General features: G+C 41.0%; 7 protein-coding genes and 3 long non-coding RNA genes across 11 annotated transcripts in view; 7 read left to right on the top strand and 3 right to left on the bottom strand.

The window, feature by feature from the left end:
- The window catches only part of LOC134616145 (profilin-1-like), a 3,891-nt gene extending 1,216 nt beyond the window's left edge, over positions 1–2,675 (top strand). The window contains exons 3-4 of the mRNA XM_063460887.1: positions 1,952–2,144; positions 2,241–2,675. Of these exons, the coding sequence (XP_063316957.1) occupies positions 1,952–2,144; positions 2,241–2,338 (291 nt within the window). The 3' untranslated portion in view covers positions 2,339–2,675. The remainder of the gene's footprint in view (positions 1–1,951; positions 2,145–2,240) is intronic.
- A 4,235-nt stretch (positions 2,676–6,910) lies between these two features.
- Positions 6,911–14,812, top strand: eno3 (enolase 3, (beta, muscle)). The gene is made up of 14 exons (XM_063460877.1): positions 6,911–7,037; positions 9,863–9,952; positions 10,033–10,128; positions 10,212–10,270; positions 10,375–10,444; positions 11,076–11,209; positions 11,494–11,610; positions 11,697–11,802; positions 12,044–12,241; positions 13,140–13,216; positions 13,431–13,555; positions 13,634–13,742; positions 14,411–14,469; positions 14,557–14,812. The coding sequence occupies exons 2-14, from the start codon at positions 9,868–9,870 to the stop codon at positions 14,624–14,626; spliced, it is 1,305 nt and encodes a 434-aa protein (XP_063316947.1). The 5' UTR covers positions 6,911–7,037; positions 9,863–9,867; the 3' UTR covers positions 14,627–14,812.
- Positions 14,813–20,081: 5,269 nt separating this feature from the next.
- nppcl2 (natriuretic peptide C-like 2) lies at positions 20,082–21,126 on the top strand. The gene is made up of 2 exons (XM_063460868.1): positions 20,082–20,216; positions 20,815–21,126. Exons 1-2 carry the CDS (start codon positions 20,118–20,120, stop codon positions 21,124–21,126), a joined length of 411 nt encoding a protein of 136 aa, XP_063316938.1. The 5' UTR covers positions 20,082–20,117.
- A 3,124-nt stretch (positions 21,127–24,250) lies between these two features.
- Positions 24,251–32,336, top strand: zgc:85858 (uncharacterized protein LOC405879 homolog). Its single transcript, XM_063460866.1, has 3 exons — positions 24,251–24,494; positions 27,389–27,464; positions 30,639–32,336. Exons 1-3 carry the CDS (start codon positions 24,411–24,413, stop codon positions 30,677–30,679), a joined length of 201 nt encoding a protein of 66 aa, XP_063316936.1. The 5' UTR covers positions 24,251–24,410; the 3' UTR covers positions 30,680–32,336.
- A 6,062-nt stretch (positions 32,337–38,398) lies between these two features.
- LOC134616089 (nuclear factor 7, brain-like) lies at positions 38,399–40,050 on the bottom strand. The gene is made up of 2 exons (XM_063460865.1): positions 39,903–40,050; positions 38,399–39,801 (listed from the first exon to the last, which is right to left on the bottom strand). The coding sequence occupies exon 2, from the start codon at positions 39,782–39,784 to the stop codon at positions 38,411–38,413; it is 1,374 nt and encodes a 457-aa protein (XP_063316935.1). The 5' UTR covers positions 39,785–39,801; positions 39,903–40,050; the 3' UTR covers positions 38,399–38,410.
- A 273-nt stretch (positions 40,051–40,323) lies between these two features.
- LOC134616082 (uncharacterized) lies at positions 40,324–41,243 on the top strand. Its single transcript, XR_010091424.1, has 3 exons — positions 40,324–40,405; positions 40,528–40,828; positions 41,101–41,243. It is a non-coding gene; the product is annotated as an uncharacterized LOC134616082 (long non-coding RNA).
- A 2,303-nt stretch (positions 41,244–43,546) lies between these two features.
- LOC134616076 (uncharacterized) lies at positions 43,547–45,319 on the top strand. Its single transcript, XR_010091423.1, has 4 exons — positions 43,547–43,681; positions 43,778–43,963; positions 44,048–44,311; positions 44,471–45,319. It is a non-coding gene; the product is annotated as an uncharacterized LOC134616076 (long non-coding RNA).
- A 3,327-nt stretch (positions 45,320–48,646) lies between these two features.
- On the bottom strand, positions 48,647–50,592 carry LOC134616071 (E3 ubiquitin-protein ligase TRIM35-like). The gene is made up of 2 exons (XM_063460846.1): positions 50,492–50,592; positions 48,647–50,390 (listed from the first exon to the last, which is right to left on the bottom strand). The coding sequence occupies exon 2, from the start codon at positions 50,371–50,373 to the stop codon at positions 48,994–48,996; it is 1,380 nt and encodes a 459-aa protein (XP_063316916.1). The 5' UTR covers positions 50,374–50,390; positions 50,492–50,592; the 3' UTR covers positions 48,647–48,993.
- Positions 50,593–54,541: 3,949 nt separating this feature from the next.
- LOC134616063 (uncharacterized) lies at positions 54,542–56,122 on the top strand. Of its 2 annotated transcripts, none has more exons than XR_010091417.1 (3): positions 54,542–54,957; positions 55,054–55,206; positions 55,324–56,122. It is a non-coding gene; the product is annotated as an uncharacterized LOC134616063 (long non-coding RNA). The 2 variants fall into 2 exon arrangements; XR_010091412.1 differs by having other exon boundaries at positions 55,054–55,239.
- A 2,655-nt stretch (positions 56,123–58,777) lies between these two features.
- Positions 58,778–60,797, bottom strand: LOC134616052 (nuclear factor 7, brain-like). Its single transcript, XM_063460829.1, has 2 exons — positions 60,654–60,797; positions 58,778–60,552 (listed from the first exon to the last, which is right to left on the bottom strand). The coding sequence occupies exon 2, from the start codon at positions 60,533–60,535 to the stop codon at positions 59,150–59,152; it is 1,386 nt and encodes a 461-aa protein (XP_063316899.1). The 5' UTR covers positions 60,536–60,552; positions 60,654–60,797; the 3' UTR covers positions 58,778–59,149.
- Positions 60,798–69,577: the final 8,780 nt, after the last annotated feature.

The raw sequence follows: 69,577 nt of genomic DNA, 5'->3' as shown, positions 1-69,577 counted from the left end.
AGGAGACAATGTCGAAAAACGGCGAATACAGGAAGACGAGACGATCACTTCTTGTTTCTGAGACACACACACACACACACACACACATGCAAACACACACTGAGGTAAGGAGTGGAGTGTTGCACAATGTCTCAAACACACACACATGGACACACACACCTGCAGGATTTGTCTTTTTTACAGTTTGTAAACTTGAAATTTTAAAATTAAAGAAGTTCGTTCCTGCTTTTAAAAACACTCTGTGTGCATTTGCGTGGGTTTGTTACACTCACTAGTGGTCTCCTCTCTGATTGGGTGATGTTTTTCGGGAAGTGGTTTTGCCTGTGCAGGCAGCAGCGTGTGCATTTTGGTGTGTGTGTGTTCATGTCTTGACTTGTCGTCCTCACATTCTTTCCTCCTCGATCCTCCTGCAGCTCCCTTCACTTCTCAGAAAATTTGCCACAAAAACAGAGCAATGGTTAAATCTCACGTGTGAGCTCAGAAACCTGCAGAGCAAAAGCTGACAGAAAGCAGGAAGTGTGAATTCAGTTACACGTGAGGCTGAACCCCGAGCACGTCTGACTTTAAATCTATCAAAAACAGTTGGTGGTGATCAGCTTTGAATCAGACGCTGTTCTGTGTGGATGTGTGCAGGTTTGTTAGTTAAAGAAGGCCTCAGAAAGAGGAAGTCATGCTGAATCTAAGCATGTCAGGTTCATATGTGTAAATGGAGATCTGACGCAGACTGCATTTAAAGCTACAATGCATGTACTTCCTGGTGAGGTTGAAGGCACTTGAGGCCTCCTTCCTGTCTGAGCCTCACTCACAAAACATGTTTTCTGAGAAATGAAGTGCAGTGAAAACACTTCAAAAGGTTAAATCTGTCCACGTACATGACAGATGTGAAACTAGCTGTCATCACAGTTCATGTGATTCAGCTCTGCTGCTTCAGAGCAAAGTGCAGTGACAGTTTCTTTAACAGCAGTGATCACTTTTTATTTCTGCAAGTCAACACTTCAACTTCTTCAACCGCATCTCGAGTTTCAACAAATACATTTGATTAATAATTTCATTTCAATAATAAAACCACACTGACCCCCCCCCCCCCCCCCCCCAGAAATCCAATGCAGTCCCATAACAGTATATATTATTATACACTATGATAATAATCTTTTATTTTTAATGTAAAAAAACGTATAGTAAAGCTTTTGTTTTTATTAGAATTATTGGTTATACTGTATTTTTTTATTTTTCTGTTTTAAAATAATCTAATTAGCAGTATTAATGATGCAGTTAATAGATAACTGACTTATAAAACAAGGAATTAATTAATAGATAAATCAATACCTGAAGCTATAAATATGATGCAGTCCTAAAACCAGATAAGATCAGTTTCAATTTTCAACTTAAAAGAAAATAATGTGAATACAGGTTATATCACAGATGCATAATCATGAAAAAATGACTTTATTTGTGATAAATGCATTAAATTAAAACATTTCTGTGACCTCAGAGCTGGTAAAAACACTCTGATTAGTGGATGGCGTCTGAACTAGGCCAGTGCGTCAGCTGTGTCAGTGTGACACACTAACAAAGCTCAGACAAACCAGTAAAACCAGTATCAACGGGCGGCGCAACAAAGTTATTATTTGTTCCGATTCCAGCTGGAAACACACAAACCAATGAGCCTGAATGTCGTTTTCCTCTCTCTCACTTCCTACTCTGCATGCTCACAATGATCACACCACATTAAATCATGTTTCAATTACTTTAGCTTCCTATTCCGACGCTTGTTTATGATCCTCCGCACACTGCAGCTGCTTTTTTATTGTGAGATTTAAATAAACTCAGGCTGTAAAAGGAGAAGAGCCCATGCTGGTCATGGTGGGTACTTCAAGGTGGCTGGGAATTTGGAGGACTCAGCTGAATAGATCCACTAATCTCTATCTCTCGCTCTGTTTCCCTTTTTTAGGTCGATGAGATCAAAAAGCTGGGTGGTAAGGACCGGTCGAGCTTCGCTCAGAATGGCATTCACATCGGTGGAGCAAAGTGCCGGCTGATCCGAGACCAGATGGACCTTGACGGAGTCTTTGCGATGGACCTGAAGACCTCAGCAGACACCGAAGGAAACACGTTCAGCATATGTGTCGGAAAGGCAAAAACAGGTAAGATGTTCCCGTTGACTCAGCACATTTTCATCCTTTGAATTCACTCCAAATCTCTGAGGCTGACACGCTCCTGCTTCCTGTCTGTCTCTACAGCGGTAGTCATAGCCAAGGGCACGAAAGACGCCTCTGGTGGTCAGGTATCCAGCAAGGTGTTCAAAATCGTTGAGCACCTGAGGAAGTCTGGTTATTAGGACAAGACAGCCACCTTTATCTCACAAGATGGATGCCACCTCCCGCCTCCCTTCCCCCACCCTCCTCCCTGTGTTTCTATATCTGAGCTTCTTTAGTTTTTTGTTTTGTTTTTTTTTTAAGTCATTTTCAATCTTCAGGTGTGTTTCCTGCTGTAGAGATGAATCAGAGTGTTTTTTCTGGTCTAAGTTACCGTGTGGTAGCTTTTAACCTGAGAGTACACCTCATGTTTAACGCAGGAACATAGTGTTACCATTATTTTTCTACAGTGGCGATTGACCAGTGTCCAATCAGAGCTCTGTGAAAACTCATTGCACACCTGAATGAAATAAAAACAAACATGGTTATACTTACATTCTGAGGACGTCTTTATATGTGTGTGTGTGTGTGTGTGTGTGTGTGTGTGTGTGTGTGTGTGTGTGTGTGTGTGTGTGTGTCTGTGTGTGTGTGTGTGTGTGTGTGTGCTACAGCTTCAAATGTTTTTTACAAACACCTCTTCTTCAGGGGCTGATTTATTGTGCGACACACAGCTAAAAAAAATAAGACAGTCTAGTGCACTCATATACACGCATCACACCTAATATTTGATTAAATATGCCACAACAAGTTGTAGTATTAGTATTAAGCACAACTCCTTGTTAGAGCTTATATAGCATTTAAACAATACACACACTTTTGTCTTTCTGCATAAGTGGGGACCCATATTGACTTACTGCCTTATCAAGTCCCCTGATCTAAACCTGAACCTCAAAGCCACGTTTGTGTTCAAAGAGTGCTCTGAAGGAGAAAGGCCAACTTTTCCATAAAATACAAAACTTCCTCTTCATACATAAATGTCATCACATGCTGAATGTCTTCATTATTCTGGTTTAAAACCTGCACAGGTTCATGCACAGGTATGCGTGCACACATCCAAATTGCTTTTTGTGCACATTAACATACTGGCTTGTCAAGTCCAAAACTAACTACTCCAAAACCAGATATGAGCCCTCACACCTCCCGCCTCCCTTCCCCTCTCACTGTACTATGAAGCAGAAAAGGCTTTTGTGGCTTTATAAAAAAGGATGAAAAAATGCCCTCCACCTCAAAACCAGGCCAGACTGAATTTGTTTGTTTTCCCTGTGCTTGTTTGGGTTCTCTAGTGGAACTACAGCTTCACCCCACAGTCCAAAAACACGTGTGTTGGGTTAACTGTGGGTGTGAACGTGACAATGACTGAAAAAAATTCTTATTATGTAGAAACATTCTCATTATTTTGGAGTCAAACTAAAAATGTCTCTCACAATGGAAACTGTACAAGCCCAGACACGTGTCATCCTACACATGTGTTGGCACATGTTAACCTAGAGGCTTATCATGGCTCTTTTAGTCTTTCAAAGGCATGAGGACTCTCTGAAATATCCCTATAATGTAAATAATGTGCTCTTATTTTGATTTAAAAGTCACATGGTAAAAATATACCAAGCATAGCCGCCCACAAATGACTTCTTCTCCTTGAACTCACCCTTTAAATTAGGTCCCATATGCATAGAGATCCTTATAATTCTCACAGAAACCTCGTTAGCCTAAAACATATCAGCATACATATTAAAAGTAATTTAGAGGAAAACTCAGCAGAAGGGGAATAAAAGAGGTGTGGCTGACTTTAGAGCTTTGTATGATGCACTCTTTCAAAGAAAATTTTATTTTAAGGCAGCTGAGAATATCATCTAATTGAAGAAACAGGGAAATATACCTTAGCTTATAAAATGTTTGAAAACACAGACCAAACACAGGCCTATGTGTGCGGCAGGCACACTAGTAATGAATGTGCTTTATAGGGACAGATCGGCTGACCTCTGACCTGTAGACAAGAGCTGAAATGCTAAAAACTGCAGTTCCTGTAATGTCTACTCGGGCCTCCAACAGTAATTAAGTCCCCATGATCTCCCAAGTTAAAATGTCCAAACGTAGAACTGAAGTAAACATGTTTGCACAAGATGCCCAAAAAGGCTGAGCTCTACTTTTAATAAGTGAAATTCAGATATCTGTGCCTGCGTGGTGCACTCATTCAGTCCATGGACGCGACTTTATAACCCTACAAGATGGCATAAGGTCATAACTTAGCACTCCAAATTCTCATCCGAACATGACCACGCCTGACTCTAAAAAGATCAACATGGCACCAGCCAAAAACTCTTACAAACACTCTGCTGTTCACCTTTTAGTTGGAGACCTTTGTAAACACGGGTCCCCACAGGTGTATAAAAACAAACATCTGTGTATGTGGTTAAAAGGCAACATAAATGATTACTGCTAAGAGTAGTACAACTAAAAGTAGTATTATTGAAATATAAAATTGTGAACTTCTAGTGCAACATGTGATTTTGTTACTATAGTACTGCAGCCCACTCGTACTGCTGTGGAACTACAGTTACATGTCACGGTGAAGTAGAAGTGACAAACTTCCACTTTACTGACACAGACAGTAAGATCAAATGCAGCGCTGCAGGAGAACTTACACTATGTGTCATATACAGAGTGTGCCCCTCCCCCACCACTCCAGTAAAGTGCAGCTATATTTAGTAAAGGCACCGGGGACGCTGGACAGGCCGCCGTGTAGCCACTCGGTGTGTGTGAAGTACAGTTAAAGGTGAGCGTAAAGGGTAAGGTGTGTGTGTGTGTGCTGGGGTTACTGCCCTTTGCAGTGAATGCTGAGCTGGTCTCACATTTCCCCTTTAGATGAACTTTAACCTTCTCTGTGGGTTTTAGGGACCATCACTCTTGTTCACCCCACAGCATAATAGTCATTCAGCACACTGAGAGTAAAACTGGGCCCCACCAAAAAGACTTTTTTTCCTTCATTCTTGTGACGTTTTGAACTAATTTGTGCCTTTTTTCACCGCATTATGGTAGAAATTTAAATTTTTGTTTCCTTTGTGGCTTTTGTTTAGGAGGAAAGTCCTCTGTGAATGTTCATGTCACACCAGTTCGCACAAATGATGAACTAAATCGTTTTATTTAATCAGTCTGCTGGATTTTAACAGTTGGGCTGTATTTTGAAACCTTTCTGAACTCGTACCTGCGTTCAGTGATCAGCTGCTGCAGCTGCCTGTGTCGCCATGCACCTGTAAGTCAAAGAGGCCACGCCCGTAAAAATGCAAACTTTAGTGCAATTTAAATATGCAGATACGGTCGTTAAACCTCACCAGTCTAAGCTTGTGTACCTGAAATGACTGCAGGTTTCTACTGCTGTCAACCAAAGAGACAAGATTTCTAATCACACATGGGACTGAAACAGTAAACCAGTGTTTATACTGGTTTAGTGTTTCAGGTTGAATGTGAAGATGTTTACGGAGGTGGAAACACCCTTAACATCTTTCAACCACAATAAAATCAGGTATGCACAAAAGAGACGTGAAAACAGCAGAAATCAAATCTGAAAAAAGGGAATTTCAGAGGTTTCCGTTTTTTTCATTATGTGTATTTTTGAATGAAAGTCAGAATAAGAAACACCTTTTTGCCCTTTGAAGATGAGGGACCACATAAAATAGAGTTTAACTGGGTAACTTTTACTTAAAAATAATCGGTCTAAACCGTTGGAGTGCCCACTAAGACAAAACACACTGACAGCTTCCTCAGAGTAAAGGCCGTCCTCTCTGTCATCAGGGATTTAGTTTCTTTAGGTTTTCGTCTGAATAAATATTAAACCTTAAACTGCTTATTAGACAAATTAACATGTCATGTGATGTTTTCCCTCAGATGAGCCCGAGCTCTGGGGTTCGTCTGGCTCTGAGCGTCACAGTGATTTTAAGGTTTTAGATTAGATCATGCACACAGAGCCACATTTGTTTAATGATTCCTGTATTTGAAAGCATTAAATTCAACAGTGATGATAGCACTCGAGTGTTCGAGTCGCAGCACTTCCTGGATTCAAATCGTCTCTGCAGATATAAAATCAAAGAGCAGTTCCTTTTAAAGCGGCACGGCAGGTCCTGATTACTATTTATTATTACTATTAATGAGGTGGTTTTATACATTTCTTACATTATTTTCAGACTTTTCCATTTCATTTTCATTATTATTACGTATGTATTTTGTTATTTACCTGAGCTCTCCTGCCTTTGCTTTGTGGTGTTGCAGGCTGTGTTTAATGTTTTGGCTGCAGTAACACGGGCACTTAATGACTATTGGGTTAAATAAAGATTATATCACACTGCTGGTCCAGTGCATCCATGTCCCCTGAAGTCTTTAAGCTCTTATTTCAGAGCAACTGAAGGACAGAAACATTCATTGTACCGGAGTTTAAAGACTTCCTGGATTGTGTTACACTGCTGGTGATTTTCCTTTTGGCTCTTTGGGAAGCACTAGAAATGTGTGTGTTCAGGAAGAGACCGGAAGTATTTACATATCTGAGCGTTACACTAGGACTGGAGTCCTCATAGAAACGTACACAGCTCCAGATTAAGGCTGTTATAATTATGTTTGGAGACGGCAAACAGCAGTGAGGATCTGATGATTAACTACAGCTGGGAGGTTTTTCTGTTTGCCTCCGTCCTGTCACATGCACACACTCCCTCCTTCCTCCTCCTCCTTCTGCTACAGCTGCAGGGAGAGGCTATAAAAGCCCTGCTGGGGGACAGACAGACACTTTCCACGTCAGTCGGACAGTCAGACAGACGGACAGACGACCCCCTCTTCTTGCTCACTGCGTCTGAACAGGTAAGCTGGGACGGCAGACAGCTGAGGGCTCTGCTTGGAGATTTTTGAATAACTTCCTGTTTGTTTCCGGCTCAGACTGCTTCTGGTTTGGTGGCATGTGTTTTAGACTTTTACTCTGAAAGTTCAGTTTGCAGAAGTTCTCCTGAGGTGCTAACATAAATGAGTTCCTGTTCTGGAGGCTCATTTTGTTCCTGTTTATGGCAGGAAGGGGAACAAAGTTTGAAAGGTTTGACTTTGGGTGGGCTGAAGGTCACAGAGCTGACAGACAGACGTGAGAGGCTCAAAGTCCACGGACGGCCGGACACCCTCCATGTGCTCATGGGGAGCTTTAAATGTGAATCTTTAGCATATAAAAGTCCCCCTGAGCTCAGATCTGCACACATTTAAGCAGGTTATATAAACTCCAAGCAACACTTCCTGAATCTGACTTTTCACCTTAAAGGAAAGGGTTTCATTACATTTTGAAAAGACTTGTTCTGCTGACTTTCTACTTGTTGAGTGACTTTGATTCATCTGTAGTGTAACACTCTTCTTTCTGTGTGATAACTTTTACACTTGGAGACATTTTATTGTGTTATTGGTTCATTTCTTGTTTGTTTAGCAGGCTGAAACAGTGTCCCTAAACCTGCCCCGCTGCTAAGGATCATTCAGCCAATAAAAGTTGTTTTCATTCGTCCCACGTGTTCTAGCAGCAGACTTCACTCAAAGCTAATGATCACAGGTGGTTTAAACGTGGCCTGCTGGGTGTCTAAATGGCCACACTGCACCTTAAAATGAGGCGTATCGTCCCCTCAGGGGTCTGTGAGACAGGGGTGTGGTTTAAGGGGGGGCTGGGGGGGGGGGGGGGGGGCACTAATCCTTCAAAATGATGATTCTGTATCCAAGCAGCCACGTGTGGACTAGTCTGTCCCCCTGAATGCATCATTGTAAATATAACTATAATGTGAGCGCTCATGGACTTAAAGCTATTGTGCTAATTATCGATATAAAGCATGTTAAAGTGAAGCCCCCTCCCCATCGTCCTTCAGTGGTCTGATGTTTGTCAGATGAAAACATATTCCATACTGGTGAACCAGTTTGTATGTTCAAACTTGTGCTTCTCCACGGCTGACAAACAGTGAGCAGGAGCAGCTCACAGACCAGTGGTGCCACATGCTTGATCTCAAGTGTGAGCTGTTCTGTTACGAACTGGACTTGAATGTATTCACAGATGAGACCAGAAAGCATTTTGGCCACTTGCTGGGCCTGCATGTAGTAAAAACCAATGAAGCTGCCTTTATCATCATTTTATTTCTAACCATAAACCGATAAACACACTTATGCATCAGTGAATTAAACTCCACTTACAAACTGTTAAATGGGTTTGTCCAAGCCTACTAACTCTTCTGAGTGAACCTGTCAGCGGTTAAACTGGGGTTTGTGAGGAGGGAGTCCATAAAGGAATAACAAATCCTTACAAAGATGGACTTTAATAATATGATTGGCTTTGCCTTGAGAGGTCTTTCAGAAGAAAAGTCAATTATAGCCTCTTGTATGCTGTTAAGGCCAAAAGCTGCAGAGGTGAGTGTCTTGGGTTTGACGGCTGAAAGTCCTGATGAACAAAGCTACCTAAAAACAGTTTTTAGTGGTCAGCGTTATTGTGACTGCCTTTCAAAGAAACATGAGAAGACCGTGTGAAATGAGTAGTTGGTGTGCATTTGAGTGTCCTCAGTCAGCTTTACTTTGCTCCGTTTTCAGCTCACCCAGCTTGAACAGGCCTTGTTCCATCTACCTGAGATGTTTAACGGTAGACTCATGATAACAAAATGGGGTTTTAACAGATTTCCCCTAAAAGTTTCACTGACTTTTATGAGTCATCTGTTGGGACTTGAAATAGAATACAGACAACATCTAGGTGCTCAGATGTACCCAAGCTGTGTACAGGAAAAACACTTTAATACTTCGAAGGATCAGCAACTTCAGAATTTGGTTGAAGCTGGAGCTGCTGTGCCTCGTATTTAACGGACTTTGTCAGACTGCCGCTGTTATAGTCAGTTTATTCATTCTGAAAGAGGCTGGCTGACCCACACTCATCTGCAGCCAAGTTAAACTCTAAGCAGATGTACAGTGTTTGTAAAGGCCATCAGTGGTTTGGAGTGTACTGTAAGAGCTCAGCTGTTCAAATGGCATCTGCCCAAACAGTCTTACATAACACACAGCAGACGTGACGGACGCTCTGAACCTGCTCACACAGTTGGACCAGAACACTTTTACTACAGGAGCTTTTCTCGGTGTGCACAGAATCAGAAGGGCTTGCTGTATGAGACCTAGCAACCAGATAAAGCCCAGTCCTTCAGCTGTGAGGTGAAGTGGGTCATGCACAGTGGAGGCTAATATCAGCTCAGTCACAAATGCCTCTTCAAATGTCACAAGCATTAATAAGAGTCTGTGTAACTCAAGAACAGCAGGGAGGAAGTCACGACCTCTGCAGAAAGGTCAGGGAAAAGGTCAAAGGCTCCCACACGGCTGGTGTTGGTATAAATATCCCAGCCAGACTATGATACCCCCCCTCGTGCCTGCAGAATGGTCTGTCCTGCTCTTCTGTTGAGCCCTGTAGCCGTCAGTCAGGAATGCAGGGCTGTGATTGGTTGTGTGGGTGGAGTCTGATAAGAAAGGTCATCATGGCATTAAACAGGATTTCTGCAGCAGGTCTCTCACTCAATCTGACCTCCTCTTCACAGGGATTTTTTTTTTTTTTATTTATTTATTTTTACTCAAATGTCAAAATTCAGATTAAAGATTTTCTTTGTATTTGAACTAATCACCTGGTTCTCTTCCCCCTTCAGTCAGGATGTCTATCACCAAGATCCACGCTCGTGAGATTCTGGACTCCAGGGGAAACCCCACAGTGGAGGTGGACCTGTGGACAGCCAAAGGTGAGCAGCTGTCACTTTGACCATGACGCACTTCCTGTTTGCGGCGAGTTCAGTAACCTGACGGTCAAACGTCATCTCAGGTCTGTTCAGGGCTGCTGTTCCCAGCGGCGCTTCAACTGGAGTCCATGAGGCTCTGGAGCTTCGTGACGGAGACAAGAGCCGCTACCTGGGCAAAGGTGGGAGGAGTCAAGTGTGTGGGGCTGGGGATGGCATTAATGCTACTTTTAGCGTGGCTGCTAACACCTGTGTTTCCCTGCAGGTACCGTTAAGGCTGTGGATCATGTCAACAAGGAGATTGCCCCCAAGCTGATTGAGAAGGTATCTGTTAACAGTTGGATTACCGATGTTAGCTTGATGCTAATACAGTTGAACTACCGCAGGGATTCCCTGCAGGCTAATGGTACTTCATCCCATCTTTACAGAAATTCAGCGTTGTCGAGCAGGAGAAGATCGACAAGTTCATGCTGGAGTTGGATGGCACTGAAAACAAATGTAAGGACTTAGAAATTCGCCTCATAAAAGTAGTTGAATTTAAGATTTGTTTCTTTTATGTAAAAACGTGGAAGGGTGGCGATGTAAAATGTCAAATTCTTTTAAAACCAATCCAAGCAATATTAAGTTGTAAGAACTGGGTAAACAAAATATTTAACAGGAAATGAACTACTGAAGTGAATTATAGAAGAAGAATGAAAACAAAGCTGGAAGCACTGCATTCTTTGGCATTTATACAGTATACTGGTGCACCAGTCTATGTCCTAAAATATATATACATGTTTGTTACATGGACTTCTAGTGGCAGGTTAAAATCAATTCTACACTAGAAAGAAGAATATTTTAACCTGCAATTATATTTGAGAAACCCTCAAATCGTGTAAAGGAAAGTCAATTGACATCCTTTGAATCATGATTTAACACTCTTCATGCTTCATTCATATCCTGAATGTAGAATACTGAATGTATTCAAATGTTATATTTATACTAAACTTTTGGGGAAAAAAACTCAGATGAGTTCAAACAACTTGGAGGATTACTCGACCCTCTTTACCTGGTAGTTTGGCCCTACTGTGCAACTGTGTGCAGATTGTTTTGAAGCAAGGATGCACGTCTGATTCTTTGTTTGCAGCCAAGTTTGGTGCCAATGCCATCCTGGGTGTGTCGCTGGCTGTCTGTAAAGCTGGAGCAGCAGAGAAAGGAGTTCCCCTCTACCGCCACATTGCTGACCTTGCTGGACACAAAGATGTCATCCTTCCTGTGCCTGTGAGTGGGAGGGGCTTGTGCTTAAGTGGAAAACTGGCTTTAAAGACCCAAACTTCTTGACTCAACTTGATATTACTTTAAATTAAAAAGAAATAAAATTATAGTTGTCTATTAACATGCATGCCTATGGGAAATGTCTTGTTAGCCTCTGGACAATTTTTATTGTGCGCCACATTTTTATTTTCATTGGTTTTGTTTAAGCTCCAGATGTCTTTTGCAACTTATGTTTGGGTAGTTTGCATATGGATAGTATTTTTAATTAAAATCTTTTTTTTTTTCGGCAGGCCTTCAATGTGATTAATGGTGGTAGCCATGCTGGAAACAAACTGGCCATGCAGGAGTTCATGATCCTGCCAGTTGGAGCCTCCAACTTCCACGAGGCCATGAGGATTGGAGCTGAGGTTAACTTAAACCCTGCCCCCTTGCAATGTTTCCTCTATGAATGGTAAAACTGATGTCTAACTGTTTAAATACCTTGTGTTTTCAGGTCTACCACAACCTGAAGAATGTAATCAAAGCTAAATATGGAAAAGATGCCACCAACGTGGGAGATGAGGGAGGCTTCGCTCCAAACATCCTGGAGAATAATGAGGGTGAGAGCTGCACGTGTCCACACAGTAACGAGGCATTGCATTATGTAGTTATCTTTGGACTGTTGTGACTCCTAATGCAATAGAATTTAATGCAGGCTTGTGTGTATTGCTGCTTCAGGTAGTCAGACAGTTAAATCAACCAATGGTTGAGCTGATTACTACAAAACTAATAATACAAATTTGACACAACTCAAGATTTAAGTTATTATGACTTGTAACAATGCGGTTTTTGTGTTCACAGCTCTGGAGCTGTTGAAGACTGCCATCGAGAAGGCCGGTTACCCCGACAAAATCATCATTGGTATGGACGTGGCCGCCTCAGAGTTCTTCCGCAATGGAAAGTACGACCTGGACTTCAAGTCCCCCGATGACCCCTCTAGACACATTTCTGGTGAAAAGCTGGGTGACCTCTACCGCAGCTTTATCAAGAACTACCCTGGTAAGATTGACTAGATCTGCTGCTATGACCACTGAATGACTTCAGAACATAAACGGTGATGCTCTGTTCGCATCCTGAATGTAGACAAAATGTATTCAAATGTGTTGACCCATGACCTTTGAGAAACTCCAGTGAATTTGGACAGAGGGCCCGGTGGCGCCAGTGTCCGGCAGCCTCGCCTCTGTCAGTGCGCCCCAGGGTGGCTGTGGCTACAATGTAGCTTGCCATCACCAGTGTGTGAATGGGTGGATGACTGGACATGTAAAGCGCTTTGGGGTCCTTAGGGACTAGTAAAGCGCTATATAAATGCAGGCCATTTACCAACTAAACCGATGTTGCACTGATGTGTCAAATTGATCTTGAGATTTGACTTCAATTGATGGTCTTAAAATGTCTTTCAAAAAGCTAGAAAACAAAACGAATTCTATTGCTACACTTTGAGTCTGTGGTTTAACCGAATGTCTTTGGAAGGGAATATATTGGTCTCTTAAAGCATTTAAATTTCAAACAAGGCTGCCAAGTATGAAACTCAAAATTCCTTTTTGAATACTTGGATCAGAGGTATTCAAAATGTTTAGTTGGTTTAGTTCACTTGAGCTCTTGAGAAAGTGAAATAAGCCTTTTGAGTTCAGGAAGTGGTCAGGCTGCCTTTTTGTTCATTGCAGGAAAAATGCTCTTAAAAATCTCTCTAGAGGGGTTCTAAATTGCTTTTTTCCCATTTAAAAAAATGTATGATCAACTGATAAAATTATTTTGGAGAACCACAAATTTGTTCAGTGTGCACATTTCCAATTGAATTCATGTAACTGTTAAGCACAGTAGCATCATTGAGCCTGTTGGGTGTCTGTGGCATTTCTACTGTGGAAACTTTCTCCTCACTGTCTCTCTCTTTCTCCAGTCCAGTCCATTGAGGACCCATTTGACCAGGATGACTGGGAGCACTGGGCTAAATTCACTTCTTCTGTAGACATCCAGGTGAGGTGCACAGACAGGTGTGCAGACATGTGACACAACTTGACTGTCATTAGATTTCTTCTTTTTTTTTTTTTTCTTTGCCACAATGATTGGCATCACTAGATGTTTGTTAGCCTACACAAACTGGTTCTTCCTGGAAGAACTCAAGGAAAACCTTCAGTAACGGGAATATAGCATCATTATAGTAACACACTGGTTTTTCTGCTCTAATCAGATCGTAGGTGACGACTTGACTGTCACCAACCCAAAGAGGATCCAGCAGGCAGTGGACAAGAAGGCCTGCAACTGTCTGCTGCTTAAAGTCAACCAGATTGGCTCTGTCACAGAGTCCATCCAGGCGTAAGACACCAATCTGAGTTGTTTTAGGCCACATTAACATTTTCTGCTCAAAGTTAATTAAATGTATCTGCCTGTTAGATGTAAGCTGGCTCAGAGCAGCGGCTGGGGTGTGATGGTTAGCCATCGCTCTGGAGAGACTGAAGACACCTTCATTGCTGACCTGGTGGTTGGACTTTGCACTGGACAGGTATTTAAACTTAATCAGACCGTCTCAGTGAGATTGATATGTTCACAAAGAATAATTGAATGTCTGCAAGTTTTTGTTGTTCTTTAAAAACAAAAAAAAAGCTGAGATTATAAACTATTCCCCTTAAAGTCATTTGAAAAAGCCAGACTGCTCACACATGGCTGGTCAATAACTAAGCTACAACTGAAAAGGAAAGTTTCAAGGCCAAAAGTCTTCTCTTAAACAGATTCTACACAAATGGATAATCTGTTCAGAGATCTTTAAATATCTACTGCTTCATGTATTTGTTGAGCTTAAATGAAAGATTTAAGATCATTTTGAAGCAAAATTGTAAGGAAATCACTCGAATCTTAACTGTGCAAAATGCCTTGATAATCAAGGACTGATATGAACACTGTAGATTGATGATTATCTACAGAGGTCTGACTGAAAATGAAAATTAAAGTGCATCAGTATAAGACCCAAAGTTTTGAGTTCTGTTGGAAAATCAGTGGTCAGTTGCAGGCAGAAGAATAACTGACTTGTGCCTTTTTAAAGAAGTGGTTACATAAAAGCACTATTAAACTGTCTGGTCCTATTTCTGATTTAAGCTGCTGGGTAGGAAAATGGGTCACTACAGGGAACAAACCACAACTTCAGTGCTAACCTCATTCTACCGTTTCTTTCAGATTAAGACCGGTGCCCCCTGCAGGTCAGAGCGTCTGGCCAAATACAACCAGCTGATGAGGTAAGCACTTTATGATTTGTGTCATTCTCAGGCTCGTAGACTTTTAAGAAAAACAAAGCACAGCTAATCATGACCTCTGACTTGCAGGATTGAGGAGGAGCTTGGAGACAAGGCCAAGTTCGCTGGCAAAGACTTCCGCCACCCAAAGATCAACTAAAGCACCGTGCTGCCTTCCTGTCGCTGTGGCAACCGACTGACACCTGATGACCCCAGAAGGCTCTTACCCCTTCCACTGGGGGTGAGGGGTTAGAGGTCATAGTGGGCTTGACTGCCTTTCTAGATGTGATTCCATTAATGATGTTTTCTATACAAAAGACAAACATTAAAGAGTGAAAAGGAAAAACATTCTGAGTTTAATTTATTAAAGCTGCTGAAGGCCTTTTTACATTCGAACTCCTTACAGAGCTGAGCTCTTCAGTGAAGCATGCCTGTACAGATCATCACCAGCAATGTTGAACATAAAACACATTCAGGACAGGCTTCTGCTTGAAGTGAACAACTCATCGTTATCGGAAAGACTGATATTCTGAAGTTTTGCTTTAGCTTTCTAACGGCACCTCAAAATCCTCAGGTGTGTTTCTCCTATAAATCAGATGGTTAAGCTAAACATCATGGGGCAGTCTATTTAGAAATTAATTTTTGGTTGGACCAAGGTTCTGGGTTCATATCTCCTGGTTGGCTGGATTCTTTAGTTTTCTCCCTCAGTCTATTGCCATGTCTAATATTTGGTTCATGTATATCAGCATTTTTAGCTACCCAACAATTAAACTGCATCAGTAAAAAGTTAGCCTGGCAAATAGAGCAGTCAGTAATGAATTTTTATGAAAGCAAATTCCAGCCGTGAGGCGATCTAATAGTGAGCAGCATGGACCGGGCAAACTCTGGGCTTGGCCAGGTGATTGATCAGCATCTGTTTAATGAGATTGGACACAAATGGGTCCTAAAGGCTGAAGAACTGCACTCGTTTAGGAATCAAGATCTGTGCATGTATTTCCTGTCCGGGTGGTTGGTGGGTTGTTTGTTTTCAGTCTGTAGGATCATCTTGACAACTTGAAAATGGGGCTAACATCCACCAAGGTCTTCAAAGACTACTTAATGATGTCAAACTGACAAATGCCTCATAACTTGACAACACATTTGTAATAATCAAAGTTATCAACATAAAGTACTTTATAAATATTTAAAATGTCATTTGACATCTGACCTGTCCTGCAAGCTCTGATCAACCCAAGAGGATAAGGTGGTAATGCTATGGAGCTACTTAAAACTGTTTCTCCCTGATGACATGGGGACTGATGTATGGGCATTCAAATATGTCACACATGAACTGACCTCTTAGGTTTCACATCTTCCTTTCAAATTGAGCCTAAAATACGAGAGAATAAGCTTCCTAGTTAGAAATATAGTGTAGTATATTATATCATGCCATTATCCATGTCCAGTTTAGAAATAATATTCCTACGTAATGTTTGTGTAATGAAGTAAAGTTCCGTCATGTTACACTTGTGACTTACTGTGCTACAAACTAAAAGTAATTTAAAAAGAAAGCATTTCTCAGTCCTTATCTATAAGATTAAGACAAACATTTTAAAACCCCTGTTTGTCAAAATAGTTAAATATAATAAGCTGAATATGCTTCAGTGAATATCTTAGCTTGTATAATCTCTCCAGCTCTACAGATAAGCTTTGAGTGTTAGATAAGGAGCTTGTTTTCATGCCTTTGGGCTGCATATTCAGAGTCGTTATACCATGAAAGTACATAAGGATTGTGAGCAATGCATCTAAAGGGGAAGTGGATGCGCAGAGCAAAGATGCAAATGAGGAGACGTGTGCGACGAGTGTGACAGGAGGAACGACTGTTTTTACTACATCACTCCCACGCTTCACATTGAACAATAACTGGCTGATTCAAAGCAGTTTGTATATGCGAGTGTGTGGATTCCTGTTTAGTTATGAGCAGCTGAAGTGTGTTTTTGTGTCTGACTTCCTAGTTGAACATTTAAAATTAAAATCCGCTTTTTCTTTGAGCTCTTTCAGTGCACTTGGCTCAGCTCTGCCCACAGCTTCAAACAGCCTCAGCTTTAATCATGAAAGTTAAAAAGAAATGCCAGTTCAGTGTCACTTATTCTCTAAGGATAGTCTCCAGTGGTGGAAAGGAACCTGTTTCTTTTTGCTGACATTTCTCTCTTTAGAGATGAGTTTTTCTTTCCGGCAGCATTTGGTGCAATCCAGGGTCTGTGACCTTCATTAGAATACCTCTCTACATCTGCATTTCCTCTTCCTCCCCTTCCAAGCATAATTGTAGAGCCTATTTTGGCCCACAATCAGGTCTCTTAGGTCTGCTGGTAGCTTGCGTTTTTTCTGAAAGGCTTTTAAACACAGGTTTTTTGCAGTAAATATATTTAATATCAAAATAAGCTTTAAATAAAATCCTGTGGTGAGAAAGAGAGGAGGTGAAACATTTATGTGTTCAGCCTTGTGAACGAAGGGCAGATTTCTCACACTCAACTGGAGTCCACTATTCATGTCCACACACACATGCTCGTGTGACGTCAATGCTGATTGGTGGAGGAGTTTAGGCTGAAGTCAGCCTGTTGCCTGGATATGAGCAGCAGCCGTGCCGAAGCTCACTCTGAAAACGATCAAAACTCATTTCGAAATAATTACTTGTTACTTTACAATCGCTGTGTAAGAACAACAAAACTGCAGCTGTGTGTGTTACAATGCAGCGTTGCATCCCTACAGCACCCGCGTGCTGAAATGCACAGAAAGTGACACAAAGTTAAATATTGTGTTATTGTATTAAGTACAAGCTGCTCTCTGACCTGTGATTGGCCTCCTTTGGAAGTAAAGGCGCTGTTGCTTCCTGCTTGTCATGCTGACACACACAAACACACATAATAACCCATCTTCCTCTCTAATGAGGTGATTGATGATCTGTTATTCCGCCCTTGTGTGCGTGTGTGTTTTATGCGTGGCTGATGACGTGTGAGGTTGAATGGGGGGCGGGATTTTGTCTGATGAGGACAAAGACAGCAGGGGGTCATTAAACACACGCAGACACACACACCCACACATACACACCTATCCTTCGGAGCATGTGAACCTCTGTGGCCCCGCCCCCTTCCACAGGAAATAGTTGCAAACCACGACTCAGTCTCCACGGTGATGTTTTACGAGCTGACGGGATGACTCGGGTCAGGGGTCACAAGGAGACGGAGGGAAAGGCGAAGCTATCCTGTCTTTTGGGTGGGGTTATAATGCCGACTCCCGGATATTCTAGGAATCAACTCAACACCTGGAATTTCATCTGGGACTCCAGGATTATCTTCAAATTCCCCTGGAAGCTTTTAAGTATCTCACTTAAAAGACCAAAGCCATTCCAGGAATCCCGGAAGCCCCTAAAAGACTGATTGAGTCATTCATTCTATCTGGAAGAATCCTGGAAGTGAAGTCAAATTTTCCCTTAAGGACCCTGAGTACCATGGTCAAGATCTGTTTGATTCTCTCCATGCTCTATTCTCTATTATCAACTGCTGGAGAATCTCAATGTACCTTAAAATGTTCCACAAGTTGCTGACTTCTGGAATATATTTTAGTCTGCATGAAAATATTTACTGACTTTTAGTTCTCAAGAAAGTCTAGAACTCCTCATGGCTTCCTGGAACGTCTTTAAGGACAATCACATCCTTTCTCTCAAGAACATCTACAACTCCTTCAGTAACTTACTAAACTTTTCCTGGAAACCTTGAACCAATAAAACATTTAACTCAATGAATGTTGTAAAGTGTATGTGGAACTAGATTACAAAGAATACCTAAACCTCCTGCAGGGATACAGGATCATTTCTCTTCTGCAAGCTCTTCAGAATCTGCTAGAAGTTCTTCAGAGTAAAGAAGGAAATTTCTCAGTACAACTCTTTGGGCTTAAATTGTTAGAGATAAATGTGTTTGGAAAAATAAATTTCTGGTATCTCATTGTCCAGACTGACCTTTAATTATAAAATTATAATTATAAAAACTATTTGTTAATTCACAAAAAAAATATGTTTGACTCCCCTGAACTAGAAAGTTTTTTGTTTTGTTTTTTACCTTCAGAATCTTCAAGAGCCCTGAAACATTTCAAAGACTATACTTCTTTCCTATACTTTTAGTACTTAAGTGACTAAATCAGACAACCTATTTCCAACTTACCCTACTGCAATTGCTTCTTTAACAACATCTGTTTCAGAACCTCTGAAAGTGCTCCTGGAACTTCCTCAATGACAACAATAGACACTTGAAACTGCAGTAGAAGGAGGCCCATTCTGTCTCCTGTCATGACTTTTAGAACATGTTCAAATACCACTTTCACCTATTTGTGACTCCTGGAAACTTTTCAAGAACCCTGAAACATTTCATGGACTGTATGAGCCTATCCCTTTCCATTTAGTGTTTTCTTAAATACTCATGGAAGAATTCGCCTTCTTCAAAAACATCTAGATGTTTGAGAGTAGTTTTGAGGGTTTGTCTCACCTGGAAAGCTTTCACAGCCAAGACATTTTTACCTCTATTACAGGTCACTAGATGACATCTGGAGGCCCACAACCCTTTCAGTCATTGAATGTTGTAAAGACACCTCAAACTGACCCAGGAAAGACCCTGGAGCTACAATGAGGACAATCTGAGACCCTCATGAAACTTGTGAACACTCCTATGGTCTTTGAAACACCACGAGGACTTCGGGATGCTATTAAAACACCAAAGGAAACTATTTCAAGCCAAGGAAGCCTTTTCAAGGATTTCTTGAACTTCCTCCAGAACTTCATGATTAAACTTTCATTTATTGATTGAATATTTTTATCTGTTTTGTTTTTTTCAGGGTTTTTTTTTGTACATCCATTCAGTCCACATTCATCTGTGTGTGCGTCTTTGTGAGTGTGTGAACCCGTTGTCTGGGGTGACAGCACTAAGAATGTGTGACATCATAGCGCCGAGTCGTATAAAAGTGTCAGCCCGCCGCCGGCACACAGATACTGACTGGTCCTGAGATGAGACAGGACAGACACCAGCGATAGTTAAAAAAAACCAAAAAAACCAAAAACTTTTACGACTTCTTCTGAGACTGATAATCAATTACTGTGATTGGAGAAAAACACTTGGATTGATCAGACGACCAGCAGAATCTTTTATTTGACTTTGATTTTTGTTGGAATATCTTTGAGAAACTGTCTGTCAGTAAGTTCTGCCTCTTTATTATCCTGTCCATCAAATTTACTAATACATAAATATCAGAAAATGAAATTTAAACTTTAAAAAAATTCATCAAATTAAAGAAAATCTAAATTGAAATTTACTAAATATTCCAGTTTAATAACACCCATAACCCAATGAAGATTTATTCATATCTAATAATAAAATAACAAAAATCCAAATTTATTTTAGTCTAAATTTTCTAACTAGTCAGTTTTTATCTCCTGATTTCACCACAATATTCACGTTTATTAAGTCACAACAATTCTCTGACCAATAGGAGGCGCTGTAGGCTTTAATAACCTTCAGTCAGAGCTACACTTAACTCCTCTATTTCATGGTCTTCTTAAAGTTTATAGGTTAAAAACAGTCATGGTGGTGTGTTGTTTTAACTAAATCTTTTTTGTACAAACAAAGATGGCTGCTGCTTCATCTCCTTTCATTTCCCTCATCTTCCTCCTCTTCCTCGCTGTTGCTGCGGAGTTGAAACCGTCACCTCAACGAGACAACAAACAGGTCAGTGGAGAACTTCCTTTTCATCATTACCTTCATTCTCTTTTTACACCCTTTATTTTAATCATTATCTTTGTCCTCATTATATTCATTCATCGTCTTCATCTATAGTTTCTGCTCGTTTTATTAATTATTTCAGCCTTAATAAAGAGATACAATGAAACAGATCTTACTGATGAGCTGTGAAATTCAAAGTGTTCAGTTTTTTTAATTGGCTGTTGCATGGTCAGAGATGATCTTAGATTAGGAGCTCAGTGACCTGGTTTCATCAGCATAAGTGAGTCTGTGCAAGATTTTTCAGTGCTCCACAGATCAGTGAAGGTTAATGTGACACTTAAAAAAATGTAATCTGTTTGATGTTTTAAAGACTTGTTTTAAAAAAGGAAAGACTCAAATATGGGGCAAAGGTTAATGGACCCATCGTTACAAGAGTACTAGCAAATATATAATATGGCTTACTCAAAGTTCTGTTATGTGGGACCAGTGTGTAATCTGAGTAATCTGATTACTTGACTACTCTGTGTACTTGAGGTGCAGTTATCAACATTCACTTAGTAGAAAAGGCATTGAATTACACAGATGAATACTGACTGTATTTCAGGTCTTACACTCTCTGTTTGGCTCTCATCTTTCAACTCTCATCTTGGCCACTCCCACTTTTGATGACATCACAGAGGGATCAGCCGGACAGCTCACCAAGGCCTCCACAACTCCCGCTGCAGTACTGCCTGTGAGCCGCGCCCTTGCAAAGCGAGTGAACAGCAGGACTGAGGCAGTCCCTCAGTTCTTTCTCAACTTCCTGCGGCGACAGACCAAGATGAGGAGGTGGAGCCGCAAGTCGATGATGGGAGGGAGAGGATGCTTTGGGATGAAGATGGACCGTATTGGGTCCATGAGTGGTCTGGGCTGTTAGACATATGTGTCACCACGGTAACCACACTACGACCTAAGCTTCGCCTGACGTTGCATGGCCTCTGACCTCCAGAAGGATGAATTTTTCCACTGGGCAAAGACTTCATGTTGGAACTTTACTAATAAAGGACTAAAGGAAACGTACAGAGAGTCGTACTAATGACCTCTGACCTCTGACGCCTGGCTCCAGTGCAGCCAGCAGGACTCTGTGTGTGTGAGAGACGAACATGTTTTAAACATGTAGATATTTGTGTGTGTAAGAACATTAGGCATTTAGCTCACAGCAGAAAATGATCTGCTTCACACGCCTTTTCACTACAGGAAGTACTCTGTGTTGTTCCAGTGAGGGATGGAGTACTGATAATGTGTGCAGGACATGGCAGGTTAAAGACAGATGAATGTCCAATCTGATAGTGTTGCACATTTTTGCACTTTTAATGTGTCTCTGTCGGGTGATGTACTGGAAAGCTGATGACTGTGGGCATGTGTGAAAGCAGCTTAATAGACGACCATGTGTTAAACATGCAGGTATGTGTGTGTTTGTGTGGACGGACTTCAGGCAACAATAAACTGCAGAGAAAACCTCACTGGGCTTAAGTTGCTTTGATTCAACAGGTAAATAACATCACACAGATATTTATTACAACATTAATATTAATGAATGAAAGGATTGGACGCTCTACCTTTCTGAGAACCAAAAGAAAAACTACTTTTTAAGAACACGCTAACTCAAGAGTGACATCGCTCTCAGGTTTCAACATCTGAGTTTCAAGATATCTCTTCAAGCATGTTATGAAGATGCATTACTGTTATGAGATGACCAAAATAATAGTCAATGCTAGGTTTTTAAAATAAAAGCCTAATTTCAACTTCTTTCACCTTACTGTAATTACTTACTGCACTGAGATGATGTCAGATCGTTATGAAAGTAAACAGTAATGTGTAAGGTGACTGTTTAGCAAGTCTGAAGCCTGAGCTTTTGGCTCACTGGGATCATTTTTACAGGTTTATCCCATTGTATGAAATTTAGCAAAGTAAGTTATTTATATATGCAGTTTAAGAGAAAAGACAGAATCAAAGCAAATGAGCAGGAATACAGGATTAGACTTCTGGCCACAAGGGTTACTTCTTATTTTCTGTGATCTGGTTTTGAAATCTCATAGCAGACTATAAGATGCTTTGTGATGTTTAAGGTAATGAAAGTTATTATTTTACCCTGTGTTCATTTCTATGTTTCTTTGGGAAATGGTTTATCATCTTGTCTCCATGTGAGACTCCTTTAGTTTGTGTTATTAGTGCGCCCTCATGTGGCAGATGGAAGTGAATGCAGTTACCTGAGTTTGTGCACCACATGCTTCACTAAAACCAAGCTGAGACGAGGAAGAAGTGTCTGAGTACGGTATTCCTCAAATAACATTAATTTATCATAAACCTGTTTGTGATAAATAAACAGGTCAGCTGTTCATTTTACTGATCTTTACATAAATATTACTCTTTAGGGTTACAAATTATTTCTACATTAAAAAAAAATCGTATAATTTAAAAGATTTGACCGTAATGTTTTTTTATACATAATATAGAAGTCCAGGCATACAGGAGTCCTCGTCAACACAGTCAAATGTAGCCGGTTAGTGCTGCACTTTCAGGTCAGAAATATGTTGTTATTTTTTACATGACTATCAATTATATGATAAATCTGATAATTATTAAACTAAAGATTATGAAACATATAAAGAAAGCAACAGTTCACTGGAGTTGTGTAAATGTTGTTGGTGTGCAACAGAAGTCTCTTATTTTGAAACAAAGCAGACAGTGAAGACATCACTTGACTTCCTTTTACATAAAGCTTTCTAACGAACAGAAAGTCCACTGCCACTTTTCATTTATTAGTTTTTCTCTTTTATCTCATAATTTGAAGCTTGTAGTTGAAGTCAGTGATGTGACCAGCTCTATTAAAAGATGATCATGAAGTTCTTTTGGACAGATATTAATGTCTTGTGCAAATAAAAATTTTCTTAATTAATTCTAATCCTCCTTCGGACAGGATTTTCCAAACCAAGTGCTATTTACATCAGTGGATGGTTCATGGTGTCGGTGGTGCATGGGATACATCTAATAAAATGTGTGACGCGTTGATAATTTTACTGGTTAAAATACAAAAAGTATTATTGCATTCTTCTTCTTCTTATTATTATTATTATTATTATTATTATTATTATTATTATTATCATTACTATTATTATTATTAAGGCGGTCTAAGTTGAAACTTGAGAAGAAGAAATACATTTTAAGACATGTTACCTAAAATTTGTATTTAATCACCCCTCATTTCAAAGCGATTTTCTTCTTCTTCTTTTGGTTCCTCCTTTGAGAGTTGCCACAGTGCATCTTATCTGCTCGGCAGTTCCATTTTCAACATCCTATGCACATGTCCACACCATCTCAGCCTCGCTTCTCTAACTTTGTCTCCAAACTGCTCTTCCTAATTTCTTATCCTCTCCATCCCGATCGGTCCCAATGAAGCTCTTAACACATTCAACTCGGCCTTCTGTCTTTTGATCAGTGCCACCGTCTTCAAACCAAACATCACAGCAGGTCTCACTAACATCTTATAAACTCTTGCTGCTTCTGTAACAAATCACCCTTGACACTTGTTTCCATCCTCCCCACCCTGCCTACACTTTCTTCTTCATCTCTCTTGTACACTGTCAGTTGCTTTGGATGGTTGACCCCAGGTATTGAACCTCATCTACGTCAATCTTTTTACTCCTTGCATGTTCACTTATCCACTGGCCTCATTTTCACACATGTAATTGTCTTATTTCCTCTTCTCTCCTCCTCCCCCTCCTCCTGCTCCCTTCTCTCACTACAGATCAAATATCATCTTGAAACATTCATATGACTTCCTGATGCTGAACCAGTATATTGTTTAATAATATTACATTTATTTTGAATATTTCTACGTTTTTTCTTTAAGAATATATCATTATTTTTTGCATTTCTGGTGAAATTTCTGATATGCACAGACTTTTCCCGCCTCTGGGGGGCAGCATGCAGACATTTGACTGTTCCCTGTCACGTGACAAGGTCAGTAGTTCCGGGGTCAGGGCTCGCTCAGCTAACATCAAGCAAACCGTTGACGGTAACACGGAAACAGAACGGGCCGACGGTCCTCTCCTCCGGGACGTTCTCCTCCGCTACCAGCGCACCTCCTGCCTCTGGATCCCGGCTGTTCCCGCCTCTTCCTCCGTCCTCCTGGTCCGGACCGGTCAATAAGCCTGAAGCATGTCGGCAGTGCAGCGGATGAAAGTGGCAAACGAGCGACACAGCAAGACGATCACACAGCGGGGACACGTCCAGAAAACGTCGGTAGGGAAACCAGGGCTAACGGCTGACCCGTTAACTTAAAGCTGGTGGGCTGTGGCCGGCGTGTGGTCTGTAGATGTGATGTTCGTGTAGAAGTGAGTCTTTAAATACGGTTATTTGGTTTATTTAGAGTCGAATCCAAGAAGCAGCTAGCTCGCTAAGTTAGCCGTGGAGCTCTGTTACCATCACGGTCGCCATCATGCCGCATGTAATTGTTGTTAAAACCAGTGAAAATGGTGGGATAGTAGCAGAGGTCTCGCTGCTGGCGCACTGTGAGTGGCTGTTCAGTGTGTCAGCTTAAAGAGAGCCAGAGTGCCTCCGGAAAGCTGGAGCTTTAACGCGCCTGTACGCGGCCGCTCAGTTGTAATTGATAGAAATACGATATTATTTTAATATATTAAAGATTTATTTTCTGGTTTCCAATCGGCATGCACACAGCGAGTTGTCGGCTTTTTAGGGGCTTTAATCGTCTACCCCCTCTGTGTGATGAGGTGTAAACAGATGGAGTGGGCGGAGGCGTGCGGCTCAGTGCGCACATTTAAAACATAGCTTGTGTCAAAGGAGGTGATGTTAGGGAATCACACGCAGGTCGAATTTAAGAAAGGGCTTCGGACCGTTTAAATGAAGGCCAGCTGCTCGATTTTGTCCGTGCAGACAGAGAGCGGCGTTAAATGAGCTGTTTTCTGAATGGACTCTGGTGCAGAGTGGCTGATTTGGCAGGATGCTGTCAGGTGTAACAACAGACAGAGCTGTGTGTGTGTGTTCACTGTGAGCAGTTATGAGTGTGACACACACACAGAGTCAGCCTAACATTTATTACCGTGAGGCGATTCTCATTACCGTGAAGACCGCGAGGAACTCAAAGCCACAGATGGGATTTAGTAAGCATCTGTAAACACTCAGCTTTGTACTTTTTAAGCTTAAATTTAGATACATTGCCATCAGCAGGCATGCTGGCTCAGGATATTTACACTCTGTGGTGGGCGACTGTGACAAAACCACAGTTCGCCTTGATTTAGTTGATGCTGTCACACCTTACACAACAGAACTACTTGTTGTGCTTTCTGTTTGATGAACAAAGAAGTATTTTATGTTTGAATACCTACAAAACCCCTCTTAAAATATGGTTTAAATTTACGTTTATTACAGTTCTAGTGATTTTTCCACTGCTTTGGCACAATGAATATTTCAGCCGAAAAATCTGATACCCACCTGTGGACCAGATTATCTTTTTAATTACATATTTTAATTAGTCAGTGAAGTATTTTTGAGTTTCTTGAACATTTCTTTATAATTTGTTAAAATTTTCTGGACTTACAAATAATTACCCACTGACCTTATGTGCTGCTTCATTTTTAATTTAGAATATTTTGTTACATGTTTCTATGACGGAGGGAAGAGCCATGCTAAGCATTTAATACGTTTCGGCAGGTGAATCAAACTCATGCAAAGAGTTAGTGCTGTGATTAGCATGTTTGCCTCACGCGTGAAGGATCTCTGCTTTGGGAGGAGAGACAAACCCAGGCTGGGGTACTTTTCTATTCTTTTATGCAAATTATGTTCATCATCATATCGTCTGCACTTCTTTGTGTGATCACTTTACACCTGTGCTGAACAGCAACAGGAGCTTTATTAGGTTTATCAATGATTCAGGACATTTAATTAGTAATTGCAAAGTTAAACTATGTATTTCGATTTACTAATAAACAAAGGATAGAACAAACAACACAACAGCTAAAACGTCTAAATTTAGTTATTTTAGATGAATGTTATGAAATGGATAAGGATGAGTTCAAACTGAAGTAAAGAAGATATAAAAACAGGGTGAATAGCTCATTGTAGACATTTAAAACTGACCTGGCTGCAAAATAAATAGACTGAGGAACAGCTTTCTCCCCTGAGCGTATGCCTCCATCACCTCCACCCAATATATTATAATAACGTGCACTGATAATATCTTTCAGGACTCTCATTCCCCGCCATAATAATCATTGCTTAGATTTAACAATCTGCTTATTATGTATCTATTTATTATTGATATTATTGTCTATTCGGCTACTCTGAGGTACCCTTGAGCAAGGTACCGTCTCTACACACTGCTCCCCGGGCACTGTATTGGTGGCTGCCCACTACTTCGCTGAGTGAATGAGTTAAATACAGAGGACTAATTTCCTACAGGATTATAATTAATAATAATAATTAATTAATAGTTCACTAATAAAGTACATCAGTGACTGCTATCACAACATTTTTAACATCGTCATACCAAAGCTCAGAGATTCACATATCATACCGTGCGACATGTCGCAACATCTCGGCGTGAATCGACCAATGCTGAGGCTATACTGGCGCTGCTGGTCACTCACATCGAGCTAACTTTAGCTTATGTTACAGCAGCCATCATATCAAAATATTTGTAAACAGTGTGCGTTACTAGGCGACTACATGTGCCATAAATGTCTACAGTTCGGTTTCTCGGGTTGTCTTTGGTTTGTTGGAGACTTTCGGTTTTCTCTTAGCGTTGACCTGCCAACACTCCCATCTCACTTGTCACAAAATGTCATTTTTTTCAGCTGGTTTGTCTTTGCAGTAGACAAACCAGTTAGAAGCGTCTCACCTCATGTTTCACTACTTTACTCACCCTGCTGCATAACGAGGCTTCATGAAGCAAAAGCTTGAATCTCAGGATTAAGCAAGTGAAATGTGCGAAACAAAGTCACATATAGTGTAAACAGTGTAAAGGTATCATAAGAGAAGTGTTGTGAAAACACTAAAGACGCCTGTTTTCACCACAAGGTGTAATCATTATCATCAGAATAAAAAGAGCCAAGTTCTACGTAGAAGTAAAACGGGTTTTAACAGTGCGTGGTTTCTCTGTCTGTGTGTGTGTTTTCCAGCGGCCAGTAAACGATGAGAAGTCTCCGGTGGGCCCGTGGCTGCTCGCTCTGTTCGTCTTCGTGGTTTGTGGATCAGGTGAGTTTCTCCCCTGCAGGTGATACAGATGTTGATGCAGGCTCATATTTAGGACGTGCTCGGCTTCCCGCTCAGCTGATCTTATCTCTGTGGCGTTTCTGTAGAACTCTATCAGCTCTCGAAACTCTGAGTCACATTTTTTCCCAGAAGTTTTATCTTCAGCCTGCAGGATACGGAGTCAGAAGGTCTTCCTGTGACAGATTGCACTTTTATCACTGCCAGTCTGGACTTGCCATCTCTAACTAGTGTTTGGTAACACATATTAGAGATGGCACGATACCACTTTTTTATGTCCGATACCGATATCATAAATTTGGATATCTGCCGATACCGATATTAATCCGATATAGTGTGTTTTTTAATCAATAAAACTGTTTTTTTAATATCTTGCTGCATTTTGTATAAGTTCATACTCAAGTTTAAATAAACAACAACACTAAAGCTATTCTGTTATACCTGTATGTAAAAAATACACTGCACCCAAAATATTTCATAGTTCAGCAATACTGATCAATCTAATAAACTTAAACCTACTCCATCCTTCCTATTCTGGTATTTTAAAGAGTACTTAGCAGAAATATTAAGCAACCTAACTAATAGGGTTGCAAACTCCCAGCAAAAAAAAAAAAAGGGAACCACCCCCCACCCCCCACCTCATGATGCTTAATCGATGTAATCAACTTTAATTTGATGCAGTGTGGAAAAAAATGCACAGAAATAAATTATTTTTCAAGAATAATTAAATAGATTCAACATCTTTCTTCTACAGAATTGCAGACTGCACAGATGGTATCTTCCCAAAGGAAAAAGTACTATAGCTTACTAGGGTATATTAGACTTAACAGTTACTATATACAGTAATGGACTTCTATACATTTTACATCAGATTAAAACTTTGGGTGTAAGATTCAGATAATTATTTATTAAAAGCTAGAGATTTTAAATGAGAATAAGAAAGAAAAGTATGTCTTTGTGCCCCCCTTTTCCCTGTTAATGCCCTATCGGCCCCCCTGGCTAAACTTTGCTAGATCCGCCCCTGCACAGTTACCAGCCATCAGCTACTTAGAAAAGGATCCTGGTCTAGAAAGTAATATTAAATACATTCTAACAACAGCTTATCAAGATTAAACGTGCTGCTGTTGTTCAGCCGCTGGTTTCCTCTTTCTGGTGCAAAGTGGGCCAAAAACAAAGAAGAGAGACGGACTCGCGACAGAAAAGCCGATCAGCTGATCATTAAGCAGTTTCATGAAGTAGCGGCAGGAGAGGGAGAGAGCAGAGGCAGTCGCTCCATATATCGGTTGTTAAGCTTAACGTAGGTACGCTTTACAAACATTCAGAGATGAACTTACACACTTGCTTTACTTCTCTCTGGGATAACTTCCTCGGAGATGAAATGCTGGTTTGCTAGCGAGGCTACAAATACACACAGCCGCTCTATCACGTGAGCACACTGCTCCGACGTGCTACGGTTATGAGGCGAGTTACGCCGTGTCGCAAGTTTTGTGAGGTGCTTTTTTGATATTTAATGGATCGGATTACATTTTTTATTTCTCACCGATATCCGATCCAGCAATTTACGTCAGTATCGGACCGATACCGATACGTAATATCGGATCGGTCCATCTCTAACACATATCAAAAAACAGTCACATTAAATAGATGGGAGTTAGCTCTCCTGCTATTCCCAGCCTGGTTTTTAATTGTACGTCACAATAGAATCTCTGTTTGTGTCGTGGCTTTGAGGCATAGAGCCGGTTTGGTTTTCCCGTGATGTTCCTGCTCATTAAGCAGATTAATGTTGCTTCTACCAGCAGCAGAAGACTTGACTGTTTCATACTAAAGGAAGTATTAGAGTTACTGGAATAAAGAGGCTTTTCTTAGGGACAGGAAGTTGATGCTAGCGGTGCTGGACATTGTGAAAGTTTCACATTTGGGACTAAAAATAAATGTGCAGATTGCTAAATCTATTTAGGAGCATGTGTGTGAATAAAAAGTATTACAAGGTTTAACACACTGCTGTTGTGGCAAACAGACATCTTCATTAACATGACAATAAACCCAGCTGGAGAGAGAAAAACATGTTTGCTTTACTTTTTGGATTAACAGCGATCATTACTATTACTGCGATCACAATCAAAGCCTCTGAAGATAAAAAGCTATTAAGAGTCCTCTATTAAAGCACCCGATCATCAAATTTAAAGGGGTGTCTCTAGTATTGATACGTCAGTAGGTAGGCAGGCACATCCATCCTTATCCATAGGTAAGTATCCATATACTTACCTATGGATAAGATAATCAGGACAGTTGGTAAAGTAGATTAAGCCATATATCAGTAGGTAGGTATATGGATCATTGCACAGGTAGTTAAGTAGGTAGATAAATGGGTGGGTGACCTGAGTCTGCGTGTGCTCAGGAACATCCACACCTGAAGAAACTCTGCTGTCTCCTCTGAGCTCGGGCTCATTTAAGGTGGAAACCTGTGCTTATTTCACCGACAGGTTCCTAAACCACACTGTGTCCCTGCGTCTTTGCTTCATAGTTAGTCCTCACAGACTCGAGGAGCTTATGAAACACAAACTGTGCTTTTATTTACATTTACAGAAACGTTGCTACAAACACGTCAGTCATGACTGTGTGCGCTCGGAGTCTTTGGACGGTTAGTGTTCTTGTTTAAGACTCCACTGCGAGCTGTTGAGAAACACGTGTGAAACCACACGAGCAGCTGCAGAGTGATAACGCAGAGAGACTTCTGCATTTGCAGCCAAGAACAGAGCACATCACCTCGCCATCATTTCGAGCGCGTTCACACGTCAAACTGCAAACATGATTCATGCGGTCTTATCTCTGCTGCACACGTTTGTTTGGTACCTCCGTTTCATAACATTTATCTTCTTTAAAATAGAGTAGTTAGTGTTACGTGGCAAACACAGGCGGCTGACAGGCCTCCAGCCCTCGGAGTAAAACGCAGGAAGCGATCGTGGCTTGTTGCTGTGCGTCGTTTGTGGTTGTTTTTTGAACGTTTGTGTCACAATTTCCAAGTTTGATTCACTGAGCAATAATATAATTTAAGAGTGTTTAAGAAAACAGGTGTCAGCGTGTCTCTGATGTGTCTACGGATGAGCTGTTTTTGTGCCGCGTGACCTGCTGCTAATGCCTCCTTTGTGTTTGTTGCAGCCATCTTCCAGATCATCCAGAGCATCAGGCAGGGCATGTGATGATCTTTGACCCCAGAGATGCTGAGCCCGATGGAGGGAGGGAGGGGCACATCGCCTTCAAAACACACCCCCAACACACACACTTGTACCTGTGGAGTCTGGACTCTTCCCTCTCTCTCTGCAGCACATCGTCTGTTTGTTTACTCCCGTCTCTGTCGATGAAGCTGATCGATCACATATTGATAATTGGTTCCTGTCAGATGAAGTCTTAAATCCTCTTCCTGTCGGTCGTCCAGCTGCTCTCTGTCGTCTCTGCTGCTTTTCTCAGTCCCCGGTTTAAAGGGACAAAGCGCTGTTCTTCCTGCTGTCGGCTCATTAATCATAAATCCTGTGAACGCGCCTCGTTTCTCAGACCGCCACTCAGTCTTTAGGACCCTCGTGATTTTCAGTCTGAGCTCATTTACTCAGAAAGACTCAGCCATCATACTGTGAATCGTTTTAATAACAGGACAAAGGTTAAGTTCAGACAGATGTTTACATGCAGCACGCCTCAGATTTTAAACTTTTTGTACATTGAAGCCTGAGAAGAGCAGCCCAGCCTGGAAGACTTTTAATGTGAAAAAAAAAAATGTCTTCCAAATTAAAAGTCTAACACACCTGTTCTAGTTTCAGTTCATATTGAGTGTATTTGTTGTGAGTTTTGTATTTTTGTCAATAATAGTTCACAGTGATTTATGTGATTTTGAGTGCTGTTGCTAACCGCTGTTTTGTTTAATGACTGCTTATTACTTAGTGCTTCAAATGTGAAACAAACAAAAAGAACAAATATTTATTTCTGAATAGACGTTTAATTCATTCCGCTGACTATTCAGTCACATATCATAAGTGTTAATATTAGAAACAGTTTAAAGACAAACATTTACTTTAAAGAAACAATTTTAGCTTTTCCTCTGGAGCTCTTTAGTTTCAACCACAGCTGTTACTCTGATCTCTCCTCTGGTAACTTTCACTTACATTTAGTGCATTTTCTTCACAATAAACCCTGCATGAGCTGTGATTGGTTATATTTGTGATGAATTAATGAAACAGTTAAGTTACAGATAAAATGTTTATTTTGAACTCAGGGTTGAAATCTGCAGATTGTGTCTATCAGCAGCACGTCTCTCATCCAAAACAACACTTTTTTTCGGTTTGAAACAGGAAATACATGAATCACATGAAGAAGTCAAAACTTCATCTTCTAACTGTGAGCGCTAGTTACAAATGTCTCACGGGGCCTCGTAAATTCTTCTTTTAGCTCTCAGATTTTCAGAGGTCCAAAGTCGTTCAAAGTAAATGAACCTGGGCGTCATCTGACGTGCAGATGAAGTGATGAACAGACTGTCAGCAGGGTGAAAAGATGTTGAATTAAAGCACACAGGAAGTGATTGTGAATGCAGGTTCATGCTGGATCATCATGTGAAGTTTACAGGATTCAGACTGGAAATGTGATTTCTCTTTAAGGCTCTAAAAACAGCGCTTTGCTCCTTTAAATCCCTTCCCCTCCACACACTTTCAGTTCTTCTGCTGTAAATGAAGTAAAACAAGCTGATGAAACGAGCTCCGTCATTACAAACTTCCTGCTGACGTTTCCACGTGAAGCAGTCGGAGACGTTCCTTCGGCTGGACGACACGCTCCACTTTGATACTAAATAAAGCTTCAATATTTTTCTCTACACGCCTCCTGGCTCCTCTTTGTCTTTGCTTTCTCTGTAAGAAAAAGAACCTCATAATCCCATGTTTAGGACCAACAAGGCAGTGCAGGCATAAATTCATCTCTGAAAGTGAAGAGACTCTCATGACACCTGAGAGTTGAATTGTTCTTTCCGATGAAGGATCTCAGACCAGCTGCTGCCGTCTTGTGGCTGAAGTTGATCATGACAGCTGTTCTGAAGAAGAGGGGTTAGCACTATCCACTGACCTGTATAGTGCACTCTGTAGTGTTTTGCGTTGTATTGGTTGTAGACTGGGATTTCTAATTAATTTAAAGCTTTTTACGCATATCTGAGACCAGAACCTTTGGTCTAAACTAACAGATAAATCTGCTTCCCATTTTGCAACAGGAAGAGATATTAATTCATCTATTTTGGAGACTGTCCTGTATATTTTAGACAGTATTTGGGGGGTTTTAAGATTAAGGAATTGTGATGGTGTTTGTTATTTAACTTCATTAGCCTTAAATTCCTTTTTTGTTTTTTGTTTTTTTACTATAGATTTAATTTGTTGATATTCTAAAAATCTATTCTTGTTAATCCCACACTGTATAGCTACTCTATCAGATGGAATAAAGTCTGTTCCTTAGAATATATGTTCCAAGTATCTTGATGCATTCTCAATCATCCAGGAAAGTAAATGTCAGGATATTTATTCTAAAACACTTCTTCAGTTGAGAATCAGAGAGGAGAAACAGAGTTTTACTTGTATACAAGGGCAGCACAGAGCAGGGCTCTGTGACACGCGCTCTGAGACTGCCCTGGTCTTTATTTATACATCAGTGGGTGTTTGTTCCTTGCATTGGAATGTGGATGTTTAGGTGTGTGTGTGTCCCCGAGTGTGACCCCATAAACGACTTCCCTAAACCTGCTGGTCTGGAAAATCCAACAGTTCATCTATATGTAAAAAAGGCACTTAGGCTAAAACTGACATAGCTACGTTTATCCTACCGTAAAACAATAAAACAAGGTACGACCTCTCCAATGCTCCAAGAATGTGGGGGGTGAATACCAGAACACTCTGGAATCACACAAAGCCTACTAAAGATCACACATCCTATCACTACACAATCGATTATACACCTCTAAACATATATGGAAACTTATATCATTAAAAGATTATACTAACTACTTAGTACAATTTTCCATTGACAGTAAATCTCCAAAAGTTGATTCTATTCATCTGGACGCTACGTCCAGATGAATAGAATCAACTTTTGGAGATATGTTCCAAGTATTTAATTCATTAACAACTCCAATCTGGGAAGTTAATTATATTATTGTTTTGTAATTTATCAGGGTTCTTCCAGATAGGTGAACGTTTGCATGGGATTAATGAAGACTCATCATTTTTAGAAACTCCCACCATGCTGTCAGGAAGGAGCTGATATTGATGCCATTTGATGTTTGAGCTGATAAATGATAGTTCCAAAATCTCTCTGTTATTGTTAGAGCCTGTTCTACGTCTAGCCAGGGCTCATCTGAAAGAGTATGTTTTAACCATCCTAAGCCTGTTGGCTAAGAAGTTAGGCAGATCTAGTCCTTCTTTTTCCTCGGTCCTTTGTAGCTTTTTTAAGATAACACGCAGGGGTTTATATTTCCAGACTGCAGTGGTGTAGAAGAGGAATTATGAAACGAGCAATCAATCAGAAGAAGTATAGACATATATATGGTTATGTCTATACATAAGTATAGACATTACCAGTTTACTGAATGATCTGAAAATCTTGAAAGAAAAGTTTATTAATATAATTACCTCAGAGAGAGTGGTTTGTGAGTTTTGGAGAAAAAGTAAACATCATCCTCATAAAGAGTGTTTTATGTTCCACATTCTTGCATCTTATGCCCTCAATCACTATAGTCTGTCTAATTCCTGCTGGAGTTCACCTGTTGTCAGCGGTGAATCCAGCGTTGTTGATTGACTGTCTTATTAACAATTTCATTTGTTTCACATATTTTGTTCAGTATTTCCTGTTCCTGGTGGGACACGTAGGCTTCTTCGAAGGAGTTGATGTTTTTTTCTAATCCTTGAATATTTTGTTTTGTTTTTTCTTTTTAAAATGAAATGAAATTATTTTAACTCATCACAGCTTTCCCTGCTTCCCAGAGAACAGATGTTGATGTTCCAGGCAGATTTTTATAGTGTAGATCAGGGGTGTCAAACTCATTTTGGTTCATGGGGCCACATACAGCCTTATTAGATGTCAAGTGGGCCAAAGCAGTACAATCATAACATAATTACCTATTAATATTAATAATTTTAATAAGTCCATGTTTTTTTCACTTTTTTTCATGCAAAGAAATACAATTCCATTAGAAAATCTTCATATTTAATCAGATATCCCTTTTCAAAACATATAACAACTTTCGCTTTCTTAATTCAAGTGTTGCACAAATACAAACAACTGACAACACAGTATTGCACTTTAACATTTATGGCATTGCACGAACAATAGGATGCCACCAAACCAAACTAATTTGTAGTAAAGCTGTTGACTTACATTAAATTTAATATTTTTGAACTTTTTCTACAGCAAGAATTCATTTTCACAGAATTGTTTTCTTTAAGTGTAATTGGCGTCTGAAGCAACATTTCAGATTCTAATCTGCAGTGATGTTAATATAACCAGGGAGTGATGCAGGGTCACGATAGAGCTGTCCGTCCACGTAGAGCCCTTATTAATGAAGACTTAGGAACAGGACATTGTGTTGCTCCAGGATCTCTTTAGGGAAATGGTGGTTTATGCTGAAGACCAAGTTGATGCAACTCTTCACTGGTTTTTCTATTTGAAATGTCCGAATTTGGCCACAACAGGATGCTGTCACCCGGCACCCTCTTAGGTCTGAGATGGTGGATGATGAACTCGATCGCAGCTTTTCATTAGTTGCTTCTGCATCCTCTTCAGCAGAACCTGAGATACCAGAAAACAGAGTTTTCTCTCATACTACAGGCCTGCATTTATTTTCTGTATTAAGATGGGTCACATTCTCAGTTACAGACTTAACTCAGTCCCATAGCAAGGACTTTTTAGTAGCGACCATTTCCACCTTATTCTGGCTGAGTTCCAGAGATTCTCGCAGGGATTTAAATTCCTGGTGTAAAATCTTCAGCAGGGACAACATCGCATCGAAGCTGGACAATCGCCTATCAACTGACTCCAGGATGTCAGTAAAGTCGTTGTATTCTTGGAGAGCATCTAATTTCTCCTCCCTGTGCTCCAGGCTGATGGAGATGATTATACAAATTTGGCTTATTATTTGTCAATTGATTGTATACTATAACTGAAGCTTTGCGAGCTAACATTTAGGGGTTTTTTTTCCTTGTCAACTCTCCAGCATCTAATGTGACCTACGGCATTTTCCGTCACTTCCCTCTCCTTACCTGGGTGAGGTAAGGAGAGGGAAGTGACTCATTACTTCCACAATAGAAGGATCTCAATTTCATTGTAATCAGACAAAGTCAATCAAATGCAAACAACCACAACTGAAATATCAGAAACATTTCATATATGGAGTTGAACATGAATCATTGTTTCAACAATATATTTATTGTTGTCACAAAGAATCAAGAGGGCAACAACAAACTGCTGCTCCCATTAAACACATGTCCGTCCATATCCCAGCAAACTAAATCGTCTCCATGTATTTCTTTAACTTCAGGAGCATTTTGAAAATGAATCTGACTGGATGCTGTCTTGTCTGACTAAAGCTAACAAACCAGAGGAAGGTGGAATCAACCATTACAAACTCCTGCATTATCAGCCATGATGGACAAGTTGTTTGTGGTGTTTACACTTATTTGTGAAATATTGTTTAGTTATAACATTATTTATATTTTATTTTTAAGCTGGGCTAACCTGGGGCTCTGTGCATCTTTCGCTCTTCTCCTACAAACTCAGACTCTTCTCCTGCAAACCTCAGGTGGGCTTTGTTTCAATCTGGTAAAAGAATATTTGAATGTTTTGAATCTCTGTGTTTTGTGACATTTTTCTGTAGTGAAGATATGTGAAACTTTTTGAGTCAACTATAAAAAAAAGTTTGAGGCAAAATCGCACTTGACTTTAGATGAGGTCACAAAAAATACTTAATAACTTGTAAGTGTCGCAAACAATGAATTACAAAATTATATTTTAAAATAAGCATTTATAAAACATTTATTAACACACAAACATGGCGATAGATGTGCATCTAAATACTTTATCACTTATTTAAAAATGATACAATGAACATGTTATATGGGGCTTTATTAATCAAGAATAAACATTTAGAAATGAACAGTAAGGAGAAGTAATGCTTTATAAATGTTGAAATAAGAACTTAATAATAGTTTACTGAAGCTTAATAGTTCACACATCAAATAGAAACATGAATCACTTGTAATGATTAGAAACTTGATAGAATTTCAAATCTAGTTTGGGGAGTCATTCAGTGAGAAACAGTGAAATGATTTTCCATGTGAAAAGGTGGACAGCAGAAACAGAAAGAAACAGTGAGAACTAAAAGAGAAACAAAGAGCTTTGGAACAACGAGGCAGCAGGAGGACAGCTGCAGTTTAACAGCTTCAATTCACTGACAGGAGGCTAAGGAGCACGGAAAGAAAAAAAAGCATCTGGACTTCTTTGAGTTGCTTGAAGACGTTTCACCTCTCATCCAAGAAGCTTCTTCAGTTCTAAGGCCAAATGGTGGAGAGTCCCAGATTAAAACCCAGTGGGAGTTTCCCCCCCCAAAGGGGGACAAAGGACCCCTGATGATCCTCTACCTAATCACATGAGCCAAGGTGTGAAAGTGGGTGTGGGTCCTAATCAGCCAGAGTTTCGGGGCGAGCTAATTGTGAAACCTGGCCCCACCCTATCATGTGATTTCCTGAGGTCAGATGGCCCAGGATGTGAGTGGGCATTAAGGCGTCTGGGAAGGGATCTCAAAACTGGATTATAGATGGCAGACAGTTGGTGTCGTAAACCACCGCCTCTGTTCAAAGATGGTCGCTCACAGTGGATGTAAATGGCTTCTTTCACTCCTCTTTCAAACCATCTGTCCTCTCTGTCCAAAATGTGAACGTTGGCATCCTCGAAAGAGTGACCTTTATCCTTTAGATGCAGATGGACTGCTGAGTCTTGTCCTGTGGAGGTGGCTCTTCTATGTTGTGCCATGCACTTGTGAAGTGGCTGTTTGGTCTCTCCGATGTAGAGGTCTGGGCATTCCTCGCTGCACTGTACAGCATATACCACATTGTTCAGTTTGTGTTTAGGAGTTTTGTCTTTCGGGTGAACCAGTTTCTGTCTGAGTGTGTTGCTGGGTCTGAAGTACACTGGGATGTCGTGCTTGGAGAAAACTCTCCTGAGTTTCTCTGATACACCGGCTACATAGGGGATGACAATGTTATTGTGTCTGTCGCTCTTATCCTCCCTCGCTGGTGTCTGATCTTCTTTTCTGTGCATCTTTGCTGACTTTATAAACGCCCAATTAGGATAACCACATGTTTTAAGTGCTTCCATTACATGTGTGTGTTCCTTCTTTTTCCCTTCAGGCTTAGAGGGAACATGTTCTGCTCGGTGGTGTAGGGTCCTGATTACTCCAAGTTTATGTTCCAGAGGGTGATGGGAGTCAAAGAGGAGGTACTGGTCTGTGTGTGTGGGCTTCCAGTAAACTTCAGTGTTGAGGTTGCCATTCTCTTCAATGTGCCTGGCGCAGTCCAGGAAAGGCAAACAGTTATCCTTTGTGTCTTCCCTGGTGAACTTGATGTTTTTATCCACAGCGTTAATGTGGGCAGTGAAGGATTCCACTTCTTGTCTTTTGATTTTGACCCAGGTGTCATCTACATATCTGTACCAGTGGCTGGGTACTCTCCCTTTAAAAGAGCCAAGAGCCTTTCTTTCCACTTCCTCCATGTAAAGGTTGGCTACAATAGGTGACGCGGGGGAGCCCATGGCACAGCCATGTTTCTGTCTGTAGAAACGCTTGTTGTATTTGAAATATGTAGTGGTGAGGCAGAGGTCTAACAGTGACAGGGAACAACATTAGAAATATAATCATCCTCAACTCATCTGCCCCACTCACACTGAACCTTCAATGGCAACACTTTAGCTTTATCGTAAGTGTTAATGTATGGAAACATCCTGTGAGTGAAAGTGTGTGTGAAGGTGTGTATGTGTGTGTTAGTATCAGGATCAGAGAACGTCAGCTGTCCTCTGTTCCAGTCCAGATTCACTCTGATCCTCTGGAGCTTCTTCTGTACTGAGAGATCAGTGAGAGCTGATGGTGAAAGTGTGTAGTATTTACTTGAACTGCACCCTATTCTCCATAATCCAGATTGTATGACTCCCTTCCTCTGCCCAGACTCTGCAAATACACCTAGTGCCCACTGTATACTGTCTCCAACTTCGACATCCCAGCTGTGAGTCCCTGAGTTAAAGCCCTCAGAGCCCAGGACTGAGCAGGAATGATCAAACCTCTCTGGATTATCAGGAAGCTGCTGCCTCTCTCCTCCTCGTCTCACACTGGTCAGATCTTCAGACAGGATGAGGTTTGGATGAGCAGTGTTTGGGTCCAGAATGAGAGGAGTGTAGGAGACCACGTCCTTCATGTTGTTCCAGATGTTGAAGGTCAGGTTGCCCAGGTGTTTGGCCTGGTCTATCAGAGCTCCTGAGGGCAGCTGTGGATCATCCAGCAGGGGGCAGCGCTGGACTCTTTCCACTGCAGCCTTGTAGTTGTGCAGGAATGAGACGTCTTCAGCTCTCAGCTCCTCCTCTGTGGCTCTGACTGTGTCTGAAAGAGCTGCTATCTCTCTGCTTAGAGCCTCCATCTTCTCCTTCATCATCCCACTCTTCTGCTCCTCTTCCTCCCTCAGTGCAGCCAGCCTGGCCTCCTCTTCCTCTGCTAGAAACTGGTGAAGCTTCTTAAACTGCTCCTTAATCTGCCTCTCTGTGTGTCGGGCCTGGACCTTAATGTGTTCTGCTGTTTGATCAAACTTCACTTGAAATTCTTCACAAACCTTTAACTTCTTCTTTAAGGGCTCCAGAGTTTCCTGAAGTTCCTTCTTGTGTTGTTGTGCAGCTTCATCGATGGGTCTGAATCTGTGATTGGTGTGTTTTTCTGAGTCTCTGCAGACGACACACACTGGCTGCTGATGGTCCAGACAGAAGAGTTTGAGTTTCTCAGAGTGCAGACTGCAGAGAGTCTCTGAAGCTCTCTCCAGTAAGAACGACTCACACAAGTTCTTTAAAGCTCGGTTTAAAGGTGGATGCTTCTTTGAAGATATTTCCTTACAAACTGGACACTCACGTTCCCCTTTCTCTCTCCACGATCTCTTCAGACAGTCTTTACAGAAGCTGTGGCTACATGACAGAAGAACAGGATCTCTGAAGACCTCCTGACAGACCGGACAGCAGAGATCCTCCTCTGATCTGGAAGCCATTGAGTCTGTGAGTGAAGCTGAAAACAGCAGACAGGAAGTACAGTCAGTCCTGGCTCCCCTCCCTCCTCTACTACCTTCACTGAAACTTCCTTTGAGTCGTGTTTTTGCTCAAACTCACATTCAGTGTGTGGAGCGTCAGCAGCTTGAAGCAGCAGTGTTGGAGTTTTCCACTTTTCTCTCCTGTAGCAGGACTCACTCAGAGGAAGCTGCTAGTTTGGTCTGAACTCAGTCTGATCGTCTGTGCGTCTCTCTTTACTGAGGACGAAGACCGGACAGTTTCCTGGTTTGTTGCGTTTTAATCACGTGGGGGGGCGGAGCTTCATTCAACGTCCTCTTATAAATGTGTGAGTGTGACAGCAGAGCGCAGACTTTCACCGCAGGTCAAAAGTGAAACATTTTGTGAAGCTCAGAAAATAAAGTGTGACTCAGTGTTGCAGCTGTTTGGCAGTTTTTCTTTCAAACTTTCTTATTATTATTAGAAGAGCTCGCCCCGCCCGCAGACTGTGGACCAATAGGAGAGCTGGCCCACTGTAGACTACCAATCGTCTGTCGACGGAAGTTGCGTCACCAGAAAACAACGGCACCATCGCTAAGGAAAGTCGCTTTTCTTGTATCTTTACAGTAAGTTATCGACTTTAAGGTATTTGCATCTGGATTTAGCTGAAATGACACGAGGATGAAAAGCTCATTTTTTACTTCATGGCCAATATCTAATATATTACTCCCATTTCTACTCTTTTCAGTGGCGACATCAGCAATTCGCGTTGTTAATCCAGATGCCCGTGCACACCGTCACTCGGCCCTACTTAAGACAACCAAAGAGGCTCGTTAGTACCGGGTGAGAAGTTTGGTCTTCCCCAAACCTCCATTGGAGCTGCTCAGCCAAATCACTGCATTGACTCACGCAGAGAAGCTTCTCCGAGCAGAGGGTATCCACGCACCTTCACGTCAGCAGTGTCTGGGAGAGCTGGTGGTGCCATTAGGACAATATGAAAAGGCACCGCTGCGATGGCTCGTTACAAACGATGTGGGATATATGAAGTAGTAAGTGTATCATATATTTAATATCATACTAGGCAGGATTACTAAATCATTAATACACATTTACCTGCGAATAACTATTGTCAGCATATGTTGTAAACTTTCTTTAAGTGTGTAACATTCACGATAATATTGCTGACGGTATGCATGATTCCAGCATAATTGACAGGCGCAGAACAGAGCTGACAAATCCACAAAGAAAGGGAGAGATGGGGAACCACCTTTTTCTACAAAGTAATCGTAATTACAAAACTACTTGTTCATCCCATTTATAGATGTACTAAAGTCCCAACACTCCTCGTCTGCAAGTTAACTTCTGGAGTGAAGTCTGACAAGTCTTTTTGTGGCACTCTGTTGGAGTGTGAAAGTGCTCCTTGAAGTATCCTCAAGCTGATAAGTGTGAATGTGAGCTAGGGCTGCACGATTTTGCATAAAATGAGAATCACGCTTTTTTTGCTTCGAATTGAGATCACGATTCTCTCACGATTTTCTTTTCCAATATAAATATTTATTGCACTTATTAACTGCACATCAACTTCGTAACAGTTGAAACTGAACATAAAAACAATAAATGCCTCACATTTTGATTTTTCCGCAAAATGTTGTACTGCTTGAAATTCCGTCTCCACAGTTGCTCGACACTACATGTATAGAGCAGGTAGTGCAACAATAGAAAAATAGTTGCGGGACGGCATTGTGTAGCGTTTGTCTAGGGCAGGGGTCAGCAACCTTTAACACCCAAAGAGCCATTTGGATGCGATTTCCACGCAAAAGAAATCTCTGGGAGCCACAAATACTTTTTGACATCTTAAATGAACATAACACTGTATATATTGGGTTTTTTTACCTTTATGCTTTGTGTGAACAACTAAGGTGTGTTGCTTAAATGCATGAAGTGCAACAGAGAAAATTACATTTTATTTATGTAATTAACACATTTTGAACTTTGCAAAATTCCGCCTAAGTATGTATTTTACCTGGTTAATGTGTGAGGCGTGGACTGCAGCACCGCTGCAGGGTAGGCGGACGCACCTTAGCGGTATCCGCAATACACGCCTCGCCACCTATACTGTTGTGTTGGTGTGTGTCGGGTTGCGAGCTTTAACACTGGCTGTATGCGTAAAGCAACCGTGTGTGAAAAGTGGTCAATAAAAAGATGCTGAAAAGCGTGTTCATGGAAACATAGTCGGGTCTGCCATGATATCTTTACAATGGGACTTCCGCTCCTGAACCTCTGCGCACAGCGTCTGCTGTACGATCGGGGCTGTATGAAGTCACTTTCATCTTTACGCACGACTGTAAGCTGTCGTCTGTGAGGCGTGAACGTGTTTGTTTTTGGAGAACAGCTGCTAACATAATGTGGATCCGAAGATCCATAATTGGCCTACCTGGGGTTGAAAGTCTTGCACGGCGTTTCGGCGGGTATATCGGCTAAGTGTGACGCTTATTTTGATCGATCAAAAACTAATACAATATAATTTTATATTTATATTTCAATATCACAATAATCTTCCAATTTAGAACTACGAGTTAAAAAAAGAACTAACATAAATAAAATAGACTTTAGCTAATTACTTACAAAAAATTATTTATTTCACCAAATCACGCAGAGCCGTAGAAGGACTACAAATCCGCATGCGGCTCCGGAGCCGCAGGTTGCCAACCCCTGGTCTAGGGTGTTGATCATTTTCCTAAATCCCTTGTTTTGCACAGTGTTGATTGGAGCCATATCTTTGGTCAGGTGATAAGTAATAACCTCCGTAATTTCTTTGTGCCTGCAGGAGTTCGACGTGTATAGGGAAGCGCTGTATAAGGTTCCCGTTATTGATGTTTGGGTGGTTGACGGATTTTCTCCTGTCACTTTCTCGTCATCCCTGACGTGTTCTCCGTTGTTTTTTCCTGCCAATTTGAGCATCACACGGCACAGCTTCTGTATCACGTGGTATAAGGCTCCGCCCTTGTCATTTGTTGAGCAGGAAGAGTGAGCGCTTGTTTTCAGGCAGATTACGTCCCGGATCAAAATGCGGTACAATCATCGTGGTCTTTCTTTCTTTCTTTTTAAATTGTTGTCATTTGGAAATGAGATTGCACATAAGTATGAATCGAGATCGCGATTTTCTAACGATTAATCGTGCAGCCCTAGTGTGAGCTATGTTCCCTGCCATCTTGACTAGCAAGTGAGTAAAAAGCTTTAAGGTTTTTTTTATTTTTCAATCCCTCACTCAATTTAACATCAAGATCTTAATGGTGACAGTCTTTGCAGGCGTGGTGTGGTTGCACGCCTTCTGAGAGACAGAACCGGCAGATAAAGAGAATCACAGGAATCACACTTTGTGCTAACCTGTGAGGAGTCCTTTGACAAGCTGGAACCAATGTGATGTGGAGTCATTGAGAGGTTTCACTTGGCCAATCAGCCTGTTCCCAATATTTTGGATGTTTGTTGTAATGCAAAGGGACCATCAGTAGTAGAGGCCTTGTTTCAGCCTTGGGTGGACTGTGGGATGGTTGTGTGTCTGGACATCTTTCACTGGATCCCCTGGTTTGACGCAGCCATCTGTACAGAGTCTCATGCAAAGTACTCTGCATTTAAGTCTGCACTAGCTGGGGCGCTGCTGCCTTAAAACGGTGAAGACCTCGAGCTGCTTATAAGGGTCGCCAGAGCAAAGGACCCAGTAACAATGCAGTCTGTGTCTGAAGTTGTCTGCCTCTACATTTCCAGGGAACAGTTAAAACAGCATGTGCGGAGGGTCACACTGACACCTGAGGAAACATTTCGGATCATCCATTTGGTTATTGAGGAGCTGAAAGTTCCAGCTGGGCTGGATGAGGGTGGAGTGAGTCTCTTTAAAACACCTGGTAGGAAAGTCCTCAATCCAGAAGGTTATTAAAACATGAATTTAAATTGTGACAAAATGAAGATCACACAAAGTTTCTCTGTCTGTTTATTTCCAGGGTTCCCTGTTGAGATGTGGGCAGCACAGCAGTGACACCTGGAGTGCATTCAGGACCCAGCAGACATGAGCATGTACAGGGTGGCTACCACAAGAAAAAACAACGTGGATGTTCCCGATTAAAAATGTCTGCATGGAAGCAACAGCCTGGAAGGTTTTCATGAATTACTTCCTAACATGATTCCAGGTATACGGCTGTAATTTGTATACTTGTGACAAATTACACTTGTAGTCATATCATCGTCATTTCCTTTATTATTGTTGTATTCAGGTCCTCACTGATAAGTGGCATTGCAAGGTGGAACTCTGACAGGAGCTCAGATGCTGTATTTGGTGGTAAATGATTTACTCTGCAGCACTGATCAATCGCCTCAACACTCGCTGTCAGCAGCTGTTTGGACAAACCTGTAGAAGTAAACATCTGTGGCCCAGCTGATCTCATATCCACTGAATTATTCAGACTGCAGTGCTTGTTCAGCCAGAGCGAAGGAGACTCTCACCAATGATAACCTCCACAGTTCACCCTCCAGCCTGTGTGAGTAGCTAGGTTTACTTTTCACATTAGGGACAAAGTTTCTTTAAACATTAAAGCAAGGATTAAAAGATGCATTGCTTGTCTGAAAACAAAGTTTGACCTTAGAACAACAAAGTTTATATATTTACCGACCAAGTTTGTATGGGATTCATTTTACAGGAAGATGCCTGCAGTACAAAAGCCATCCTGGATTTGAAAAGCTGGACATGTTCTGCTCTGTGTTAGTGGAGATTAGCCTGATAGAGGACAAATTATCACTTACCGCTGAGCAGAGGAACAAGGTCCTTCAGTGTGGGGGGGCATGACAAGCAGCCACAATAGTTTAACCAGCTGTACAAGACCCACAGGGACAACACCCTCTACAGCCACACTGACAGGGATGACCTCGTTGATGCTGCTCTTATACAGAGAGTAAAGATGGCCAAGGGCTAGGGACCCGCACAACGTCACATCAGCACTCGGAGCAACAGTTAAACTAAACACTCTTAAACTTTTGTGGTTGCACTCACCTCAAGGTACTCACAACAGTCCAGAGAAACTCTCTATTTTAAAGGCCTTTGAGCGAATCCAGCATCGTGTTCTGGTGGAAGATGCGGTTCTTTGTAAAGCAGGCATCTCCCTCAAATGAACATCAAGACTGTGCGAGACTTCGTCCATCAGCAAGAAACTATCCTCAATCTGCATGCAACAAAACATTTGTGTTTTCCTGCTTGGAATTGCATACATAGAATTCAGTGCATGAATACGTTCCTGAATCCTTTATCATCTACAGCTAAAAATGGTTGGAAATCAAGTGCAATCATTTGGGACGGGTCTTTATCAATTGAGTTCTGTCTTGCTGGGGTCACAGACCTCTGCAAAAACTGTGTGATAGAGCTCTGGATTGGTTTAGATGGTTGTGGTGGTATACTGCATGATGCTGTAGATCAGGGGTAGCCAACCAGTCAGAGACCAATGAGACTCTACACTCTGCCTTTGTATTGTCAATAAAATTGAAGTGGTTTCAGATTTTGCTTCTTTTCTTTGTGTCACTTATTATCTTTACTATACCTTTCCAATGTGTTGATGTTGTCTCTTGTTGTTGCCCCTGGCTCACTCGCTCTCTCTGTCACTCTCCTGGTCTGTGTCTGTACTGCATTGAATGTAATTACCGCCCCTCGTGTTTTTTCTGATTAATGACTTCATTTAATTTTAGTTTTGATTTTTGTATTTTGTCCAGTACTTCCTGTTCCTGGTGGGACACCTAGGCTTCTTCGAAGGATTTGATGGGTTTTTTCCAATTCTAGAATATTTTTGTTTTCTTTTTACTTTAAAAAAACGAAATAATTTTACCTCATCACAGCTTTCCCTGCTTCCCAGAGGACAGATGTTGATGTTCCAGGCAGGTTATTACAGTGTAAATCAGGGGTGTCAAACTCATTTTGGTGCACGGGGCAACATACAGCCTAATTAGATGTAAAATGGGCCAAAGCAGTGCAATTATGGCATAATTACCCATAAATAATGATAATACATTTATGTTTTTTCACTTTTTTCATACAAAGTACAAGTGTATTAGAAAATCTTCATATTTAATCAAATATCCTTTTAGTGAAGCTGTGAATATTGAATATTTTTTAACTTTTTCTACAGCAAGAATTCATTTTCACAGAACTGTTTTCTTCAAGTGTAGTTGCCGTCTGAAGCAACATCTCAGATTCTTATCTGCAGTGACGTTAATATAACCATGAAGCATTGTTTTCAAATATATTTATTGTTGTTGTCAAGAGATGTATTCTAAAGCACTTCTTCAGCTGAGAATCAGAGAGGAGAAACACAGTTTTACTTGCAGCAAGGGGAGCTCTCAGAGCGCTCGCATGGAAGCGAGATCTCCAAGAGTCCGCTCTCTCATTGTCCTGCTCTTTGTTATATACACCAGTGGGTGCGTTTGTTCATTACATTGGAATGTGATGTTTAGGTGTGAGGTCAAAGTGTGACCCCGTGAAGACTGCCCTAAATCTGCTGGTCTGGAAAATCCAACAGTTCATTTAAATAAAAAGGCACTTAGACTAAACCTGACATAGCTACGTTTATCCTACCATAAAATTGGAAAGGAAGGTATGACCTCTCCATTTCCACAGGATGTGGGTATGAATGCCAGTGCTCTCTTGAGTGCACACAAACTTGTTACAGACCTCCTAGGATGAGACATTCTTTCAACATGCCATTAACTATTAGTAGTAAACTTATATTATTAAAAGATTATACTGACTATTAAGTACAATTTTATATTGACATTTGTCACAAAGAATCAAGAGGGCAACAACAAACTGCTGCTCTCATTAAACACATGTCCGTCCATATCCCAGCAAACTAAATCGTCTCCATGTATTTCTTTTACTTCAGGAGCATGAACCTGACTGGATGCTGTCTTGTCTGACTAAAGCTAACAAACTACAAACCAGAGGAAGGTGGAATCAACCATTACAAACTCCTGCATTATCAGCCATGATGGACAAGTTGTTTGTGGTGTTTACACTTATTTGTGAAATATTGTTTTGTTATAACTAGAGATGGACCGATCCGATATTAGGTATCGGTATCGGTCCGATACTGACGTAAATTGCTGGATCGGATATCGGTGAGAAATAAAAAATGTAATCCGATCCATTAAATATCAAAAAAGCACCTCACAAAACTTGCGACATGGCGTAACTCGGCTCATAACGTAGCACGTCGGATAGAGCGGCTGTGTGTATTTGTAGCCTCGCTAGCAAACCAGCATTTCATCTCCGAGGAAGTTATCCCAGAGAGAAGTAAAGCAAGTGTGTAAGTTCATCTCTGAATGTTTGTAAAGCCTACCTCCGTTAAGCTTAACAACTGATATATGGAGCGACTGCCTCTTCTCTCTCCCTCCCTCTCCTGCTGCTACTTCATGAAACAGCTTAATGATCAGCTGATCGGCTTTTCTGTTGCGAGTCCGTCTCTCTTCTTTGTTTTTGGCCCACTTTGCACCAGAAAGAGGAAACCAGCGGCTGAACAACAGCAGCACGTTTAACCTTGATAAGCTGTTGTTAGAATTTATTTAATATTACTTTCTACACCAGGATCCTTTTCTACGTAGCTGACGGCTGGTAACTGTGCAGGGGCGGATCTAGCAAAGTTTAGCCAGGGGGGCCGATAGGGCATTAACAGGGAAAGGGGGGGCACAAAGACATACTTTTCTTTCTTATTCTCATTTAAAATGTCTAGTTTTTAATTAATAATTATCTGAATCTTACACCCAAAGTTTTAATCTGATGTAAAATGTACAGAAGTCCATTACTGTATATAGTAACTGTTAAATGTCTAATATACCCCAGTAAGCTATAGTACTTTTTCCTTTGGGAAGATACCATCTGTGCAGTCTGCAATTCTGTAGAAGAAAGATGTTGAATCTATTTAATTATTCTTGAAAAATAATTTATTTCTGTGCATTTTTTTTTCACACTGCATCAAATTAAAGTTGATTACGTTGATTAAGCATCATGAGGTGGAGGGTGGGGGGGGGGTTCCCTTTTTTTTTTTTGCTGGGAGTTTGCAACCCTATTAGTTAGGTTGCTTAATATTTCTGCTAAGTACTCTTTAAAATACCAGAATAGGAAGGATGGAGTAGGTTTAAGTTTATTAGATTGATCAGTATTGCTGAACTATGAAATATTTTGGGTGCAGTGTATTTTTTACATACAGGTATAACAGAATAGCTTTAGTGTTGTTGTTTATTTAAACTTGAGTATGAACTTATACAAAATGCAGCAAGATATTAAAAACAGTTTTATTGATTAAAAAACACACTATATCGGATTAATATCGGTATCGGCAGATATCCAAATGTATGATATCGGTATCGGTATCGGACATAAAAAAGTGGTATCGTGCCATCTCTAGTTATAACATTATTTATATTTTATTTTTAAGCTGGGCTATCCTGGGGCTCAGTGCATCTTTCGCTCTTAAACTCCTCCTACAAACTCAGACTCTTCTCCTGCAAACCTCAGGTGCGCTGGTAAAAAAAAAATATTTGAATGTTTTGCATCTCTTTGTGTTTTGTGACATTTTCCTGTTGTGTAGATATGTGGGCCTTTTTTGAGTCAACTATAAAAACAGTTTAAGGCAAAATTGCACTTCACTTTAGATGAGGTCACAAAAAATACTTAATAACTTGTAAGTGTCGCAAACAATGAATTACAAAATTATATTGTAAAAAAAAGGTCCGTATATATATATATATATAAATGTAGACAGACAGACAGATGTGCATCTTAATACTTTATCACTCACTTAAAAATTATACAATGAACATGTTATATGTCAAGAATAAACATTTAGAAATGAACAGTAAGGAGAAGTAATGCTTTGTAAATGTTGAAATAAGAACTTAATAATAGCGTAATAAAGCTTAATAGTTCACACATCAAATAGAAACATGAATCACTTGTAATAATTAGAAACTTGATAGAATTTCAAATCTAGTTTGGGGAGTCATTCAGTGAGAAACAGTGAAATGATTTTCCATGTGAAAAGGTGGACAGCAGAAACAGAAAGAAACAGTGAGAACTAAAAGAGAAACAAAGAGCTTTGGAACAACGAGGCAGCAGGAGGACAGCTGCAGTTTAACAGCTTCAATTCACTGACAGGAAACAACATTAGAAACATCATCATCCTCAACTTATCTGCTCCACTGACACTGACACCTTCAACGGACACACCTTCACTTTACCACCAGTGCTGATATATGGAAACATCCTGTGAGTGAAAGTGTGTGTGAAGGTGTGTATGTGTGTGTTAGTATCAGGATCAGAGAACGACAGCTTTCCTCTGGTCCAGTCCAGATTCACTCTGATCCTCTGGAGCTTCTTCTGGATTGAGAGAGCAGTGAATCCAGTTAATGGTGAAAATGCTGAGTATTTACCTCTATAAAACCCGATTCTCCATAATCCAGATTGTATGTCTCCCTTCCTCTGCACAGACTGTGCCAACACACCCACTAACCACACTATACTGTCTCCAACTTCAACATCCCAGCTGTGAGTCCCTGAGTTGAAGCCCTCAGAGCCCAGGACTGAGCAGAAATGATCAAACCTCTCTGGATTATCAGGAAGCTGCTGCCTCTCTCCTCCTCCTCTCACACTGGTCAGATCTTCAGACAGGATGAGGTTTGGATCAGCAGTGTTTGGGTCCAGGATGAGAGGAGTGTAGGAGACCATGTCCTTCATGTTGTTCCAGATGTTGAAGGTCAGGTTGCCCAGGTGTTTGGCCTGGTCTATCAGAGCTCCTGAGGGCAGCTGTGGATCATCCAGCAGGGGGCAGCGCTGGACTCTTTCCACTGCAGCCTTGTAGTTGTGCAGGAATGAGACGTCTTCAGCTCTCAGCTCCTCCTCTGTGGCTCTGACTGTGTCTGAAAGAGCTGCTATCTCTCTGCTCAGAGCCTCCATCTTCTCCTTCATCATCCCACTCTTCTGCTCCTCTTCCTCCCTCAGTGCAGCCAGCCTGGCCTCCTCTTCCTCTGCTAGAAACTGGTGAAGCTTCTTAAACTGCTCCTTAATCTGCCTCTCTGTGTGTCGGGCCTGGACCTTAATGTGTTCTGCTGTTTGACCAAACTTCACTTGAACTTCTTTAAAATCCTTTAACTTCTTCTTTAAGGGCTCCAGAGTTTCCTGAAGTTTCCTCTTGTGCTGTTCTGCAGCTTCATCGATGGGTCTGAATCTGTGATTGGTGTGATTTTCTGAGTCTCTGCAGACGACACACACTGGCTGCTGATGGTCCAGACAGAAGAGTTTGAGTTTCTCAGAGTGCAGACTGCAGAGAGTCTCTGAAGCTCTCTCCTGTAAGAACGACTCACACAAGTTCTTTAAAGCTCGGTTTAAAGGTGGATCATAAACTGATATTTTCTTACAAACTGGACACTCACGTTCCCTTTTTATTCTCCACCATCTCTTCAGACAGTCTTTACAGAAGCTGTGGCTACATGACAGAAGAACAGGATCTCTGAAGACCTCCCGACAGACCGGACAGCAGAGATCCTCCTCTGATCTGGAAGCCATTGAGTCTGTGAGTGAAGCTGAAAACAGGAGACAAGAAGTACAGTCAGTCCTGGCTCCCCTCCCTCCTCTACGACCTTCACTGAAACTTCCTTTGAGTCGTGTTTTTGCTCAAACTCACATTCAGTGTGTGGAGCGTCAGCAGCTTGAAGCAGCAGTGTTGGAGTTTCCACTTTTCTCTCCTGTAGCTGGACTCACTCAGAGGAAGCTGCTAGTTTGGTCTGAACTCCGTCTGATAAGGTTTGTTGCGTTTTAAACACGTGGGGGGGCGGAGCTTCATTCAACGTCCTCTTATAAATGTGTGAGTGTGACAGCAGAGCGCAGACTGTCACCGCAGGTCAAAAGTGAAACATTTTATGAAGCTCAGAAAATAAAGTGTGACTCAGTGTTGCAGCTGTTTGGCAGTTTTTCTTTCAAACTTTCTTCTGATTATTAGAAGAGCTCGCCCCGCCCGCAGACTGTGGACCAATAGGAGAGCTGGCCGGCTGTAAACTACCAATCGTCTGTCGACGGAAGTTGCGTCACCAGAAAACAACAACGGCACCTCCGCTATGTTGGGAACAAGGGCATCGATTTGGCATGGACGGAGCCAATAATTTGATCGCTTCTTGTAAAAAAAAAAATACAAAGAAAGATCTGTGAGCGTCTCAGTCACCCAGCGGTGCACAAAGAGTTAAATTACGTTCTCTACTAGAGTCCGACCTCATGTGACAAATATGGCCAATGTGATTGGCTGAGCCTTTCAGGTGGCTCTGTTTGGTTTCAGCAGCGGCAAACCTGCGCTGCGAGGAGGACGGTAGCAAAGAGGAAGAACGTGCATATAAGAAAGTATTTTTCAAAGAAACCTGTAAGTCACTTAAAGCCAAGCTCACTCATAAAATATGTCCGCCATAATAACGTTACAGGCTATGCTAGGCTTTGGCCCACATCAGTCTAAAATTGTATGTAACCATGAATAAAGTGTTTTGGACACTAACTGCACAACAAGCAGCACTATTAGTTCTCCCAGTCTCAGAGCAACATTTCTACTTTTGATTGAAAATGTCAGAAAAAATGGCAGCCTCGAGCAAGCCAGGATATTAGTTTACAGAGGCTGTTAAAATTATACGTCTAACGTTAAAATGTTGGTGACACAATAATTTCATCCTAGTGTCACTGACATATTCATAGGGTTAATTTCTGAGACAAAATATCATGAGGTAGTCATGACTTTGCAAATATTCCACCTTGTAGTGCAGTTTGCACTACAATTGTTAGGCTGCTGATGTAAATTGATTGATTAGTGTAGATTTGACAAAGAATCTGAATTGTCTCACTTTCTATATGGCACGAATCAATGTGCTATTTTATCAATATGTCCTAGTGCAGTCAGAGGGGAAAAGCCAGGGCCAAAGGTGAGGCACATCAAGCACAGAATAATAATTTTCTGGTCATCTTAGATGAGTTTTATGGACAAAAACCACCAGTTCATTTAGTGTTCCCTTAGTGCTAATGTATAAGAGAAGTTGGTGTGCTTTAACTGAAGTAATCGTGTTAAGATAAGATTACCTTTCGTTTTGTCACAGCAGAAAGTGGACAGTGCAAAGTTATATAGCAAAAATTAGAATACAATAAGAATAATATACTGTACACAACTGTACAGAATAGAATAAAATATACATTAAGATAAAAATAGAATACAAATGTTATATACAGCTGAGTAAAAATACAACTTACAACGTCTTATTGCACATGTGTGTGTGTTTGATCAGCTGCAAAAGTCTTTGTTGTGGATTCTGACAGCAGTGGGGAGGAAAGACCTGCGAAATCTCTCCATCCCACATTTAGGTCCTAAAAGTTATATTCTTTTATTGTCTTGACTGTATTTGAAGCTATTTTTATTTTTGTATGATACCTGATTTATGTGGAATAAAATCAAAGTAAACTAAAGTCTAAAACACTTAGTCAGTCATGTGTTTAATAGTAATTTAACATTATATAATTCACATATAAAACTATGAATTGTAATTTTAAATGGTTTAATAGCATGTAGAATAGCATATGTAGGCAAGTATATTTCTCCTTTTTTTATCAAGAAGCAAAGATGAAAAGGAAAAAAAGAAGAAACGGGGCGGGGTTTGGTGGTTGAAACACCCGTCCCCACCAATGCCAAAACCAAATCTACGCCCTTGGTTTGGAAAGTCGCTTCTCTTTTATCTTTAGAGTAAGTTATCTTTAACTTTAAGGTATTTGGATCTGGATTTAGCTGAAATGACACGAGGATGAAAAGCTCATTTAACCCTTTTACTTCATTGCCAATATCTAATGTATTACTCCCATTTCTACTCTTTTCAGTGGCGACATCAGCAATTCGCGTTGTTAATCCAGATGCCCGTGCACACCGTCACTCGGCCCTACTTAAGACAACCAAAGAGGCTCGTTAGTACCGGGTGAGAAGTTTGGTCTTCTTCAAACCTCCACTGGAGCTGCTCAGCCAAATCACTGCATTGACTCACGCAGAGAAGCTTCTCCGAGCAGAGGGTATCCACGCGCCTTCACGTCAGCAGTGTCTGGGAGAGCTGGTGGTGCCATTAGCACAATATGAAAATGCACCGCTGCGATGGCTCGTTACAAACGATGTGGGACATATGTGAGTGTATCATATATTTAATATCATACTAGGCAGGATTACTAAACCATTAATACACATTTACCTGCGAATGGCTATTGTCAGCATGTGTTGCTCGTTGTAAACTTTCTTTAAGTGTGTAACATTCACGATGATATTGCTGACGGTATGCATGATTCCAGCATACTTGACAGGCGCAGAACAGAGCTGACAAACCCACAAAGAAAGGGAAAGATGAGGAACCACCTTTTTCTACAAAGTAATCGTAATTACAAAACTACTTGTTCATCCCATTTATAGATGTACTGAAGTCCCAACACTCCTCGTCTGCAAGTTAACTTCTGGAGTGAAGTCTGACAAGCGGGGAACTGGGCAGACCTCCGCTTTCCTGTCCAAGGAGTTTGACACCACTGTACAGTCACATCAAAATAATTCTGCTGTGCAGCCCAAACATTTCCAGTCCACAGAGGCTGTTGTATGGTCCAAAAACATGACAGTTTTACTGAGTGAGTCACCTGCATCCCAGGGTCATGATCACACCATACAATTACCTTTTGAGTCATTCACCTGTAAGTGCTATTTATTTGTAATCCAAACAATTTCAGTTAGAGCATTTGTCTGTGTGTGTGTGTTGTTGCTATATGCTCTATGTTATCTGTGTGTGTTTCAGGTGGAGACAGAGGGATGGGTGTGTCTCTGGGAAAATCCTGATATATCTCATCTGCTGGACACTGACAGAGGGCTGTTCACCCCTGTTCAGACATACAAGGACACTACTGATGTGTTAAAGAGGCGACGGGTGATGAAATCAGATCGCATTTGTTTTTACCCACCAGAACGTCCTGAGGTGCTGTGGTCAGTCTACAGCTCTTTTTTTCACAGCCGCATATTTTTTGGCACTCTGTTGGAGTGTAAAAGTGCTCCTAGAAGTATCCTCAAGCTGATGAGTGTGAGTAGGTTCACCTATATAAGTCTGGCTATCGCCACCGTGTAATTTCACATTAATATTTTACTGAAATGTAAACAGTAAAACCGCCATCCTGGATTCATTTTTACATTTTCCCTCTTCTTCCTTATAAACTTAAGGTACGTCACATCTGTGATGTGTCCAACTGGTACACGATGCTTACTGAGGTCCTGTGCTGCGGACCATGGACAAAGGCAGAAGTGGCAGAGGAGGAAAAGTGGGTCGGTGGCTCGCCTGGAGTTCAGCAATTTAATCACAGCTCAGTGAGGGACATCAAGCCATGTTCCCTGCCATCTTGACTAGCAAGTGAGTAAAATGACCATTATGTTTATGTGTATTTTAAAAGCTTTAAGTTTGTTTTATTTTACAATCGCTCACTCAATTTAACATCAAGATCTTAATGGTGACAGTCCTTGCAGGCGTGGTGTGGTTGCACGCCTTCTGAGAGACAGAACCGGCAGATAAAGAGAATCACAGGAATCACACTTTGTGCTAACCTGTGAGGAGTCCTTTGACAAGCTGGAACCAATGTGATGTGGAGTCATTGAGAGGTTTCACTTGGCCAATCAGCCTGTTCCAAACATTTTGGATGTTTGTTGTCATGCAAAGGGACCATCAGTAGTAGAGGCCTTGTTTCAGCCTTGGGTGGACTGTGGGGTGGTTGTGTGTCTGGACATCTTTCACTGGATCCCCTGGTTTGACGCAGCCATCTGTACAGAGTCTCATGCAAAGTACTCTGCATTTAAGTCTGCACTAGCTGGGGCGCTGCTGCCTTAAAACGGTGAAGACCTCGAGCTGCTTATAAGGGTCGCCAGAGCAAAGGACCCAGTAACAATGCAGTCTGGATCCGAAGTTGTCTTCCTGTACATTTCCAGGGAGCAGTTAAAACAGCATGTGTGGAGGGTCACACTGACACCTCGGGAAACATTTTGGATCATCCATTTGGTTATTGAGGAGCTGAAAGTTCCAGCTGGGCTGGATGAGGGTGGAGTGAGTCTCTTCAAAACACCTGGTAGGAAAGTCCTCAATCCAGAAGGTTATTAAAACATGAATTTAAATTGTGACAAACTGAAGATCACACAAAGTATCTCTGTCTGTTTATTTCCAGGGCTCCCTGTTGAGATGTGGGCAGCACAGCAGTGACACCTGGAGTGCATTCAGGACCCAGCAGACACAAACATGTACAGGGTGGCTACCACAAGAAAAAACAACGTGAATGTTTCTGATTACAAATGTCTGCGTGGAAGCAACAGCCTGGAAGGTTTTCATGAATTACTTCCTAACATGATTCCAGGTATACGGCTGTAATCTGTATACTTGTGATAAATTACACTTGTAGTCATATCATCGTCATTTCCTTTATTATTGTTGTATTCAGGTCCTCACTGATAAGTGGCATTGCAAGGTGGAAGGAGGAGCTCAGATGCTGTATTTGGTGGTAAATGATTTACTCTGCAGCGCTGATCAGTCGCCTCAACACTCGCTGTCAGCAGCTGTTTGGAGAACCTGTAGAAGTAAACATCTGTGGCCCAGCTGATCTCACATTCACTGAATTATTCAGACTGGAGTACGTGTTTAGCCAGAGCAGAGGAGACTGTAATTTTCTCTCTGTAGGACATCGTCAGTGATGGACCTGGTCCTGGGGAGGAGGTGGTTCAGCCTGAGCAACCCGAGCCAGATGATCCCGGTGAAACATTGCTGAGTGACGACGAGGCATGTGACACTGTGCTGGATGCTGTCCTTCCCCACATTACACTCACCAGTGATAACCTCCACAGTTCACCCTCCAGCCTGTGTGAGTAGCTAGGTTTACTTTTCATATGAGGGACAAAGTTTGTACATTAAAGCAAGGATTAAGAGATGCACTGCTTGTCTGAAAACAAATACAATTGTTTATATATTTACCGACCAAGTTTGTATGGGATTCATTTTACAGGAAGATGCCTGTAGTACAAAAGCCATCCTGGATTTGAAAAGCTGGACATGTTCTGCTCTGTGTTTGTGGAGATTAGCCTGATAGAGGACAAATTATCACTTACCACTGAGCAGAGGAACAAGGTCCTTCAGTGTGGAGGGGCATGACAAGCAGCCACAATAGTTTAACCAGCTGTACAAGACCCACAGGGACAACACCCTCTACTGCTACACTGACAGGGATGACCTCGTTGATGCTGCTCTTATACAAGCAATAAAGATGACCAAGTGCTAGGGACTCGCACAATGTGACATCAGCACTCAGAGCAACAGTTAAACTAAACACTCGTGGTTGTGCTCACCTCAGGGTACTCACAACAGTCCAGAGAAAGTTTCTATTTTAAAGGCCTGTGAGCGAATCCAGCATCGTGTTCTGGTGGAAGATGCGGTTTTTTTTAAAATGAACATCAAGACTGTGCAGGACTTCAACCATCAGCAAGAAACTATCCTCAATCTGCATGCAACAAAACATACATAGGATTCAGTGCATGAATACGTTCCTGAATCCTTTATCATCCACAGCTAAAAATGGTTGGAAATCAAGTGCAATTATCTTGGACAGGCCTTTATCAATTGAGTCCTGTCTTGCTGGGGTCACAGACTTCTGCAAAAACTTTCTCATAGAGCTCTGGATTAGTTTAGGTGGTTGTGGTGGTATACTGCATGATGCTGTAGATACTGCAGCAGCTACAGTTGCAATAGACACACTGGCGCCACTGTGTTTTATCCTCCTAGTGCACTGATGGGTGGACTGTTCTCAGGTCTCTGTGCAGGTTGTTTGAGTTCTATGTGATGTCCTTTTCTTGCACACTCTACACTCTGCCTTTGTATTGTCAATAAAATTGAAGTGGGCTCAGATTTTGCTTCTTTTCTTGGTGTCACTTATTTTCTTTACTATACCTTTCTAATGTGTCGATGTTGTCTCTTGTTGTTGCCCCTGGATCTCTCTCTATCTTGATCTCCACCTATGAATGTAACTACCACCCCTCGTGATGTTTTTTTTTCCAATTCAGGAATATTTTTGTTCTTTTTTTCATTAAAAAAAAGAAGAAAGAAATAATGTTACCTCATCACAGCTTTCCCTGCTTCCCAGAGGACAGATGCTGATGTTCCAGTCAGGTTATTATAGTGTATATCAGGGTGTTAAAGTCGTTTTGGTTCACGGGGCAACATACAGTCGTATTAGCTGTAAAGTGGGCCAAAGCAGTACAATCATGGCATAATTACCCATAAATAATAATAATATTACGTCCATGTTTTTTCACTTTGTTTTCATACAAAGTACAAGTGTATTAGAAAATCTTCATATTTAATCAAATATCCTTTTAGTGAAGCTGTGAATATTGAATATTTTTTTTAACTTTTTCTACAGCAAGAATTCATTTTTACAGAACTGTTTTCTTTAAGTGTAATTTGCGTCTGAAGCAACATCTCAGATTCTAATCTGCAGTGATGTTAATATAACCAGGGAGTGATGCAGGGTCACGATAGAGCTGTCCGTCCACGTAGAGCCCTTATTAATGAAGACTTAGGAACAGGACATTGCGTTGCTCCAGGATCTCTTTAGGGAAATGGTGGTTTATGCTGAAGTTCAATCCTTTCACCTCCTTGATGAAACTTTTCGCTGGTCTTTTCACAACAAGATGCTGTCTCCCGGCAACCTCTTAGGTCTGAGAGGATGGACGTGATCGTAGCTTTTGATTAGTTGCTTCTGCATCCTCTTCAGCATAACCTGAGATACCAGAAAACACATAGTTTTCTCTCATACTACAGGCCTGCATTTATTTTTTTTGTATTAAGATGGGTCACATTCTCAGTTAGAGACTTAACTACGTCGCAAGGATCTATCAACTGACTCCAGGAGTTCGATAAAGTCGTTGTATTCTTGGAGAGCGTCTAATTTCTCCTCCCTGTCCTCCAGGCTGATGGAGATGATTATACAAATTTGGTTTATTATTTGTCAATTGATTGTATACTATAACTGAAGCTTTGCAAGCTAACATTTAGGGTTTTTTTTTTTCCTTGTCAACTCTCCAGCATCTAATGTGACCTACGGCATTTTCCGTCACTTCCCTCTCCTTACCTCACCCAGTTCTCTCAGAATTGGTAACTCTCGTAATCCTTTGGTCCCAATTCATATTGTTGTAATGTTAACACTTTTAATATAGAGGACAAAAAAGAAAACGCCTGAAGGTTCAAAGAAAGCACTTGATTTTTTGGGGTTTTTTAAACAGGTTTTGCCTAAACATGATTTCATTTTCATTTTGCAGTTTGTTGATCATTACTTCCACAATAGAAGGATCTCAAATTCATTATATCAAACAAAGTCAATCAAATGCCATGATGGATAATTTGTTTATGGTGTTTACACTTATTTGTGAAATATTGTTTTGTTATAACATTATTTATATTTTATTTTTAAGCTGGGCTATCCTGGGGCTCAGTGCATCTTTCGCTCTTAAACTCCTCCTACAAACTCAGACTCTTCTCCTGCAAACCTCAGGTGGGCTGGTAAAAAAAATATTTGAATGTTTTGCATCTCTTTGTGTTTTGTGACATTTTTCTGTTGTGTAGATATGTGCGACTTTTTTGAGTCAACTATAAAAACAGTTAAAGGCAAAATTACACTTCACTTTAGATGAGGTCACAAAAACTACTTAATAACTTGTAAGTGTCGAAAATAATGAATTACAAAATTATATTTTAAAATAACCATTTATAAAACATTTAACACACAAACATGGAGCTCATCTGTTAATCGAGCTCCGTATATGTATACATATAAATAAATGTAGACAGACAGATAGATGTGCATCTAAATACTTTATCACTTACTTAAAAATGATACAATGAACATGTTATATGGGGCTTTATTAATCAAGAATAAACATTTGGAAATGAACAGTAAGGAGAATTAATGCTTTATAAATGATGAAATAAGAACTTAATAATAGCGTAATAAAGCTTAATAGTTCACACATCAAATAGAAACATGAATCACTTGTAATGATTAGAAACTTGATAGAATTTCAAATCTAGTTTGGGGAGTCATTCAGTGAGAAACAGTGAAATGATTTTCCATGTGAAAAGGTGGACAGCAGAAACAGAAAGAAACAGTGAGAACTAAAAGAGAAACAAAGAGCTTTGGAACAACGAGGCAGCAGGAGGACAGCTGCAGTTTAACAGCTTCAATTCACTGACAGGAAACAACATTAGAAACATCATCATCCTCAACTCATCTGCTCCACTGACACTGACACCTTCAACGGACACACCTTCACTTTACCAGCAGTGTAAATACATGGAAACATCCTGTGAGTGAAAGTGTGTGTGAAGGTGTGTATGTGTGTGTTAGTATCAGGATCAGAGAACGACAGCTTTCCTCTGTTCCAGTCCAGATTCACTCTGATCCTCTGGAACTTCTGCTGGACTGAGAGAGAAGTTTTAGCGGATGGTGAGAATGTAAAATATTTACCTGTACTGAACACTAATCCCCAAAATTCAGACAGTATGCTTCCTTTCCTCTGCACAGACTCTGCGAACACCCCCAATGCCCACCTTGTACTGTCTCCTACATCAACATCCCAGCTGTGAGTCCCTGAGTTAAAGCCCTCAGAGCCCAGGACAGAGCAGAACACATCAAACCTCTCTGGATTATTAGGAAGCTGCTGCCTCTCTCTTCCTCTCACACTGGTCAGATCTTCAGACAGGATGAGGATTGGATGAGCAGTGTTTGGGTCCAGAATGAGAGGAGTGTAGGAGACCATGTCCTTCATGTTGTTCCAGATGTTGAAGGTCAGGTTGCCCAGGTGTTTGGCGTGGTCTATCAGAGCTCCTGAGGGCAGCTGTGGATCATCCAGCAGGGGGCAGCGCTGGACTCTTTCCACTGCAGCCTTGTAGTTGTGCAGGAATGAGACGTCTTCAGCTCTCAGCTCCTCCTCTGTGGCTCTGACTGTGTCTGAAAGAGCTGCTATCTCTCTGCTCAGAGCCTCCATCTTCTCCTTCATCATCCCACTCTTCTGCTCCTCTTCCTCCCTCAGTGCAGTCAGCCTGGCCTCCTCTTCCTCTGCTAGAAACTGGTGAAGCTTCTTAAACTGCTCCTTAATCTGCCTCTCTGTGTGTCGGGCCTGGACCTTAATGTGTTCTGCTGTTTGATCAAACTTCACTTGAACTTCTTCACAAACCTTTAACTTCTTCTTTAAGGGCTCCAGAGTTTCCTGAAGTTCCTTCTTGTGTTGTTGTGCAGCTTCATCGATGGGTCTGAATCTGTGATTGGTGTGTTTTTCTGAGTCTCTGCAGACGACACACACTGGCTGCTGATGGTCCAGACAGAAGAGTTTGAGTTTCTCAGAGTGCAGACTGCAGAGAGCCTCTGAAGCTCTCTGATCTCTCTCCAGTAAGAACGACTCACACAGGTTCATTAATGCTCGGTTTAAAGGTGGATGCTTCTTTGAAGATATTTCCTTACAAACTGGACACTCACGTTCCCCTTTCTCTCTCCACCATCTCTTCAGACAGTCTTTACAGAAGCTGTGGCTACATGACAGAAGAACAGGATCTCTGAAGACCTCCTGACAGACCGGACAGCAGAGATCCTCCTCTGATCTGGAAGCCATTGAGTCTGTGAGTGAAGCTGAAAACAGCAGACAGGAAGTACAGTCAGTCCTGGCTCCCCTCCCTCCTCTACGACCTTCACTGAAACTTCCTTTGAGTCGTGTTTTTGCTCAAACTCACATTCAGTGTGTGGAGCGTCAGCAGCTTGAAGCAGCAGTGTTGGAGTTTTCCACTTTTCTCTCCTGTAGCTGGACTCACTCAGAGGAAGCTGCTAGTTTGGTCTGAACTCCGTCTGATCGTCTGTGCGTCTCTCTGTACTGAGGACGAAGAACAGCTTGTTTCCTGGTTTGTTGCGTTTTAAACACGTGGGGGGGGGGGGGGGGGGGCGGAGCTTCATTCAACGTCCTCTTATAAATGTGTGAGTGTCACAGCAGGTCAAAAGTGAAACATTTTGTGAAGTTCAGAAAATAAAGTGTGACTCAGTGTTGCAGCTGTTTGGCAGTTTTTCTTTCAAACTTTCTTCTTATTATTAGAAGAGCTCGCCCCGCCCGCAGACTGTGGACCAATAGGAGAGCTGGCCGGCTGTAGACTACCAATCGTCTGTCGACGGAAGTTGCGTCACCAGAAAACAACGGCACCTCCGCTATGTTTGGAAAGTCGCATTTCTTTTATCTTTACAGTAAGTTATCGACTTTAAGATATAAGCTGGATGAAATAGACATGAAAGGAAATATGATATGGTGTGGGCATTTTAATGCACACCATTCGTTATGGGTGAGTGAGAAAACAGACTACAATGGTAAAGTGTTAGAGGAATTTCTGCTGATATGTTTATTATATGTTTATGTTTAAAATCTTATATGTTTGAACGATGGGAAGAAGACAAGAATTTATATTGGCTCTGGTAAGGAATCCATATTAGATTTAACTTTTGCTTCTAGTTCTTTAGCTGCATTAATTGAGTGGCAAGTAAAGAATAAGTCATTTGGTAGTGATCATTATCTGGTAGTGAGTAAAATAAGGATTGGTCAAATACACTTACCTGAAGCATTTGGAGGGAAGTGGGTGTTTGGGAAGGCGAATTGGGGGAAGTTTAGTAGGTTGTGTGAGAGGAAGGTTTTAGAGGTTCGTAATCATTTGAGTGTTGAAAGAATGAATCAAGAAATTAGTCAAAGTATTTTAAGCGCTGCTGAGGACGCTATTCCAAAGACATCAGGAAAAGCTAGGGGGAGATCAGTTCCACGGTGGAATGATGAATGTAAGTTAGTAGTTAGAGAAAAAAATAGAGCATTTAAGTTGGTCAAGCGGTATCATAATTTTTAACATTTAATTGACTACAAAAAAGCACAGCCAAAAGTCAGAAGTACAGTAAGAAGAACAAAGAGAACGTATTGGAGAGATTTCTGTAATACAATTGGTAGTAATACTCAAATTGAGGAGATTTGGGGGATGATCAGGAACATGGGGGAAGACAGAAGAGAATGGAGTTATCCAATACTTGATCAGAATAATCAAGTAGCTGCAACTGATAGGGAAAAAGATGATTTATTGGCAAGTACTTTTGTTGATATACATAGTGGGAGAAATTTATCAGATGAGAGTAAACGAGGAAGAGAGAGGACTAAAGGAAGAGATCTTGAAGCTTCAGGGAGGAAGGAGAGTACTGCAGATGTAATGAGTTGACCCTTTTCTATTAGAGAACTGAAAATAGCTCTGGGTAGAACCAGAGCTATTTTCTCTGGTTCTGGGTAGAACCCATAGCTGGACTGGCTATTTTTTGTTTTTATGGGCCGATGGATTTTTTATTTTTATTTTTTTTAATGGAAGGGTATATATAATGAAAGGTGTTGGATTGACCAATTGGTCATGATCGACTCTGGGCTGGACCAATTACAGCCGAGGAGGCCGGATGCACCCTCCCCCTTGTTTAGCAATCTTATAGACGAACTAAAGAAAATGGAGAACAAAAAAAGGAAAGGAGGTGTTTATGAAAATATCACTAAATCTGTCATTTATTAATTTTAATATTAATTAATGATCATGTCTCACCTCTAGTGTTCTTGGTCTTAATTTAAGGTTTCTACCATGTGTTGTAGATAGTTCAGGAAGTTAACTCGACCAAGCAGTCTTTTTGTTTCTGCTATGTACTGTTTAAAATCCAGAATAGGGAGGATGGTGTAGGTTTAAGTTTATTAGATTGATACATATATACCAACAAGGCAGTGTACATCAAAGCAGTTGTTTTCATGCAAAGGCTTTATGGTTTTTCCTATAGCGATTGACAGATCACGTGACTTTCGCGCATTGCATGCCGGAAACTCGAGGCAAAACAATCCGCATCAAATGCAAGCATTTGCAGCACCGCAAAACGTTCATTCTCCGGTTCCAATACCTTCTTGTTTTTTCTTTGCCGCACAAAAAAGGAATGTACAAAACAAAAGGAGAACAATGCCGGTCCGTACAAAGACAGACTCGACGAAAGGACAAAGAAAAGATACGATACGTGAAAGGGTTAGACCCTTACGAGCACACAGAGTGGACAAAAGACGTTAGCGTGCTGCCCAACTTTCACCACGCTCAGATTTATAATTATACGGTTCTTGGAGTGAGTGCATACACTCATGAAGCTTAGTAACTTCAGGTCACTGCAACAAGCCCAGGTACAGTTTACCGACGGATGGGTACAGGACCTTGAAATGCACTGTGTAGAACGAAAGACCATCGTACGTATCGTAAGTTTACCAGTCTCACAAATCGTCGTCATAAATACACATTCGTTAACCGTTTATTAATATAACCTTTGAGCTCAACGGTAATTAATTAGTAATGGAAATAATTTCTGGTACCATTACAGAAATGTAGCAGTGACAATAATATTGTATGTTGTAATCGCACTGGGCAATTAGTGATACAAAACAAATGTTTTATCCTGTGAATAAAAGTATATGTTTTTGTCAATGTACCGTGGTAATAACAGAAGCGAAAAGCAATATTGTGTCAGGACAATTCACTATTTATGCACAATAAATAAAGGAGCATAGCGCGACAATTTCTGTTCAGCGCCAGACTTGCTTGTAACCTATATCACCGATTATGTTAAGAACACTATCGTATTAACTACTACAAAACACTGACCTTTGTGGGAATGCTTGGAGCAGACTACCATGTGAGCTGGAGTGTTCTGAGATGTTATATTTGGTATATCCAGACCGTGGCTGTCAACGTGGCTTCCCGTGGCTGTCATGGACCGGCTATTGCAGTTAATAATACAACAGTTTCTTGCCATTTTTTGGGTTTCTTTTTATCGCTGTGTAACTGAGTTCAGTTGAAAGCCTGCGTGCACTAGTACCTCTTGCCACAAGTTCCCAGAATCCTTTGCGGTTTTACCCCTGAATGACGTCACATTTTCAAACTCTATCCTGGTGGGCCGGTCTCTAGTTAAAATGCCCGGGCCGATTTTTTGTCCCAGTCCAGCCCTGGTAGAACCAGAGCTATTTTCTCCACAGAAGGATGAGGAATGTTATGTTACGTTAAAACATTTAATTGATGAAGCGTTAAATGAATTGCTAATGTTATTTAACAAGGAATGGAAAGTAGGGCGTCTCCCACATCGATGGAAAGAAGCACTAATTATACCAATAAAGAAACCAGGGAAAGACCATAGTGATCCTGGAAATTATAGGCCCATTGCTCTGACTTCCAATATATGTAAACTAGGGCTGTTCGATATAACGATATATATCTGATGACGATATAAAAACGTCTATCGTTTCATTTTACGCTATCGTTTGTTTTGTGGTGTCACAAAATAAACTGTTTACGGCAATATTTTTTATCGTTTTGATGGTCACTGTAGTGGCTATAATAATTTCTTAAAGTTCTCTCTTTCTCTTATATTGAATATAACCACACTACGGACGGACAAGTGTTTTTATGCGTTTCGGTTAGCAACGACGACGGTAACACCATCGCTTGTTTATGTTCCACATAGACCGAAAGAGCAGATTATTTACGGATGGGAAATGGTAAATGGCCTGTATTTACTAGTCCCCAAGGACCCCAAAGCGCTTTACACATCCAGTCAACCACCCATTCACACACTGGTGATGGCAAGCTACATTGTAGCCACAGCCACCCTGGGGCGCACTGACAGAGGCGAGGCTGCCGGACACTGGCGCCACCGGGCCCTCTGACCACCATCAGTAGGCAACGGGTGAAGTGTCTTGCCCAAGGACACAACGACCGAGACTGTCCGAGCCGGGGCTCGAACCGGAACCTTCCAATTACAAGGCGACCTCCACGATCGAGCCACGATCGAAGTAAAAAAGAGCCGCCAGGTGCTAAAAAATAAACCTTAGACTCAAATGTTAGAACAGGCTTTTCCCCGCAGCACGCCGTGTAATAAATACTCACAAAGAAAACGGGGGCCGTTACAACTTATGTCTAAAAATGTATAGTTTCATGCATCTGTTAAAACCAGTGATGGGAATAACGGCGTTACTTTTTTCAGTAACTAGTAATCTAATTAATTACTATTCCTATCGTTACAACGGCGTTACAGTTACTAACAAGGAAACGCGGTCCGTTACTATTTTTCAACAAACAGACGGCTGAAGCTGTGTTCAGGTTACCGCATCTTATATCAGCTGCAGGAAGTAGCTGTAAGTAATCTGGATGCTACAGCTTTAAGCAGCTGCGCGCTCCCGCGGACGGTAATCACGAGCACAACACCTCGAACTCAGGGGGCAAAACAATCGCATGAGTGCTGCTGTTTGACTGAGGAAGAATAAAGTAGTCCTGGTAAGCCAATCACATGACCAGTTAAAGACAAAGCAACAAGGTGACATATACCAGTTTATAAATTGTGTTGATAGGCCACGTAAAACCAGAGTCATGATAAACAAGATATACACAACGTTTTTTCCTCAATAGTTTCGCCACGTTAGCGCTAGCTGCTTATTAGCAAAAAAACAAAACAAAACGGGGAAAGTTTTAGGAGTGACGGAGAGAGAGAGAGAGAGAGAGAGCAATTTTTGAGAGGTAAGATTTGTGTCGTTTAGCGTGTTTGGAGTGTGTAGTTAATGTGTTGTCTTGTGTAGTTAGTGTGTAGTGTTGTGGATAGTTTTGTGTTGTGTGTCATAGCAATGAGGCGACTGCTGTCTCCAGGTAGAAACAGCAGTGATACACCTGCTGCTGTCAGATCTGCAGGTATCAGGCTGTGATGTTCTCCTTTATAGTGGCACAAATAATTTGTGTGCCATCTTATTGAAGAACAGCTGATTGTTCTGTAGTTTAAAATTGTTTTGGTTTTTTTTGGTTTTAAAAAGGGGTAAAAGGTAAATTGATGCAAATAACTTTGTTGTTTGCAAAACTTGTGCATAGGATTTTAAAATTGACAATTAATATTTGCATTTAAAGTTATGAAATATGATTCATTAAATGTGTTTATGGTTGTTACAGTAAAAATATAACTTTTTCTACTCTGATTTTATGTTTTTTGTTTGATTTTAGATCAATTCTGGTTATACAGTATGACAAAATGAGAACATAACTGTAAATTCAGGCGTGTGAGGTTGCGCTAAAAAGAATGATACCAAACAAGCAAAGCAAATAATTTTTAAAGTTAAACTGTGGAGGGAAAATCAAAAGTAGTAAAAAAATGGCCAATTATACTCTGAACCCCAGAGGGTTAAATGTTCTTTGTTTTTTTTTAAAGTAACGCAATAGTTACTTTTCCAAGTAATTAATTACTTTTACAATATTGTAACTCAGTTACTAACTCAGTTACTTTTTTGAAGAAGTGACTAGTAACTATAATTGAATTACTTTTTCAAAGTAACTTGCCCAACACTGGTTAAAACACTCGACTCCAGCTACATGACGCGCAGCTGGAAACACTTCCCGCAAGTTGAGCTGCCCGAGATTCACAGAATTTACAGAAAATGTTACATTTTTGTGATTTATATCGTTATCGGAAGATAGAATTCTTATATCGGGATATGAGATTTTGGTCATATCGCACAGCCCTAATGTAAACTGATGAAAAGGATGGTGAATGAGAGTTTGGTACAATTTTTAGAGTCAAGAAATATATAAGCACCTTATCAGAGTGGTTTTCGTAGAGGAAGAGGGACGATGGATCCTTTCTTATGTTTGGAAGATCAGGAAAGCACAGGTTAATAAAGAGGTGGTAGTTGCTGTATCCCTTGATGTAGAAAAGGCATATGAGATGCTTTGGAGAGAGGGTCTAATGATTAAGTTACATGAAGCAAGGGTAGGAGGAAGGATATTGGATTTTTTTATGTGACAGGAAAATAGGGTCACATGTTTCAGAGCCACATAAAACAGAAAATGGAAACCCTCAGGGAAGTGTAGTAAGGCCATTATTGTTTTCAGTTATGATCAATGATATTTTTAAAGATATGTCTGATAGTAATGGTAAATCAGTTTGCTTATGATGTCGCATTATAGGTAATGGGGAAGAATGTTGACCATCTTGTTAAGAAACTTCAAGAAGGGATAGATAAAGTAGAAAAGTTGGGTGTAAAATGGGGTTTTAAATTTTCTGTTGAGAAAACTAAATTAATATTTTTCACAAATAAGAAAATATGGGAAAATAAACTGCTATACTTGTATGGGAAAGAGCTAGAAAGGGTTGATTGTTTTCTTTCTTTGGGTGTAGTTTTTGATAAGAGATTAACTTGGAAAAATCACATAGAGCGCGTTATAAGAAAAAGTAAAAAGGTTCTTAATATTATGAGGTGTTTAGCAGGGCTGACATGGGGTGCCAATTTTGATGCACTTAAAGTCATGTTAATTCGATCAAGGTTAGATTATGGGTGTGTGGTATATGGGTCAGTGGCTAAAACATGCTTAAAGAAGCTGGATGTTATCCAAGCTCAAGCAATGAGACTTTGCTTAGGGGCAGTTAAAATGCCAATATGTACTCTACAAGTGGAATCAGGAGAAATGGCACTATATATTAGAAGGCAACAGTTGATGTTAACTATTGGATAAATTTGAAAGGTCATGATGAAAACCACCCTGTTAAGAAAGTGTTAAAGAATAGTTGTGAAAGAAGAAAGGATTTTAAAAATAGTTTTGGGTGGGTTGAGGAGGATAGAGCGCGAGCATTTAAAGACTTCAGTCAGACAGTGTTGTGGCCTTTACGACCCACATGGACATGGAAATACATTAAAGTAGTATAGTTTGGACAGAAAGTAAGAATTTCTGGCAAATGGCATGGGATAATGAAACAAAAGGGAGACATATAGGGTACAAAACACAATAGAAGTTAAGAGGAGTATTGGATTAAGTAGGTAGGAGGAGGGTATTGTAAATTGAATATGAACTGGTCATTGCTTTTTACAAATGATACTCTTTTTAGGATGGGGAAACATCCGACTGGGTTATGTGATTGGTGTAATGCTGTGTAAACGGTTGCTTATTAGTTGCAGTGTTGAGGATTGAAATGAGCGGTGGAGTGGAATTTACGTTTGAAAAAATGAAAAAATGGTTAATCAGGTAAGTCATGGTGAAGAGAAAGGGGTGTTTTTTTGAAAAATGCTGGTCTCATCAAGAGGATCTGAGGATTTGGCAGTGAAGTAAGAATAAAAACCAGGAGATGGCAGTAGTGCAACATCTTTGGATGCAAGCTGCCGTTAAACATGAAAGAAGAAGAAGACTCTAAGGCTACGTTCACACTGCAGGTCTTAATGCTCAATTCCGTCTTTTTTGATCAAATACGATTGTTTTTGTCTGCTTGTTCACACTACTACTAGAATGTATGAAATGAAATGACATGAGGATGAAAAGCTCATTTAACCCTTTTACTTCATGGCCAATATCTAATGTATTACTCCCATTTCTACTCTTTTCAGTGGCGACACCAGAAATACGAGTTGTTAATCCAGATGCCCGTGCACATCGTCACTCTGCCCTACTTAAGACAACCAAAGAGGCACGTTAGTACCGGGTGAGAAGTGTGGTCTTCCCCAAACCTCCACTGGAGCTGCTCAGCCAAATCACTGCATTGACTCACGCAGAGAAGCTTCTCCGAGCAGAGGGTATCCACGCGCCTTCACGTCAGCAGTGTCTGGGAGAGCTGGTGGTGCCATTAGGACAATATGAAAATGCACCGCTTCTATGGCTCGTTACAAACGATGTGGGATATATGAAGTAGTAAGTGTATCATATATTTAATATCATACTAGGCAGGATTACTAAACCATTAATACACATTTACCTGCGAATGGCTATTGTCAGCATATGTTGCTCGTTGTAAACTTTCTTTAAGTGTGTAACATTCACGATGATATTGCTGACGGTATGCATGATTCCAGCATACTTGACAGGCACAGTATAGAGCTGACAAACCCACAAAGAAAGGGAGAGATGGGGAACCAGTGGGTGAAGGATTACCTCACAGAATATGTGGAAAGTTTCCCTCAAATCTCCGTAGTCCTCAAGGCCGACATTGACAGGTGCATCTATGGTCAGAATGGGTTTGAAGGTCACACCTTTCAAGAGATGTGGGAATTATATTTTGAGTACAGCAGCCAAAAAACAGACCTGAGAAGTACAGTGATAAGCATTCAGAGGGCACACAGTTCTGTGAAGAGGTGGTTGAACACACCAGTGACCCACGTCACAAGGTTCAGAAAATATATATACGACAAGGAACAAGTAAGTGCTATGGAGCAGGACAGACAGCAGAACAGGGCAGTAAATGATTTGGTTAAAGATAGTGCTGTGTGAATAATCTTGTCAAAGTGTGCATGTGTTATTTTCTGGTGTGTTTTGGCAAATAAAATTTGTATGTTATAAATTAAGGTACTCACAAGAAACTGTATTGTTTAGCAACGGCTGACAAGTACCCCCAGGTGTGATCCTTCATTGTGACCAGGTGATGATGCTGAACTGTTAGCTGCATCCCAGTCTGTTTAAATATGTGAGAGTCAGAGTTAAGGCCACAATCAGGCTCCACCATCAGCCAGCAGGCCACAGCCAGGGTCCATCATCAACCACCAGGCTGCAACCAGGCTCCATCAAGAGCAAGGGAAGCTACAGGAAAAGGCAGGCCCAGAGTTAACAAGCCTCAGGAT

The sequence above is a fragment of the Pelmatolapia mariae genome, linkage group LG3_W (genome assembly GCF_036321145.2).
Source record: "Pelmatolapia mariae isolate MD_Pm_ZW linkage group LG3_W, Pm_UMD_F_2, whole genome shotgun sequence".
NCBI lineage: Eukaryota > Metazoa > Chordata > Actinopteri > Cichliformes > Cichlidae > Pelmatolapia > Pelmatolapia mariae.
Note: the sequence above shows the minus strand (reverse complement) of the source record. Positions and strands in the feature narration are given on the sequence as shown.

Bases quoted from the DNA above. Each gene is read 5' to 3' on its own strand.
- eno3 (XM_063460877.1), top strand. From the start codon at position 9,868: ATGTCTATCACCAAGATCCACGCTCGTGAGATTCTGGACTCCAGGGGA. The intron at 10,271-10,374 runs GTATCTGTTAAC...CCATCTTTACAG, and splicing joins CCCCCAAGCTGATTGAGAAG to AAATTCAGCGTTGTCGAGCA. The intron at 13,556-13,633 runs GTAAGACACCAA...TCTGCCTGTTAG, and splicing joins GTCACAGAGTCCATCCAGGC to ATGTAAGCTGGCTCAGAGCA.
- nppcl2 (XM_063460868.1), top strand. From the start codon at position 20,118: ATGGCTGCTGCTTCATCTCCTTTCATTTCCCTCATCTTCCTCCTCTTC. The intron at 20,217-20,814 runs GTCAGTGGAGAA...ACTGTATTTCAG, and splicing joins CTCAACGAGACAACAAACAG to GTCTTACACTCTCTGTTTGG.
- zgc:85858 (XM_063460866.1), top strand. From the start codon at position 24,411: ATGTCGGCAGTGCAGCGGATGAAAGTGGCAAACGAGCGACACAGCAAG. The intron at 24,495-27,388 runs GTAGGGAAACCA...TGTGTTTTCCAG, and splicing joins GACACGTCCAGAAAACGTCG to CGGCCAGTAAACGATGAGAA. The intron at 27,465-30,638 runs GTGAGTTTCTCC...TGTTTGTTGCAG, and splicing joins CTTCGTGGTTTGTGGATCAG to CCATCTTCCAGATCATCCAG.
- LOC134616089 (XM_063460865.1), bottom strand. From the start codon at position 39,784: ATGGCTTCCAGATCAGAGGAGGATCTCTGCTGTCCGGTCTGTCAGGAG.
- LOC134616071 (XM_063460846.1), bottom strand. From the start codon at position 50,373: ATGGCTTCCAGATCAGAGGAGGATCTCTGCTGTCCGGTCTGTCGGGAG.
- LOC134616052 (XM_063460829.1), bottom strand. From the start codon at position 60,535: ATGGCTTCCAGATCAGAGGAGGATCTCTGCTGTCCGGTCTGTCAGGAG.